Genomic DNA, 72,089 nt, shown 5'->3' on the forward strand with positions numbered 1-72,089 from the left:
TCATTCAACATCAATTCCCATTATAGTTTATTTTACTTACCCTTAGAAAATAATCACCCTAAACAAAATTATTTAAGAAGTCTAGGATCCATATTTGGCTCCATGGTGTGTAAAGGGATGTCGTAAACACATCATAAATTTATTTAGATAGGCAGAGCCCTTTAATAATTTTGATCACCACGGAATTCCTAAATCTATGAGATTCATGGACTATCAATGGCATGTTAATCTCGAATTATGTTCATCTCATATTCAATGACAGGGTCGCCGCGGATCACTGAATAGATGGTGAATCGACCATACAAAATCATGTGGTCCTCGGCTCAAGTTACGCTTGAAATTTGCAAGTTCCAGATCATTCTCTACCTATACTCTCAAATTGACGTGCTAGTTAACCACACGAGCTCCATCAACAAGTTATAAAGAGACCGTGTAACTTTTATGGATAATATAAGATTCACATTAAATAGATTGTGAATTAACCATGCAAAGTCGCATGGTCCCCGACTCAAGTTCAACTTGCGATTCTCAAGTTTCACATTATTCTCAACTATACTCTAGATTGATGTGCCGATTAACCACACGAACTCCACAAACATAATATAAAGAGAATGTGCAATTTTCATGGATAATATGAAGCTTACATTCTATATAAAAAGGGATTTTGTTTTACACTTGTATTTCGAATACTTTTAGATTAACCATTATCACTATCAAACCCTTTCGGTAACTCCATTGTCAAAATGCAATAAGGCAATGACGGTGGTAAGCACGGGGCATGTTAAAAACCGACCTTTTAGGAATCATAAAGATCTCCTTAAACACCTACATCAGAATGGGTGAGCCTAGTCATGGTAAGACCGATAATGTCTATATTTAAACATGCGAGGACACATGTTGTAACATTCTTATACATATAGTAGATACAATTCTAATATATATAAATATAAGGGGTAAATATAAAACTCTTTAAATTTAGTTGTCTATTATTAATTCTAATTAATTGTGATGGCGCAATGTAACAATTAATAAATATTGAGGGGTTAATATTCAAATTTATAAATCTCTATTATAAATAATATTAAATATTTAAATTCACTATTTAAATAATAAATAAATATTCAAATTCAAATCTCTATTAAATAATATTTATTATTTTCAAATTTTAAAAACATTTTAAATTTCGTAATCATCAATATCATAAATCTTCAAGTTTGAAAAAAATGGGAAAACCCTAATTCGGGTTGCTCACGTCGTGAGCATAAATCCCTCATGCCGTGAGTTGCGACAAAGGGGTTTTTTAGTTACGAATTTTTCCATCATTATTCTTTTATTCAATTTCAAACATGCATTTACAGAAAATATGGATCTAACGTGAATGTAATCATGAACTAATTGCTTTGATACCATTATTGGGTTTTGTACGCATCAAATACACTTTAAACTAAGTAGCGGAAAAATCGAAACTATGATATACCTAAGTGTACATGCAACCTATGGATATATGGTTTCATGCTAATTACATCTACCCTAGAAAGAATAAAAATACAAAGAAGAAAAACATGCCTCTTATGTAGCCCTTGATCTCCATGCTTGAGATCTTGATCTTGTCCTCTACGAAGTTACTTGGATAAGAAGACCCAAACCAGAATCTGTCTAATGGTATCACACCCAATGACACCAAAGAGTGGAATGAAAATAACTCGAAGAATGGTCAATTTCATAAACCCAAAGAGGGTTAGAAATCATCCCTAAGAGGGGAGGAAGAAGGGTTGGCAAAACTTCAAGCCAAGGTGCAAGGAAGAATGAAATTCCTAAGGCCCTATTTATAGCCTTGGATTACTTCCTAGGTTTTGTACTCCTTCCCATGTGGGATGGAATACCTAGAACGAAATTCACTCTCTTTCCCAGGTGGGATGGATTGATTTTCTTCCAACCCTAATTCCACAAGGGTTCTAGAACATTCCTGATTAATCAACTATCGATTAATGAATTTTCAACCCTTTAATTAATTAAACTGTTAATTAATTCTCAAGTTATATTTCCAATTAGTTTCTAATTAATTATGAACCATAATAATTAATAAACCAATTTCTCCTTTATTTATTCTACTCAATTTGGACCTTGAGGGAACCCAAATGGAACCTATTATTATTAGATATATTACCAATCGTTAATGTGTAACATCCCAAAAATTTCAACAAATTTAAACTTTTCAAAACAACCCATTTACTAAAAAAAGTGTTTACAAAACCAATGTTCCCAAAACATGATTTAAAATCAGAGTCCCCCAAGATCTAGTTAGTAGTACAACCAAGGATGTGTATGGTCACATCTTCGCCTTGCCACAACTGTCTGAAGCAGCTGAAAAAATAAACTGAAACTGTAAGCACAAAGCTTAGTGAGTTCCCCCAAAGTACCACCACATACACATAACAAACAACAACATGCATACAGAGCCTTCAACCTGACTGGAACACCGCACCGGCCTACAGACCATCTGGACCGCTCACAGAACCTTCATCATGACTGGACTGCCTCACCTGGCCTTCAGCCTATCTAGACCGTTCTCCGGGCCTTCAGCCTGACTGATCCGCCTCACAAATCTTCAGTCTATCCAGGCCACCCTAGGTCTCTTGGCCTTTAGTCTCCACTGGTCCGCCTCAACCCAACTTCACACACAACATGTCAACATATATATATATATAACAAATACACATACAACATATTGACATAAACATTAAAGGGTTTGTTCACTAGTAGCACAAAGCAATACAGTCTCAACCCAACCACACAACGTCAACATATACAACCGGTAAACATATAGCCAGTAAACAGATAACAGACAGATCTAACAGATCACTAAGCATAATATCATCATATATACCAGGATACCGTTCTAACAGATTACCACAACACAAAGCATACTATCACATATCAGGATATCTAATCCAATGGGCCGATCTTGGTGCCTTCGACTTGTAAGTATAGTGAGGAAAACTCACATCAATCCTGATAATCAAATAATTATTCGGATCGCTAAACCGGATAGCCTAGTGCTAACTGACAATAAATACAATCTTAATCAATAATTAACTCAATAACCCAAAATTCGAGGCCCACACCATAAACCAATTTCCTAAAGGTTAAAAGACCATTTTACCCTTTTCTTACTTATTCCATAATCAAGGCCCAACCCAACATGTATAAAAAGCCCAAAACCCAAATTGACAATCCAAAGCCCAAATCAAAAGCAATAAAAGCCCATTATGGCCCAATAACCCGATTGGGCCCCAAAACAATGATGAACTTACTTCCAAGAAAACCCTTAGTCCATCCATGGCCCAAAGTCCAAAGTCCAATGGCCCAACAAGGCCTAAGTCTCAAAAAGCTCAAAATGGCAAACCAGGGAGTACACCCCATGTACTACAATGGTACACCCTGCGTACTCACCCTCAAAGCATAGAGTACAAGCATTCAACGCAAAAAAACCTCCATTACATTGAGCGTACTTCCTATGTACGCCTAGTGTGCTCATCTAGGACAAAAAAAATCCAAATAAGGATCTTAATGGTTAAGCCAATGACTTCCAAACTCATGCATGACCCTAATGTGATGTCTTAACACGTAAAGTTGGCAACTTTACTCCTTTGCATGGCTTAATGGGACCAAATTCTTAATACCATTCATAATAAACATTCAAACTCATGCATGTTCCAAGATAACTCACAAAGATGACATTTTAATGAACAAGGGACCTCCCAAAGCCCAAGATCTAACATAAACCAAAAATACACCTTAAACTAGATCTAAAACCTAGAGTCATCAAGATAGAAACTTTATACCTCAAAAGAGTAGATCAAGATTCAACAAGCCTGGATCCAAAAGCTTCAAGTAGTTCCATACTTCTCCAAGAAGTTCCTTCTTCTTTTATGAACACTAAAAACCCTGAAATACCACCAAAAACTCAAAAACCACTCAAATGGGGGCTAGGGTTTAGTTTCTAGGGTTTAGAGGGATGGATGCTAAAGATAATAGGGTTTGGTGGTGAGTTAAGGTGTTTAAATAGGGTCCAAGACCCTAAATTAGGGTTTAGGTCTGATTAGTGTACACCCAACGTACTCCATAAGGAATACGACATCAACTTGCTTAGTACGCCCATCGTACACCAATGTATGCCCTGCGTACTGGCCTTAATACTAGTACGCCATGCGTACTCAATGTTTAAGCCCCGCGTACTCGGTTAAACCCTAAAACCATGAATCTTCCGAAGGCCGTAACTTCTTTGTTATAAGAGTTTCTGACGATCCTTATATCTATGAAGAGATAACGAGAAGCTCTACACCGGTGGATGCACATACACCAGATTATACCATAAACCCACTTCTTCACCAAAAAATCCGCCTCTTTTTTTCCTTTAAAAAAAATTTTAAGCCACGTTTTTTATCGAAAAAAAAAACGGAGTATGCCGTTGTTCATGATTTCGTCCTTTTTCTATAAAGATCTATGTTGATATATAAAAAATAATTTTTTTTCAGAAATAGCCGACTTCATTTTGTTGTTTTTTTTAATATTTAAGTTTACTTTTATAGTAAAAAAACAATATACCAAATATTTCAATTTTTTGTCCCCTATTAATAAACATCGTCAACAATTAAAAAAAAACTCGATTAGTTTAGATTCACATTGTGAATCTAAACTATAAATATTTCAATTTTAACATTCACAATATGAATCTGACTTACTATTATTTACATTGTGAATCTGCTTAGATTCGCAATGTGAATATGTATTGAAATTTCGTGTCTATTTTTTTTACAATATGAATTTATGTTTAAAAAATACCAAAAAGATATGAATTTTGATATATATATATATATATATATATATATATATATATATATATATATATATATATATATATATGTATCGATAAAAATAGGCCTTACTTTTCAAAAAGCAAAGAAATCAAGTGTGTTTTTTCGAAAAAAAAATATCATTTTTTATATATCAATATAGATTTCTTTGGAAAGATGACGGAAAATCATAAACAATGGTATATTCGGTTTTTTCGATAAAAAAACATGGCTAAAAATAAATTAAACGGAAAAAAAAAGTTGATTTTGTTATAATCCGGTATATTTGCGTCTATTGTAAAAGTCTACAACCATTTCTTTCGGCGTTGATGTTTTTAAATTTCGACGCTTTAAATTGATTATTTGGTTCCTTAATTAAAAATGGTTCCTTGACTCTTCATGGAATTAAAAATATTTTACTCTACGACGATATGTTTAAGATCTTCAACTTATAATTCCATTGATGAAATAAATGGTTCCTAAAGAACCAAAATATTTAGTGTGTGAACTTTCTAACCTTTATTTGCTGGGTGATGTCTTTTTTAGAAAGTTGCTTTCGTTTTGACAAGGTTAGAAAAGAAGAAGATAGACTTGCAACAAAAGAAAAGTGTGCAAGTTTGGATGAAGATGCAAGCAAAATGGACTTCCCCAAAAACAAAGATATAGATTTCGTTTGCGACAAAATGGTAGAAATCATCCCCTATGGCAATTCTACCGTAATTGCATATTTTTAATTAAAATTTGATCCGATTTGTGTTGTTAAAATTAAATTGAAATTAATTGCAAAACAAAATTACATCTTAATTTGGTTATGGTCATGAGTTACTCTCTAGACTTTGCATGAAAAAAATTGTGTTATAACTTGTATTTTTTTAGTTTTTTTACTATATCGATGTGTTTATTGATTACTTACAATGTGCTGAATAGATTTGTTATTCCATGTTATAATTGTGTTTGACAATTACATGTTATGTGTTTAAAATGCCTAACTTGATATTTGCTAGCTTAAAGAATCATTTGGTATTGTTGTTTGGTTTTTTATATATGAAATGGAAGTATAATATTCCAATATAAAAATAAAAATTAATTTGCAATTGTACGACTATGTACAATTATACATACATACATTAAAAACAAACATCCAGCTCAAATGAGAAATCTACATATTTTTCCTTACTAAAACAAACTAGATTTTAAATCTAAAAACTTCCCCAAAACAGATACTTTTCATTTTACAAAAAATTATATTTTTTTTTTAAAATGTCTCATTAGGTATTGTATATCACACGTACATAAATAAGAAATCAGACCCCATACAAACATATATACAGATCATGTCATATTGCTATGCACTCAATAACAAGGATAAAACACTTTGTGATTGGTTCTATTCGGTTCTGCTGCCAAATCCAAATCAAATATTAATCAATTAGTAAAGTTGTGGAGCACTGTAGGGGTCCCACTGCTTGATGGAACGGTAAGATAATATACCACTTATTTTAATTAGATTATCATTTCATGTAAAAAAAAAAAAAAAAAAAAAAAAAAAAAAAAAAAAAAAAACTTAGAAATATAGTTGTTCTTATACCTCACGTGAGTTTACTAAAATTTCAATTTTGTAAAATATAAATAATAGCTTCTTGATATTTCTTGCAATTAACCAAAATTTATTGCAAGATATAGCAACTTACATTCATTTATTAGCAAGAAATGACAACTTATTTTCATTTCTTTGTAAATAAAAGCATGTTTGATATTTCTGTGTTCAAATCACCAGTTTCTTTCATGTTTAATCAATATTAATAAACCATTAAATAGAGTGTACGTATATACATAAAACAAACATTTTCAATACATATTTAAACATATAAAAAATTATGTTAAAATTGTGAAAAAACAAAACCTAAAAGAACGACATGCGGTTTTACGTATAGGTGAAGGGTTCAATAGATACTTTATCAGCCTGCCTTAATTAAATGGAGAAGAAACACCAAGCTGTGATTTTTTGTGTTCTTCAATTTTAATATTTAAATTACTATCATAATTTATAATTGAAATTTAATAACGGTAATTAAATAAGTACTTATTTATTATTTGTCATTTTTAAAGAAAATGATAAAATGACAACATTTGAATTGAGAAACATAAGTGAATATGTTGTATACATTCCTAAAAAGAGTTTACTTTTCAAACGTAAGCAATTTATTGTTTTAACTTCAAAATCCTTTCTGTATGCAAAAACAACAGAGCAAATGTTGCTTCATAGCAAATAGTAGAAATTTTAGAGGTAAATTTAGAACAATCTTGTGAAAATTTTGTGTCTAAAACAATGGATACTCGGTTTCAAATCGAAGAATAAGTTTGGAGGCAACACTTTTGTTTCATATACAACTTTTATATAAATATATAATTCATTTTTACTACAAAAAATGGTGTTAAATATATTGTTAGATGTTTGTTTTTACGATGGAGTGTATACTATGCTCAGATGTTGAATGATATTATCACACATACATATAGACCACATACCAATATGAAAGGAGGGAATGGGAAGGTTGGTTTAAAAGGATTCAAAAGTTATCTATATAACCAACCTTCTCATTCACTCCTTTCATATCTGTCTAAAGTGGATTATCTTTTAACTTGCTACAAAACAATGGCGTGAAAATCGATATTTGAGAATGAAAACATGATATTGCAGGTAAGAGAACTAAAAAAGCAAATTACATGCGACTTATGCTATTATAAAATGAAGAAAAATGTTAGGAACCATTAACAACAATCTATAAAAATTTCTTATTCAATAATGACATTATTTATACTTTTTTGGAAAACGTTATGAGCAAGTGACCTTCAAATTATGATATGTTTCGGATCCATTTGTGCCACATATGCAAGAACCATAATCATATCATCATATTAAAATAAAAGATTTGTGACATAGATTAATATGTAAAAGTAACCTTCAAACGATGATATGTTGGATTTACACCAATTTCATAGTGCATATGAGAGTCCGTAAATTAGTTGAGAGGCTATAAACCTGTAATATTGCTAGCGGAAAAAGCTTGTGCACAAAATTGAAGTAAAATAAAAGAAATCCATACAAACCATATCTTGAGCATTAAAAAAAACAGTATCTATTTGGTGGTTAAAGCTAATGGAAGTACCCAAGATTGACAAATCTAATTGAAAGTAAAATATGCATGGAAGAATTTGTTGAAGGAGTAATTGTATCAATTCGAAGGAAGACTAATCAATGATCGTATAGCAAATAACAACTATGTGATCAACTGAGAATTTGACCTAGGATGTGGTGTGATACCTCCAAGGCCACAGGTAATAGCTGTGGGTTATACTTACACAACTGCCTATTAACATCATAATTAAGGCAAAAAGTCAGGGTTATACTTGGCATTCAACTATACTCCTCTGTCAAGACTCTCAATGACAAAAAAATAAAACCTTAAATGACTTATTGTTTGTTCTCAAGCTGATACTCATGCACATATTTTAACCATATAGGAAAACCCCTAAGCCAACAAATCCTGAAACTTGAGAAAAGAAAGTTCAAACTACCCAAACTTCCATTCAGCTCAAACATAAGCTCCAATGCATAAATTCACATAGGGATAATGTCATAAAAAGCCTTAAGTTTGGCAGAAAATATCGGTTTTATCCTTCGATAGATTTTTTGTTTGTTTATGCCGCAAACTTGTCATTTTTTTGTCGGGTTTACCCTTTTTACCTGTAATAGTAGGTTTCCAGGTTGCTATAAACTATTTTTTGCGAAAAAATCCTTAAGTTTACATTATTTTGCAATAAAACCCTCAAGATTATAAACATATAAACATATAAAATATAAATATATATTCAAAATTTGATAAAACAAAATAGTTTTTAAAATTTAAATGTCTGAAGTTTATATCAATTACTGTATTTATATTATGAAACCAAAACAAAAATATATTTTTAGCTTTACGTACGGTAAATTTTATATAAGTTTGATATAAACTTTTTATATTTAAATTATAAAAAACTTACCTAGTTTTATCAAAATTTAAATATATTCTTTAATTAATATTTAAACTTTTTAAAGCAAAATTGAAAAACGTCTGCAAGTTAATAGTTTGATATAAACTTATATTAGTTTGATATAAACTTCTGACATTTAAATTTTAAAAAACTATTTAGTTTTATCAAATTATGAATAAATATTTATATTTCATATGTTTATAATCTTAAAGGTTTTTTTTGCAAAATATTTGTAAACTTCAGGATTTTGTCGCAAAAAATAATTAATGGTAACCTGGAAACCTGCTATTACAGGTAAAAATGGAAAAATCGACAAAAAAATGACAACTTTGCGGCATAAACAAACAAAAAATCTGTCGAAGGGTAAAACCAATATTTTCTACCAAACTTAAGGCTTTTTATGACTTTATCCCTTACTTAAAATACAATTTTTTTATAAAACTTTATTTAGATTTAATGTTTACTAGTGGCAATACAAATTCATTTCGATCATATGCATTTTTAATATAGTTTATTTCCAAATATAAGAATTCGGTAACTCAGTAAGATTATATTTATTTGGATGATGATTCTAATATGATACTCCCTCCGCCCATTTTTATTGTCTACTTTCCTATTTCTAGTTGTTGTAAAATTATTGTCATTGCTAAAAATAAATATGCAGTTTTACAATTTTACCCTTTATTTGAGTCATCTATCATATGTTTAATATTCTAATTTTTTAGAAGGAAAATAAGAGTACTTTACGAAAACAAAATATACATAGTGGCAATAAATCGTTCAATTCCAAAAGAAAAAAACTCTTTGCTTTTTCATTACAATCAAAATCAAAACAAAGTGAAGCGTTGTTTACAAAAACTTTTTCATTACAATCAAAACAAAATACACAGTGGCAAATAAATCGGTGAACTTCATATCCGAAAGAAAAAGCTCTTCAATCAAAATCAAAACACAGTGAAGTGTTTTTTCAAAAACTTTTGGTAAGCAATTTTTTAATGGTTCAAAAACATTATTGCATCATCTATTAAACTCTGATCACACTCAATTTGGAGTGGCAAGTTACCTTGTCGTTCTAACCTATTTTTACCAATATGTGGTACATGATAATTGTTGCCACCTCTCCAACCTTCATGATCTCTTTCATGCATGTTTGTAGAGTTAAAAAAACATTGTTAAGTTGTTGTGATTGCATTCTTTCAAAAGATGTTTGAACCGCATCAACCAATTCATCAATTGTATGCAAAGCCTCTTGTTCTTGAAGTGATTGTATTGCCCGAAAAAATCCAAAGTCTAACACATTCAAATCCGGGATATTTGGGGGTTGAAAACAAAGTCAAATATCAAACCCATCTCGAGATGCCGCTTCAAGAAACTCGCTATCATTAACATCAACATGGGGCTTTGCGTTGTCTTGTTGAATAAATATAGGACCCGTATGACCTTGCGGCCATTTAGCTCTAATATCCGGTAGAACTTTTTCTATCAACCATGATTTTGTTACATCTTTGTTCACCGATAGAATAGGCTTTGTCTCCAATGTTCCTGCAACACGGTTTTTGCTTGAACGTTTAGCGGGTTCCAATGTTGCAAATGGATAGATATCTATTTTTCCCGAAAAAACTTCGTTGTCCGATGAATCAAATCTCGGTCTTGCTACCACCGCTAGAAACATAACTTTTGTGATAAAATTTTTGCTTTTGCATGTTCTTAACGGTTCATCCTCACCGAGGACTAGATAGTAACGTTTTTATGGTTTTGACATGTAAAACCATTTTTCATCAATATGGACAACGTTAAACATATCATAGAATGTAGGAAGTGGACTAAATAATGATGACAACGCAATCTTTAATAAACAAAATTATAACCTTGCTCTTTTATTCTCATGAGTTAGAGTTGGCTTGATGACATTTGTATGCGGTCGAAGCACACCTTCCTTAATCCGTCTACGCATAGTTGATTTTGAAACATTTAAAGATTTTGCAAGAGATCGTATATTGGATCGACGATGTAACGGAATTTCTGAAACTTGATTCAAATTTATTTGTACCATTTTCCGCCCGACAACCATTGACATGTTTGAAGATAAATCAACCGGTAATCCTTGGTCAACTTGATTTTTACCTTGACACCAAATACGACTAACGGTCCGTTTAGAAACCGAGAATAGTGAAGCTACTTCACTTGCGGAACCTTTCTTTAATCGTCCATCCAAACTTTCTTGCAATAAGGCTTGTTATATAGCTTGACTTTGTGCAATGGTAGTGTTTTTTTTAGTGAGTGGATTTGTGGAATGCTTCATATGAAATTTAAGTGTCAAATGAGAGTAAACTTGAATCTAGTGTATTATGAACTGTTAGATGCAAATAAATATAGCCAAATTTATCTTTAAATACGTAGTTATGACGACATATTTGCCACCAAAAGAATATGGAAATTTAAAAGTGGTTGAAAAAAAAGTTGACGATTAAAATTCTTCCTTTAAAGTTAGGATATGAAATAGTCAAAAATTTAGGTGATTTTGGCATAAAAATATGGCGGCACTTTTACCTCTATTTGTTTACTAAAGGAAAACAAAATTTTTAAAATAGAAATAGTATTTTTGTTGAGTAAACATTTTACCGCAAATTTTCTATTGCATACGGAGTAATTAAAAATCTAGAATTTTAAAAGAAAGTAATGTACGATTTTTAAAAAAAGGTATAAATGTCATTTTACTGATTAAAGTAATCAGTAATAATTGTTTTCTTAAACTTTGTGTTTTTTGTCCGTGGACAACAAAAATGGGACGGAGGGAGTATATCTTTGATCAAAATAAAAATAAACTCAAATTATAAGCAAATGTTTGACGATTTTTTGATTTGGATAATGATTCTAATATGATATCTCTTTGATCAAAATAAAAATAAAATCAAATTATAAGCAAATGTTTGACAATTCTTCTTGATTAAGTTATTAGTTGTGAGACTCATATATTAAATGGGTTAATTTAAATATATATATATATATATATATATATATATATATATATTAAATATAAATGTCAAAATATTTAAAAACTTTGAATTTATAAGAAAAAAAAAAAGAAAAATAATTATTTATTATAATGGAATGTTTTTTATCTTTTAAATTTAAATAAAGAAAAGAAATTAATGAGCGTTAATTTTGGGAATTTTGAAATTAAAATGTAAGTTTATTATTGAAATTAATATTCATTTATTACTACATTTATTGTAATTATTATATTAAAATATATGAAATTTAATAAAATAGAAAAACTCATAAAATGACATGTGGAAAAAAAAATTATTTAAAATAACCATAAAATGACATTTGGCAAATTGAATGAAAGTATGACAAGTGGTAAAAAAAAACTTTCATTTATTAGAGAGGATTTATTGTAATTATTACATTAAAATATGTGTAATTTAATAAAATAGAAAACTCATAAAATTAAATGTAGAAAAAAAATTAATTCAAAATAACCATAAAATGACATTTGGTAAATTAAACGAGAGTGTGACAAGTGACAACAAAAATCTTCATTTATCAGAAAGGATACGCAAATTTCCACCACCATCTTCAAAATATTTTCATACAAGGGCATTTACATATATTCACCATCTTCATAATATCCACACGAGAGCATTTACGTATATCACATTTTAACTAAAATAGGGATGCTCTATGAAAAAATAAAACCAACCTTTCATGGTGACCATATGATTTTGCAATAATTAATTAATTACATTGAATCTTAAAAATTTAAAGATAACCATAAAATAAGTGTAAATAGCACAAAAGACACTAAGTTTACATCAAAATTTTAATTTGACACTATATTTTTTTTCTCAAATTTTACACTGTGTTTTCCAATTTTTTTATAATTCTGACAACTTGACCGGTCACCCTGGTTACTTGCTGACGTGGCATGATAACATGTCAGTTTTTGATGACATGGCATACTGACATATTAAAATTGAATTTTTTTCCCACAAAAAATATTGGGTTTTCATTTTTTTTGATTTCGACACAAAGGTTAATTTTTTCTTCCAATATTGACACTTTATTTTTTTGTTCGAAATCGAAAATCATTTTTTCCAATTTGGTTCAATGTTGAGCATTTTCCATTTGAAACCGTATAAATATTTTTTTAGTACATTTCAAACCGTATAAATCTATTTTTGTTCATTTAAAAAACATATTTTTATATAAATACAATGTTTTTTTTACATTCAAATCATAATTTTATATATAAATATGTATTATTTATATAAAAACCATAGTTTGAAGGTTTGAAGACGTAATCAATCAAGGCCCAAATGTTAAAATTTTTACAACTTATTCGATGCTTATGACTAGTTTGGTTCTCATGATATAATTAATGGTTAGAGGGTTTCCCGGTCAGTCTTGCAGGTCATCTGAGCACACGTCAGCGCGATGATTAGAACATATATATGATGTGGCTGACACGTCATCGCTCACTCAGAGAAGAAAAATGAATACGCCTCAACAAAATACAGAAGCAAAGCACGATCTCGAGACCTAACACACCAAAGGCATGCGCCTTTCCAACCAAGCTGGGAAGTTATATATGTATGTTTTTTTCTGAATAATAATATATAACGGCTAAGAAACACAAAAATAAAATATAAATAAATGATATGGGTTTTAAACGTTTCGAACACAACACATTATTTTGCAAAAGAGAAAGAGCTTACCACTAGACCAAATTTCCAAAGATTAACTACTGACGTCTACAAATTTAAATATTACATGGAAGTCATATTTATACATTTAAACATACATATAAATACGTTTATAAATTTATAAATATGATTGTTATACATTTTAAATATATAAATATGTTTTTTAAGGTGTATATACACGTTGGAATATATAATACGTTTTTATATGATTTTTAAAAATATAAGTAATGTTTTTTACATATAACATTTTTATTTGAAAAAATACATACTCAAATGATAAATTACACATATAATATTTATGTATAAATGTTGGCTTTATACATTTAATTATGTATTTCTATATTTGAAAACATGTGTATACCTTTAAAAACATATTTATACATTTAAAAATCTGCTTATACGTATTAAATACAAATAAATACAATTATTTTATGCATTAATACATATTATATGTATAAATACGCTTTTGAAAATATACATATGATTTCGAATATATAAATATATATTTAAATATAAAAATATTCTTTAAAATATATTTATGTTTTTATATACGCTATTTTTTAACTTTAGAAAAAAAAAAAAAGTTTATATATTTAATAACATATTTAACAATATATATTTAGATTCATAAAAATATATAATATAAACAATAATAATAATAACCAAAATCAAAATAATAATCCAAATAAACAAAGTAGTATGATAATTATATTATATTGAAATAGTTAGACATAAGTAAACAAAAGTTATACAACCTAGTGGTAATGTCTGTCTGTTGCATCCGTTTTGCAAGAGTTCGAACCCAGCCCCTATCACTTCTTATGCATTACTTCGATTTTTTAATCAAATAACATCTCAGCGCTTTATCAGCAAAGAGTATACAATCAACGCTGATGTGGCGTGTCACCTACTCAGATGACCTGCAAGTGTGACCGAAAACCGTCTAAAAGGGCGAAAATGCAAAATCTAAACCAAAAATATGCGGATTTCCAGCCCTCCTCAAGGATAACCGCAATTATTGGGTCAAGATTTTTAGGTTGTGATCCTATTTGTTCCTTTCTTAGGTCAAGGAGCAATTTCAAACATTTCCATTTTGATATTGGATTTCCCTTTTCAAGATGTCTCAGAGCAAGCAAAGTTTGATCTTATCTTTTTGATATTGGAAAAAAGATGTTCGATTTGGAAAAAAAAAATGTCAAAAATGAAAGAAAAAAAAATAAACTTGGTGTCAAACTCAAAAAAAATGAAAACTTAGTGTCTTTTGTGGAAAAAAATAAAATTTGACACGTCAGCATGTCATGTCAGCATGTCTCGTCATCAAAAAATGACATGTCATCATGCCACGTCAACAAATAACCGGGTTGACCGGTCAAGTGGTCAGCATTGTAAAAATTTGGAAAACACAATGTCAAATTTGAGACAAAAAACCATAGTATCAAATTACAATTTTAGTGTAAACTTAGTGTTTTTGTTCTATTTACCCTAATATGGAGAATATAAGAAAATGATTCAATTTTTTTATTTATCAAAATCACTACAAGAAGACTGGGCAACAGCGGCGACGCTTGTCGTCGCTAAAGGGTCGAGAAGTCGTCGCTAATACCTTTAGCGACGACACGTCGCTGCAAATGTGTCGCCGGTATTGCTACGTCACTAATACACTTGTAGTCGCCGCTAAAGGTTGAAAGCCGCCACTAATGATATATAGCCGCTAATACTGGTCGTCGCCGCTAATACGTGTTCGTCGCCACAAAAGATGTCGCCGCTAAAACAGTTTTGGTTTTTTTTTAATTTTTATTTTAATTATTTAGTTAACATTAAATTTATATATTAAAAAAAAACAATATAGCATTTATAAAATCTGATAACTTTTTATAGAAATATTAATCCATACACAACTCATCTAAAATATTAATCCTACACAACCAATCCAAAATATTAATCCATACCACATTCTAAAGTATTTTTCCAAATTAAAAACATTTCATAAAATCCTAAAGTAACTACTCGTCCTCATCATTTCCTTCATTATTTAGTGGCGGCAATGAGCGAAACCGCTCTTCCAATGCTGCAGAACAGGCCGAGTCCTTTAGTATTGTTTGCAGCATTTCCAACTACAAAGAAAACAAAATATATTACCAACATATGATAATAGCATTATAATTATACCATTCTACAAAATATCAACATATCAAACCATAACTAACATATCATTATATCATTCTACTTTCCATTATAGCATTGTATTTTCTATTATATCATTATACTTTTCAACTTAAACTAACAATTACTTGTGATTGTGGTTGTTCTTGTGTCACTGGTTGTTCCTGATCGTACATGGACACAATGGTTGGGGGCTTACGCCCAATGTCTCTGATATGTCCGCGTCGAACACCCAATATTCTTTCAAAACAGTTTTTATATCAGTGGGTGTTAAACCGCTTGCTTCAAAAGTAACTTGGGTTTGTTGGTTGATCTTCTGGAGTAAAGCATTCTATATTTTCAAAAAATCATAAAAATTAGATTACTAAATAACCTTGACGATATAAACACTTATATGAAAATACAAATTAATCACTTATGTATTGTTGTTCGACTGCAGGGCTATAAAATACCCCTTGTCGATTGGAATTAGCCTTACGAAAAACTTCAATTTGACTGATATCCTATTTAACATAAAAAATTAGATTACTTATATTTTAAATAAATATTTAAATATATCATAACTTACTTCTTTATAACATGCATTGATGTATAAGCTCGACCCCCCTCTATTTACAACTATTTGTTTTGCACGACATTCTGTGTTTGACGCCGAACGCCTTAAAAATTCTAGCGTTTGAAAATGTTCGACTGTCTTCGCCCAATTTTCATGTGACATACCATTGGGGGGTTGTTTAATGCGGTTGGGATATCTGCAGGCCCCCCGATTTCCTTAAAAGAAGAATGAGCTTTACTTTTTCGGCCTTTGTAAACTTTTGCAAGAGTCGAATCAATGCTCCGCAACAATTGAGCACGCTCTTGATCCGTCTTAACCTTATCCAAATCAAATTTATTCTGCAAAATACAAAAAATTTAGTTAATTAAATAACAATCACAACTAAACTTAAAATTGTATCCAAGTTACCTTTAGATGCACAACTGTTGCGTTCCTTAAGGCGGGGGAAACATTGTCCCAACCAGAGACGTTCAAAGGGACGTTGTTCCACAAATACCTCCCAATTTCATGTGTGAACCAATTACCACGCTTCCTGACAGGGGAATATGTGATCTCCCTGTTGAAATCCAAATCCACAGGTTTTCCCTTGTTTGTCCGTATCAACTTTCCCAACTCGATATTTTTTGACATCCCCCTTCTTTTTTTTGGAAGCTCGGCCGAAAAAATATAATTAAAAATATTAGTCACGATAACTTATTATAAAATAATAAAAATAGTTAATAAATATATCATAATAAAACTCACCATCTTGTTCGTGCTGATCACGACCAAATCCTACTAGAAAACTTCACCGTGATATATCCACGTGTTGTATGCTTGACTGAAACCATATATACGAACATGACGTCTCATTGCTTTCGGATCCATGAAATAACGATTATCACGTTTCTCACACGGACATGCGGTTTCACCTTTACAATCTAGGTGTAACATGGATATCTCGACAAAAGAGTCGAGTCCTAGCTGGAACCGGGAGATTGACGATGTGGATTAGTAGTCCAGCTTTTATCAATAGACATGATGCAACTGAAACATAATTTAGTGTTTAAGGTTTACTCTACGGGAAACAAAAATCAAGTACGGTATTCATAAAGTTGATGATTCAAAAAGTATCCAAACATGGGAACACTTGATTTTAAAACTACTTTAATTTGATTTTACAATTAATTTATTATTTTTTTTTTATTTTTTAAAAATTAATTTAATTTTATTCTATAATTAAATTAAAATTACTAGAAGTACGTTGCTATTAATAACCTAATTAAGCTAAAGTTGTAATGACCAACATTAAGTCACTAAAAGTATGTTACTATTAAGTTGGTTTTATAATTGATTTAATTTGATTTTATAAAGGTAACTTAATTTGATTCTAAAGGTAAATTAATTTGATTTTCTAATTAAACAAAATCAAACAAATATATATATATATATATATATATATATATATATATATATATATATATATATATATATATACACATCCAATTTCAATATCCAATTTCAATTTCATGTCAAATTTCATTTTGAAGCCAATGTGGTATAAACAAAAATTTCAAAAACATACTCAAAATGTATAAAAACTTCCCACAAATCTGAAAAAGGATCCAATATTTCAACAAAATGCACAAATACTTTTTATCTCAAAGAGAAAGTATGTTGCTATTAATTTAGTTTAATTTTCTAAAAAAATTAATTAATCTAAGGCTTACTTAATCTAAAATAAATCAATATTATAAAAAAATATAAATAAATTTATGAAATTTTACATTAAAACTTTTGGATTCAATTAAAATGATTTTTCCATAATAGGGTAAACTTTGAAGATTTTAATTGAAGTTTCTTTGTTTAAGGCTAAATTTTTAATATTTTTTAGAGCAAGGGACCAAAACCGTACAAATCAGAAGTTGAGGGGCTAAAAATATATATTTTGTAATGGAGTTTGGTTAAATCAGGAGGTTTGATACCTCCTGATTCCTCCTTCATCGCACGATCGTTCATGTAGAGAAGCAAGAAAAAAAATACGAATGGTCTTGTGTATCGGTGATCTAATAACAATTCAATAGGCAATTTCCAACATATATATAGCATCAATTTATACCAGTGATGCGCAGATAAGAAGCAAGAAAAAAAATACGAATGGTCTTGTGTTTATTGGTGATATAAGAACAATTCAAGAGGCAATTTCTGACATATAGCACCAATTTATCATCCAAAACAGAAAAATAATAAGAAACATGAGCAATTTTACCTTGAATGTGGGGAATTTCCGAATTGAGCTAAGGGTCGCTGGTTTTGGGGAAGGTGTGGTAGTATTGTGGCGGCAGGAGGGGCTAGCACCGGCTTAAATCTTTGTCTTTCACTCAATCGACTTGTGAATTGATGAAGGAAAGAAGCTGCAACCAAGAAACGAGCGAGAGAATGAAAGAAACAGCATGAGAAAAAGTGGCGGAAAAGGGAACTAGAAAGGGGGTTATCTGCACGAGTATTAGCGACGACACGCAATAGCGGCGACGCAAGTGTATTAGAAGTGACAAAAGAGTAATATCGGCGACTCCTTGGAGGGAAAAGTCAGCGCCTTTTCTAGAACCATTGGATTGAAAACAAATCGAACGGATTGAGGTAATTTGACGCAGTGTAGCACCCGATTCCTGGTACGCATTTAATTCAAGCATTTTTATGTTTTTTTTTCTCTGGGACTCGATGAGTCGGAGGACCCACGCGTCGAGTAGAGTCGAGATCCGCAGACATCTTAAGTGATCTACTCGACGAGTCGGGAGGCGGACTCGACGAGTAGGCACTGTTCGAGTAAAACCCTAAATCTGAGGGTTTGCACCTATATAAACACCTTAACTCAGCCTCCCTTGTCCCTAACACTCCCTTAGAGCTGGATATCGAAACCCTAGCCGTTTGTGTGTGTTAAGGCCATTTTGGTGCTCTTGGTTGGTTTGTGAAGCTTCGAAGGAAGGAAGAAGCTGCGAAATTCGAGTTGGGGCTTGTAGATTCAGAGATCTCATTTCATCTTCAACTTACGCAAGGTAAATGCCCCCTGTTTTGGTCTTCCTTTTTGGTTGTTCATCTTTAGGGCTTAGATTCATGGTGCATTAGGGCTTCTTAAGCCATTTTTGGATTTGTAAGGTGGTTCATGGGGTTCTCCTTCCAGATCTGAGTCATTGGAAGGGTCTCATGGCATAAAGGTGCCAACTCTATGGCCATGAGAGCCCCATGCACATTGTAGAGCACCTTCTATGGACTTTTGAGCTAAAAACCCCATGCATGTGCATCAACTTTACGTATAAAATGGACATTAGGAGGCTAGATCTATGATTTTGGTGTGTTAAATCCCATTTAGATCGACTGTATAGAAATGGTCAAGGTTGGACTCGGCAAGTCGTTCTTTGGACTTGACGATTCGGTGCGCTTTCAGCCATCTTAAACCCTTCTGCGATGGTCAGTTTTTAGAAAAGGGAGTCCCATAGCTTTTTATACGTGTTAGGAGACCTGGAGTTCATAGGACTCGACGAGTGCTAGAACAGACTCGGCGAGTCCAAGGCAATCACCCAACTCTTGAAGATGAACTCGACGAGTTGTTCATACAACTTGGCGAGTCGAAGACAAGACTGGTTCATAGGATGAGGATGAACTCGACGAGTTGTTCATACAACTTGGCGAGTCGGATGAAGGTCCGTTCAATGTTCGCATGAAAGGGGAACTCGTCGAGTCATTTCTAAACTCGACGAGTAGAGTCGTGGATAAGGACATTTAAAGGATAAGGACTCGATGAGTTGGCGGCCCAACTCGGCGAGTAAGGTCAACTGGGAGTTGACTTTGACTTGGACTTGGATAGGGGTAAAATAGTCATTTTACCCTAAGAGTAGATATCAGATTCTGACTAAGTGTTTTGTGGGGTTTATAGCCGGAGGATTTCTGGAGCAGCAGAAGACAAAGGTTTCCCACACAGATTATCAGCAGCTACTCCTACGAGGTGAGTTACCTTCCAGTAGCGGTGGGTGTACGGCCACAATGTCGGCCCACCAGTAGGAGTTGTATGTTAGATGATTGTCTTTGTTATATCATCTAGGTTTGTTATTACCTGATACGTTATAACTGATAGTAGTAGAGTTCGGTTGTTAGGACCGAAGGGTAGGTCAGACACCCCAGATATGTCTGGCAGTATGTGATGTTACGTTATATGATGGCATGATATGTTATATGTGATAATGGTAGTAGGAGGGGAATAGTCCCCAATTTTGGTTGTTAGGACCGACAGAGAGGTCAACACCCCAGAATGGCTTGACACGAGCAGATCGGCACCCCATAATAGCTTGACACGGGCAGATCGGCACCCGAGAATGGTCGTACCGGGTAGGTCGGGCACCCTAGAATTGCTCGGAAATATGTATACTATGTGATCGTATGGTATGTGGTACGATGGGGGAACGCACTAAGCTTCGTGTAACGTCCCAAAAATACGAGCCAAAAATTTCATTTTTAAAAACATATACTTAGTAAAACATTATAAATAAAACGTTCACCGACCATAACAGTTCATAAAAGATATCGCATGTCTGGAAAACATTTTCATAAAACATAATAAATGTCAGAGTACAAATCCCCAAGAAGATCTCATAGTGCGGAATACGAGGCATGTGTGTGATGGGCCGCTACCGCGTCAGCTCCTTCCCCTTCGAAGAAGAGGTACCTGAAACCAAAACTGAAAACTATAAGCACTAAGCTTAGTGAGTTCCCCCATAATACCTCATACCATACAAACATACAATGAACAACTAGGAGATACGGGCCTCGCCCACACTCAAGAAGATACGGGCCTCGCCCACACTCCGCTAGCTGGGAGATACGGGCCTCGCCCACACTCCTCTATCTGGGAGATACGGGCCTCGCCCACACTCCTCTATCTGGGAGATACGGGCCTCGCCCACACTCTACTCTCAGAGAGATACGGGCCTCGCCCACACTCAGCTGCTAATCCATAATATACAAGTATCACACAGACAACGAGTATAGACAATTCTATCATACTGGCATATATCATAATCAACTCAACCAAGAGATACGGGCTCGGCTCACACTCTAATACTAACATCTCGTCTATGCGGTCCGGCCTTGGTGCCTTAGACCCGTTACTACTAGAAGGAAACTCACCTCAAAGTAGCTGCTGATCTGTTTGGGAACTGACTGTCTGCTGCTGCTGCCGCTCCGGAAATCCTATGGCTACAATTCCCACAAAACCCTTAGTCAAATACTGTTAACCGACTTCAGGGTAAAATGACCATTTACCCTTTACCAATCAAGAGTCAAGTCAAAGTCAACTGTCAGTTGGCCCGACTCGCCGAGTTGACTTGTCAACTCGCCGAATCCCTATCCTTTTGTCCGACCATACACCCGCCTCTACTCGTCGAGTTAAGCATTGACTCGATGAGTTCTCCTTCTAAACTAAAGGCCAATAGTCCTTGATCCTACTCGCCGAGATGTATGAACAACTCGCCGAGTTCTTCTTCATCCGAAGAACACTCTATGCTGAGACTCGCCGAGCTGTATGAACAACTCGCCGAGTCTGTTCTTGAGGCAAGAAGATTGCCTTGAAGTCGCCGAGTCATGGATTTGACTCGCCGAGTTACTTCATGAGTGATTCTGGCTTCCGCCCCACTGAGTCATACCCCCACGACTCACTGCTCCAACCCGCAACACGAAAAAGGGGAAAACTCAGGGACTCGCGACTCGACTCGCCGAGTCAGATGAATGACTCGCCGAGTCTGCCACATGCAAAAACTATACACACGATTCTGCTTGAATCCAGCTCATGTCATTCATAGATCTGGGTTTCTAGGGCCTGATTAACACATAAAGTTTTCAACTTTACATGTAAATAAACACCCATGAGGGTTTTAGCGCTCAAAATGCACTAAAAGAGTAGATCTAAGGCTTTCATGCAATATGGCTCCATAAAGGCAGTAGATCCAAGCTCCTGGAGCTCAATCATGCCTAGATCTAGAGGCTAAAGAAGTTATTACGAACCCTAAAACACAAACAAGCTTGGGGAAAGGCTCAAGAAGGACTTTCATGGAGCTACAAGGGACATTAAGCATGAAAACAGAGGGAAACTGAGATATACCTCAAGGAAATCACTGAGATAACCCAAATATGCCTGGCCTCCTTCTTCTCTTCTTGATCTACTCTCCTTCCCTCTTCAAATATTCAAGAAAACACACCAAAATGCTTCAATCTCACAAGGAACAAGGCTTGAACAAAGTATAGGACTCTGAGGGTGAAGGGGGCGAGCTTAGGGGCGGATAAGAGGGTTTAAATAGGGTGCAAACCCTTGAAATTTAGGGTTTCATCAGACAGCGGGGACTCGCCGAGTCGCCAACTTAAACGTGTTCCGGATCCCGTCTCTACTCGACGAGTCGGACCTACAACTCGCCGAGTCCAAGGCTAAAAATGAAAAACACTAAGATAAATTTTACGTACCAGGAACCAGGTGCTACACTTCGTGCTTACAGTTTTCAGTTGTGTTTCAGGTACCTCTTCAGCGAAGGGGAAGGAGCCGGCGCGGTAGCTGCACATCATACACACACACCTCAGATTACGCACTATGAGATTCCTTTGGATTGTACTCTGAAATTATCGCTATTTTACGATTTGGGTTTTCAGACATTATACAATGTTTTATGATATGTTATGATTCGACAATATTTTCCTACGAATGTTTAATTAAATTAATTAATTAAAATGATATTTTTGGACGTGAAAATTGGGTCGTTTCAAGTTGGTATCAGAGCCCTGGTTTGAGGGATTCGGACACACCCTCGAGGGTGTCTGGACTCAAATCGAGGGATTAAAAGCTTTTACAAGAAAATGGTTTTCTAAAGAATAAGTTAAAGGGGTTTTGAGAAAGAACGAAGTGTGTAATGTCCGCGACCGGCCGAGCTCAAGTAAGTATTCCCCAAAGTACCTATACAAGTTTATGTTATGTTTATCAGCTTCAGTAGAACGGCATGATAGAATAGGACTAGGGATCTAGGAATGATGCCTTATGTGCCTGCTTATTGTGCTTCAGCTTATGAGGATTGCATGCTAGTATTGAGTAAACAGTAGTAGGAGAGCCTGTTTAGGTTATGCCGGATAGTATGAGCTTAGCATTTTATGCTAGTACAGTTTCTCGTTATAAGAATAGAGTTGCTTGAGTAGTTTCCTGTGTCCGAATGCTGCTTGCTTCGTGCTTGTAGGACTCTGAGTGATGGGAGTTAGCCATTTGGTGAATAAGTCACGTCACATGTGATCAGGGTTGAATAATCTCAGAGTGCTGGTTTTGGCCCTATTGCGCAGCTCTTGTCTGAGTCCAACCATTGTAGGGTCGGGTCTTTTACTCAAAGGATTATCTGAGCCTCGTCATATGTGATGGTATTCAGGTGATGACTAATTGGCATTATAAGGAGGCCTTCAGTAGCTGAGGACTGGATTTGTTGGAGTCAGAGGTACCCTCGGGAGAGCCTAGGATGGGAATAGTAGAGAATAGTAGTAGTAGAAGGGACTTGGTGGAGTCAAGGCGGTTCTTGAGGAAAGTACGGATAGATGTGGAAGGTAGTATGGGCCCGTACTACTGAAAGCAGAGGATCCGTACTTGAATCAAGGAGGTCTGAGGCAAGACTAGGGAACTTGTGATGGATGTGACCCTCTAGAAGTATTAGTATCACTGGCAGTTGTCATTATGTATTGCAGAATGGTGGTACTACGTCTGAGGCCAGCAATTGGCAGCTCAGGAGAGGGATCGGGTTCAGGTTCAGTTTCCGAACCAGTGGATGAGAGGCTATGCAGTTCATCGCATCTGAGATCACTAGAGGCATCCTTGATGCGACCCCGGTCATCTTTGGGTTGATCAAGGAAGGGATTGTCGAGCTGATGGAGGATCGCTTTAGGGAGTTTAGGAGTGACATGGCGACCAGCCATTCAGGATCACGCACACTGTCCTTTAAGGACTTCAGGGGCAGTGGCGCGCCGGATTTCCATGGGGCGAAGGACCTATTGCTGCCAGGCGATGGATTGCAGACATTGAGTCTGCACAGTTGACTAGCTTCTGCCCGGAGGGGTCGAAGGTGAGATATGCAGTAAGGTGCTTGAGAGACAGGGCCAGAGATTGGTGGGAGTCGGTTGGTGACTCTCTGGGAGCCTCGGCTGTTGAGGCTATGACGTGGCCGGACTTTGTGACTTGGTTCAGAGCAGATTTTGCACCTGCAGTAGAGCTCCAGCAGTTGGCTAGGGAGTTCTTAGACATGAGACAGACGACGGAAACAATGGCGGAGATCACCGCCAAGTTCTGGGAGAGGGCGTTACTGGTGCCCCAGTATGCGGGAGATGAGGACATGAGGAGGACCCGCTACCATGACATGTTGCGAGCCAACATTCGGGAGCATGTTAGTTTTTCAGCTTGCTCTACCCTGGATTCCATAATTGCCAGGGCAAGGGAAAGGGAGATTGATCTGGAGCACATCCGGAAGAGGAAGGTAGAGGAGGAGCAGGTGACTGGGGATTCGGGAAAGAAGCCCAAGGGATCAGATGGTAGGCTGAAAGGCCAGTCAGGACAGGGCCGCTGCAGGAAATGTGGCAGGCCGCACGAGGGAGCATGTAGGTTGGGATCGTCGGGCTGCTATAAGTGCGCCAAGACGGGGCATTTCAGCAGGGATTGTACCACCCCTGCACCTGCTATTCAGACGTCGGAGTTGTTGTGTTTCCACTGCAACTAGAGGGGCCACAAGAAGGCCAATTGCCCCCAGTTGACAGCCGCAACGCCAGTGAAGGCGCCAGCTCCAGCGACCCTACGTATTACTGATGGCCGGCAGGGCAAGGCGGAGGCTCCAGTGGTGAGGAGCCGAGCCTTCCAGTTGACTACCGAGGAGGCACACGTCGCACCCGATGTGGTGACGGGTATGATTCTTCCCCTCTGATCTATTTATATGATGTTTATGGTATTGATATATGCTATGTATATGCATGTTTAGGGTCGTTCCATGTGAACGGTATTCCAGTACAGGTGTTGTTTGATTCAGGTGTCACTCGATCTTTTGTTTCTCTTGCGCTTAGAAAGAGGTTTTCTGAGTCTTCGGGCATGTTGGATTGCCCTTTAGAGGTAGATATTGCCGATGATCGATTGGTGCGAGCATCAGCGGTATTCCGAGATTGTGTGCTGAGATTATTCGAGGAGCGCTACCTAGTAGACTTGGTTCCCATACCTTTTCGGGGGAACAAGGTTATTATCGACATGGATTGGCAAAGCCCTAATGGGGCGGTGATCGACTGCGCGCAACAGTTGGTGCGGATCAGGACCCCAAGTGGGGGAGAGCTGATGATTCAGGGCGAGAGGCCACAACGAGGACTAGCTTTATGTTCGGCAGCGAGGGCTAGGCGTTACCTTCAGCAGGGTTGCGCAGGATATGTCGCCTATGTCACGGATACCCAGGACGCGGGTAAGGCGATGGTGAGTGACGTTCCGATGGTGCGAGACTACGATGATGTGTTCCCAGAGGAGCTTCTTGAGATACCTCCAGAGCGACAGGTGGAGTTCAGGATTGACCTAGTCCCTGGTGCGGCTCCGATAGCCAAGGCACCGTATCGGTTGGCTCCTCCCGAGATGTAGGAGCTATCTACGCGGCTGTAGGAGCTACTAGTTAATGGATTTATCAGGCCGAGTAGTTCGCCTTGGGGAGCCCCGGTCCTGTTTGTTAAGAAGAAGGACGGATCGCATCGCATGTGCATAGATTATCAGGAGCTAAACAAGGTAACGGTGAAGAACCGTTACCCACTTCTGAGAATTGATGACCTCTTTGACCAGCTACAGGGAGTATCTTGATTCTCCAAGATTGATCTGCATTCAGGATATCATCAGATGAGGGTCAAAGAGGAGGATGTACAGAAGACTGCGTTCCAGACGCGCTATGGCCACTATGAGTTCGTAGTGATGCCTTTTGGGCTCACCAATGCCCCTGCCGCGTTCATGGATCTCATGAACCGCATATGCAGACCGATGTTGGATCGGTCCGTGATAGTATTTATTTATGATATCTTGGTTTACTCCAAGACGCATGTACAACATGCGGAGCATCTGCGGGAGGTTTTGGATACTCTGAGGAGGGAGAGCTTGTACGCCAAGTTCTCCAAGTGTGAGTTCTGGTTACGCGAGGTGCAGTTTCTTAGGCACCTTGTCAATCAGAACGGGATTCTGGTCGACCCGGCCAAGGTGGAGGCCGTGATGAGATGGGAGGTTCCGAAGTCTCTATCTGAGATTCGGAGTTTCCTAGGATTACTAGCTACTATCGGAGATCCATCCAGGATTTCTCCAAGATAGTCGTGCCTTTGACTCGACTTACGAAGAAGGCCGTAGGTTTCCATTGGGGGCCCGAGCAGCAGGCCGCATTCGAGACTCTGAGACAGAGATTGTACAAGGCGCCGATCCTAGCCCTGCCTGAGGGCGTAGAGGATTTTGTTGTATACTGTGACGCGTCTATTACGGGTTTGGGCACGATTTTGATGCAGAGAGGGCACGTTATTGCATACATTTCGAGGCAGCTGAAGCCTCACGAGGCGAATTATCCGACGCATGATTTGGAGCTGGGGGCTGTTTTTTTTTGCCCTCAAGATTTGGCGTCATTACCTTTATGGGGTTCGTTGTACCATTTACACGGACCATAAGAGCCTGAGGTATCTCATGGACCAGCCGAATCTGAACATGAGAGCATCGGTGGTTGGACGTGGTGAAGGATTACGATTATGAGATCCTTTACCACCCGGGGAAGGCTAACGTGGTGGCCGATGCGCTTAGCCGCAAGGCAGCGCCGATCAGAGATATCTGCATGCAGATGATAGTAGTGACTCCATTATTGGAGCAGATCTAAGAGGCCCAATAGGAGGCTATGAAGGAGGAACATCGGAAGAGTGAGCGTATAGTGGGTCAGGTTTCCTCCTTCGACTATGACAAGGGATTATTGACACTACACCTCAGGGTGTGGGTTCCATACCACAGAGGCGTGCGCCAGGTTCTGATGGAGGAGGCGCACAAATCCCGATTCTTCATTCATCCCGGGGTGACGAAGATGTATAGGGATCTTCTCCTTGATTATTGGTGGCCCTTCATGATGCGGGATGTAGCATGGTGTGTGGAGTGGTGCTTGACCTGCAGGAAGGTCAAGGCCGAGCACCAGAGGCCACACGACAAGATACAACCGTTGGATATTCCCCTGTGGAAGTGGGTAGATATCACTATGGACTTCATCACCAAACTCCCTAGGACCGCGCGGGGAGTGGATTCCATATGGGTCCTCGTGGATCGGTTGACCAAGAGTGTCCATTTTATACCGATCCAGGAGAGTATCTCGGCCGAGAAGTTGGCCGACATCTACATTCGGGAAGTGGTGGCACGACACGGAGTGCCAGTCTTCATGATTTTAGACAGAGATGTGCGGTTTACTTCCAAGTTCTGGATGAAATTCCACGATGAGTTGGGTACTCGTCTACACTTTAGCACTGCATTTCACCCGCAGATGGATGGTCAGAGCGAGCGGACCATCCAGAATTTAGAGGATATGTTGCGGTCATGTGTGCTAGACTTCGGTGGTAGCTGGGATACTTACCTCCCATTGGTTGAGTTCTTGTACAACAACAACTACCACGCGAGTATTGACCGTCCTCCCTTAGAGATGTTATACAAGAGAAGGTTCAGGAACCCGATATGCTAGGGTGAGGTTGGCCAGAGGGTCATGGGGAGCACCGAAGTGGTGATCAAGACGACGGAGAGGATTCAGCAGGTCCGGAGCAGGCTTCAGACTGCTCAGAGTCGGCAGAAAAGTTATGTTGAAAAGCACCGATCTGACCTGGAGTTCCAGGTCGGGGACATGGTTCTCCTGAAGGTGTCGCCATGGAAGGTGTCATCCGATTTAGGAAACGGGGCAAGTTAGGCCCCAAGTACATTGGACCGTTCAGGGTTTTCGCCCGGGTGGGCAAGGTGGCGTACAGGTTAGATCTGCCAGCCGAACTCAGCCAGATCCACAACACTTTCCACGTCTCCCAGTTGTGGAAGTGCCTGGTGGACGACTCAGCAGTGGTACCCTTAGAGGCTATTCAGGTTGATGACAGTCTAAATTACATCGAGCCACCTGTAGCAATCCTCGACCGGAAGACGAAGGATTTGAGGAACAAGAGGGTCAAGCTTGTGAATTTGCAATGGCAGCACCGGAATGGCTCGGAATGGACTTAGGAACCGGTGGATGAGATGATGGAACATTACCCAGAACTTTTCCAAGAACGAGTAGCAGACTTCGAGGACGAAGTCTAAAATAAGTGGGGGAGATTTGTAGCACCCGATTCCTGGTACGCATTTAATTCAAGCATTTTTATGTTTTTTTTTCTCTAGGACTCGACGAGTCGGAGGACCCACTCGTCGAGTAGAGTCGAGATCCACATACATCTTAAGTGATCTACTCGACGAGTCGGGAGGCGGACTCGGCGAGTAGGCGTTGTTCGAGTAAAACCCTAAATCTGAGGGTTTGCACCTATATAAACACCTTAACTCAGCCTCCCTTGTCCCTAACACTCCCTTAGAGCTGGATATCGAAACCCTAGCCGTTTGTGTGTATGTTAAGCCCATTTTGGTGCTCTTGGTTGGTTTGTGAAGCTTGGAAGGAAGGAAGAAGTTGGGAAATTCGAGTTGGGGCTTTAGATTCAGAGATCTCATTTCATCTTCAGCTTAAGTAAGGTAAATGCCCCTTGTTTTGGTCTTCCTTTTTGGTTGTTCATCTTTAGGGCTGAGATTCATGGTGCATTAGGGCTTCTTAATCCATTTTTGGATTTGTAAGGTGATTCATGGGGTTCTACTTCTAGATCTGAGTCATTGGAGGGGCCTCATGGCATAAAGGTGCCAACTCTATGGCCATGAGAGCCCATGCACATTGTAGAGCACCTTCTATGGACTTTTGAGCTAAAAAACCCCATGCATGTGCATCAAGTTTGGAACTTTACGTATAAAATGGACATTAAGAGGCCATTTCTATGGTTTTGGTGTGTTAAATCCCATTTAGATCGACTGTATAGAAATGGTCAAGGTTGGACTCGGCGAGTCGTTCTTGGGACTCGACGAGTCGGTGCACTTTCAGCCATCTTAAACCCTTCTGTGATGGTCAGCTGTTAGAAAAGGGAGTCCTATAGCTTTTTATACGTGTTGGGAGACCTGGAGTTCATAGGACTCGACGAGTGCTAGAACAGACTCGGCGAGTCCAAGGCAATCACCCAACTCTTGAAGATGAACTCGACGAGTTGCTCATACAACTCGGCGAGTCGAAGACAGGACTGGTTCATAGGATGAGGATGAACTCGACGAGTTGTTCATACAACTCGGCGAGTCGGATGAAGGTTCGTTCGATGTTCGCATGAAAGGGAAACTCGTCGAGTCATTTCTAAACTCGACGATTAGAGTCGTGGATAAGGACAGTTAAAATGTGACAAGCCGAAATTTTCCATCCAGTTCAGTCTAACACTTCATTGAAAGTAAAACTCATTCCTGCTATCATTTAGCACAATTTGGAGTCTGTTTGAGAGTTCTGAGCCTTGTACACTTAAGGGGTAAGTGTCGGGGTTTATCTGCTGAATCTATAGCTCAAATAACAAATCTAAAACACGTTGAACAGGAGTTCACGGCCACCACATGGGAGTTTACGGCCGTAAACTCCATGTGGGCCGTAAACTCCTCCTATAAGGTGAAGTTCTGGCCACTTGTTTCATTCCTCCCTTTTCCTTGGCTGAAACCCTCTCAACTATCATCCCGATCTTCGTCCCCGATCTTCGAATCTCATAAGTTTATTGTCTTAACTAGTTGATATCTTACATGAACTAGTAATATTACATGATTTCATCCGTGAAATCATTCCATTTTGTAGATCTTCAAGTTTCACCAAGAACACACACTAGTGTTCTTGGCCAAAAACGTCCATTCAAGCTCCTAGATCGTAAGTACTCTTGTTCTAACTCATTGTACACTAGGTTTAACATGTTTAGGGCTTAGAAAACATAAGGAAACACATGATTCAAGGATTTTACGGCCAATACATGTTCTTGGGCCGTAAACCCCTTTTAAGGGTGCAAATGACACACTAATACCTTAGTAATCCTTGGAACTTAGCATAGAACCTTACACCATTGAACTAGGGACTTCAATACATGAAATGGTACTTCATAGGCCGTAAACTCACGGGGAAGTGGTCCCCAGGCCGTTAACATCATACAAGGCCATTCTTGGACCTTAAACCCACCCAACCTCTTGTTTAAGCCTTGGAACAATTAACCACTTAAGATACCTTGCCTTTAAGCCTCATATGGTGACCCATTGGAGATTTTACGGCCAGGAGTAAACTCCCCTGGGCCATAAACTCCAACAAGTATGGTCTATGGACCATAAAGTCACACACAAAGCCTTGCACTCCTTTGTTGCAACCCAATAGCCTCCTAACACTTTGACCAAAGTGTTTTCCTCACATTAGGATGTTTATACATGTCTAATTAGTGTTATAATCACTTATTATATATACATATGTCTTCATATGTTATTAGGATCATTGTGTGTGTTTAAGTCTTCACTTGACACCGAACTCTTGTCCGACACTTCCATCTGATCCACTCACTGCAGGTGAGTTCATACCCCTTAATTAACCTTTTGAATGTTTATGAATGTTTATAAATGCTTTATGGGGGGGGGAATACAAGTTGAATCATGCTAGTTATTATGTCAATCACATGTGATTAATAACTAGCATGCAAATGGATTTACTATACGTTAACTGTTTTACCAAACAAATTTCTTCAAATGACTTTCATAAACGTTTTTACATGTTAAAACTCCTTATCAAACTGCTTTACATACTGTATGTTTCCTTTCAAACTCTGTTACAAATGTGTTTCAAACAAAGGTTTTCCTTATACTTAAACTTTCTTATCAAACAAAATACTTTCAAATCGTTTTATAAACTGACATCAAGTCATCGTTTCTTAGTATTAAACTTTTCAAAGGTTTTACAAAAACTTATTTTATGCTTTTATATTGTCAAATGCATGCCTAGATATGTATAGTTATATAAATAATGTTTAAAGGGCTTAGGACAGTTAGCTCGCTTTATTTCCTTTTCCTCGTTGGGATGTGGCCTTAGGTCATCGGTTGCTCATCCGAATGTCATCTAAATATTAGTTATATATCATGTATACATATATAGACATAAAAGTTCCCTCAGTCAGTTCAGTACCTTTGGGTAGCAAAGGCATACTTTCGGTTATACACGTACATTACTAGTAGCTATAATAGGTATAGTTAGGAGATACTACTTACCATTCCATGTACAAGGAATCACACAAGAGTCAGTTCATTCATGAGTCTATACTAATATATTACATGTTACATGAATACGTTTACATAGATACACTTACATGAATATGCTTACATGAATACGTTTACATAGATACGCTTACATGAATACGCTTACATGAATACTGTAACGACCGAAAATTCCAACCAATTTAAATTTTTCAAAAACAACCCGATTTCATTAATTTATTACAAAAAGGTTTCCAATACAATTTATTTAGAATATTCCCAGAATCACATCACAACATAAACATGAGGAGCGGTACGATCACGCCTTTTCCTTTCCATGGTCTCCTGAAGAACCTGAAAAACATTAAACCACAGCTGTAAGCCCGAAAGCTTAGTGAGATATCCCCAAAATACCAACCACATATACCATACGCGCATAACATGCCATAACATATCCGATCACAGAACAGCCATGCACTTCGGGTCTACTGTGAGACTGGTCCGCCGTACCGGCCAACAGTCCACCTGGTCCACCCTCCGAGTCTAGCCATATACATCGAGTCTACAGTGTGATTGGTCCGCCCGCACCGGGCCTTCAATCCACCTGGTCCACTCTCTGAGTCTACAGTATGACTGGTCTGCCCGCACCGGGCCTTCAGTCGGTCTGGTCCACTCTCCGAGCCTCGGCACGTCTGGTTCGCCCTCTTGGGGCCTACAGCCTATCCGGACCGCTTGCTGGGCCTTCGGGACACCCGATCCGCCCTGGGTATCTTGGCCTACAGCACAAAGCAGGACCCGCCTCAACCCATCTCCAGTCCAAACAACCATATGCACATAAACATACAATCATATAACAATTCACAGTCAACAAGTCGATCAAACAGATCACATAGCATATCATCATCCTAACCAGGATACCGACCTAACCGGTCACTAGCATAGCATCACCCTACGTATCAGGATACCGACCTTAACCAGGTCTCTAACATATACCATCCTAGCTACCAGGATGCAAACATATCAAAGCAGTAACATAACAACAAATACCCGGATCTCAATCCGATAAAGGGCCGGCCTTGGTGCCTTAGACCCTATTGATATAGTGAGGATAACTCACATCGCACTGCCGAAACTCTGAACTGAAGAAGCAGACTCTCAAATCACCGACTCACCGGAAATCCCGAACTAGCCAACATAGCACAAATAAACATTAGGCCAAGCACAATACTCCTCCAAGGGTAAATTGACCATTTTACCCTTAACTCAATCCGGCCCAACACTAGGTAAGCTCCCAAGCCCACCAATGTCCCAAAGTCCAAAAGTCCAAAGCAAAGCCCACTATTGGCCCAATTTAGTAAATTGGGCCCACCTCAACAAATGGGCCTAAACTCATGATCCATAACAACCAATGGGCCCACAACACTCTAACCAAAAAGTCCAGTCACGACCCAAAATCCAGCAGCCCAAATAACGGCCCAATCCCTAAGGCCCAAAATGACAACCCAACAGAGGGAGTACGCTGGGCGTACACGCTGAATCGCGACTGAGGATCGGGGCGCTGACCCGTTACGCGGGGCGTACTACTATGTTACGCGGGGCGTAACTTCACCACTCATTAAGTCCTCATAACACCTTAATGGCTTAAGCCCTTAAGCCCAAAATTCAAATCCCTAGGCCAAATATGCCTAAGATTCATAAAGTCTCAAACTTTATCACTTGGGACGTTCATAAAGCTCTTAATCCAAGGTCTTAATCCAATAAGACCTACATATCTCACACATGGAACAACCACAGCCCTTGGGACCTCATTTTTCTCACTCAAGACCTCTCCAAAGGTCTGAAAGGACAGATAATCTCGGCCAACTCAAAGCATGTATCAAGATGAGGACTTTTGGGACAAGAATGATGCCAAAACTTCACAACACTTAGATCTATGCAAAATAAATGACAAGCAAGAAGCTTTATACCTCAAATAAGCTCCAAAGGATGATATCTCTCCAGATCTACAAGCTCCAGCCACTCAACTCCTTCCTTAACAACTTCCTCTTTCTTCTTCTAGCCTCTCCTTTGCCAAAATAAGCTTTCAAGGCCAAACACACCCAACAATGGAGGTGGAACGACTATCTAGGGTTTCTGAGGTTAAAGGAGAGCTTATGGAGGCTAGGGTATGAACCAACATGTTCCTTATATAGTGATTGACCCTAATTTTAGGGTTTTAGAACTCTGAGAGTACGCTGGGCGTACTCAACCTTGCACCCGCGTCCACTTACGCCATTACGCTGGGCATAATCCCAGCTTACGCTAGGCGTACTCGGCGAGTTCCCAAATTTCATACTTGGCCCTCATTTTCCAGTTTTCCCACAAGATGACCAAAATACCATTTCTCTTAAATCCTGGGAACTCACAATTAGGTACCCTCAGGAACGGGGCGTTACAAATACGTTTACATAGATACGCTTACAATACACGATAACAGAACAGACATAACAATGTGATATAGCATGGAACAAGTTCATGATCTAACTATACCAATAAATCACTAATGCATTGTGATAGTTATATTGGGTATACATGATCATAATAATGTGGATGTTCACGGCTTGCAATCATGTAGGGGTCGTGTTTGGTTCCCAAAATCTCTTGACAGGGAGCGTTTAGTATGGGATCTAGCCATCACATTATGCCTTAACCCTCAATTAAGGCAAATTAGTACAAAAGTAGTCACTTATTACAAATACTACAGTACTTACACTGTATATACGACAATTACAAAAGGATAAAACTCCAGCTAATATATTATTAATACCTTTACTATGTGTCATATTCACATGATCGATGAGGTAGATTAGATTTGAATAATAATAGTCGTACAGTCGGGTCTTGGTAAAAGGCTACTTTCAAAACAGTCGGGTCTTGGTAGAAAGCTACTTTCAAAACAATCGAGTCTTGGTAGAAGGCTACTTTCAAAACAGTCGGGTCTTGGTAGAAGGCTACTTTCAAAACAGTCGGGTCTTGGTAGAAGGCTACTTTCAAAACAGTTAGGTCTTGGTAGAAACTACTTTTTATACTAGTAGGAAATATGGGATTTTCTAGGGTTTTCAAACGTTTACAATTACTTACAAACATTTTCATACTTATACAAACTTTTCTCCAAATGTTTACAAGTCTTTAGTTCACAGTTTTACAAATCAAAGACAGATTAATACTTATGAACTCACCAGCTTTATTGCTGATACTCGCTTTCAAAATAACTTATATTCTCAAGTCACAAATAGACAGGTACGACGGCCAGGTTTTGTGAAGATGGAGCAGTCAAGACTCGTCTTTTATTTTGATTATTCATTATGTTGTCTTATACTATGAAAGAACACACTTGTAATTAAATTATACTATTAATGCAATGGATGATGGTGTTGCTTGTTTACTACTTTACATTATTGTGATACATTACATGATGTCCTCCGCCCCAGAACGATTCTGTCGTTCTCGGTTTTGGGGTGTGACATAAAAGGATAGGTACTCGACGAGTTGGCGGACCAACTTGGCGAGTCAGGTCAACTGGGAGTTGACTTTGACTTGGACTTGGTTAGGGGTAAAATAGTCATTTTACCCTAAGAGTAGATATCAGATTCTGACTGAGTGTTTTGTGGGGTTTATAGCCAGAGGATTTCCGGAGCAACAGCAGACAGAGGTTTCCCGCACAGATTATCAGCAGCTACTCGTACGAGGTGAGTTACCTTCCATTAGCGGTGGGTCTACAGCCACAATGTCGACCCCCTAGTAGGAGTTGTACGTTAGATGATTGTCTTTGTGATATCATCTAGGTTTGCTATTACCTAATATGTTATATGTGATAATAGTAGAGTTCGGTTGTTAGGACCGAAGGGTAGGTCAGACACCCCAGATATGTCTGGCAGTATGTGATGTTACGTTATATGCTGGCATGATATGTTATATGTGATAGTGGTAGTAGGAGGGGAATAGTCCCCAAGTTCGTTTGTTAGGACCGACGGGTAGGTCAGCACCCCAGAATGGCTTGACACGGGTAGGTCAGCACCCCAGAATGGCTTGACACGGGCAGATCGACACCCCATAATTGTCGTACCGGGTAGGTCGAGCACCCCAGAATTGTCCGGCAGTATGTATACTATGTGATCGTATGGTATGTGGTACGATAGGGGAACTCACTAAGTTTCGTGCTTACAGTTTTCAGTTTTGTTTCAGGTATCTCTTCAGCGAAGGGGAAGGAGCCGGCGTGGTAGCTGCACATCATACACACACGTCAGATTCCGCACTATGAGATTCATTGGGATTGTACTCTAACATTATCACTATTTTACGATTTGGGTTTTTAGACATTATACAATGTTTTATGAGATGTTATGATTCAACAATATTTTCCTACGAATGTTTAATTAAATTAATTAATTAAAATGAAATTTTTGGACGTGAAAATTGGGTCATTACACGCGGATCGCCGTTTTCGAGCATTATCGGCGACACCTTTAGCGGCGACGTGTAACGCGTCAATTACATGTCGCCGCTATTGCCCCATGTCGCCGCTAAAGGTGTCGCCGATAATACCAAGATTTCTTGTAGTGAATGACCAACATGTCCTACAAATAGTATCTAGGATTAAATTAACTTTGTTTGGTAATAGTTTTATTTTTATATCATATGAAAAATACATATCCAAAGAAAAATTCGTTTTAGATTCCAGACTAAATATTGCCTACAAAGTAAAAAAAATATATTCTGAACTTTCAATAACATGTCCAAAAGCCGCACATCAAATGTGAAATTTCAAGAAAATATTATGTTTTTTTAAATACCAAAAGAAAGTAACGATACAAGGACATAAAAATATGTCATTTAATTGAAAAAACGATGATAATTAACATTTAAATTTAAAGGGTTAGAGATTTTTATTTTTATTTTTTTTATTTTCTTTTAGAAGTAGTTAGGTGGAGATATTTATCTCTAAATATTAGTTATTTATACCTACATACCAAAAGAAAAACACAAACTACTTTCCACAATTGAAAAATATGACAAACTTATTGGTGCCACTCTCCGACTCTCATGGTAGAAACCAATCAGATCATCAGAAAATACCGTTTTCCAATGTGGTGGTCACAGGAACTAGGAACTATTTTTCGGGTCGAAAATGGCAAACAATAGACATCCAAGCGGCATCATGGTTTACTTTTTTCCATTTACTTGCCCTCTTTGCACCATTTTCATTCACTTGGGATGCTTTTTGGGTTGCATTCGTTGGTTACTTGCTAACAGGAATGTTAGGCATAACACTCTCTTACCATCGACTTTTGTCTCACCATAGTTTGAAACTTCCCAAATGGCTCGAGTACACGTTTGCTTATTTTGGGGTCCTAGCATGTCAGGTTTGTATTTAGCTTCATCAGAAATTTAATTTTGCTTAAACTGATTAAGAGTGGTTTTAGTTGTACAAAATATATTGAGGATTGAACGAATAAACAAGATAATGATATTGGTGATCATTTGATGTAATTAAATTTTTATATGACGTAAGAATAGCTAACTCGCTATTTATTTAAAAAATAAAGTAAGAAGCACAATAACTACTCGCTCAAATCTATATATGATCACAATCAAAAATATATTTTGTAGTTATTTTGAGAAAAGAAAATTGAAAATATATAAAATCATGAAATTTATAAATAAAGCTCTGTCATTAATAATTATATAAATAAAAATAAATTATATTACAAGCTTTTCATTATATTCCATGATTGTATGAGAAAAAACAGGTATCATATTCTTTTTCCAATAAAATAAATCACAATGGATTCATTTTTTATTTCATCATACCAAATAATACTCTATTTATATTTTATTTTATTTTATTTTCACATAGGGAGATCCAATATTTTGGGTGAGCATCCATAGATACCATCACAAATATGTGGATTCGGATAATGATACACATTCACCAATAAACGGGTTTTTGTTTAGTTATGCCGGTTGGTTTTTCGACAATGGTTACATAGTTGAAAAGGTATCATGATATTCTTTAATTAAAATTGTAATTTATGATTAAAAAATATATTGTTGCAATAGTTTTTATTTGAATCTTATGCGAAAAGAATACAAAACATCCTAAAACAATATTATATTGGTTGTCTTAATGCAGTATTCAGAACGTAAAAATGTGGAAGATTTAAAAAAACAGACGTTCTACAGGTTTTTACAAAAAACATACATGTGTCATTCACTTGGATGTGGTGTTCTCTTGTATGCTTGGGGTGGATTTGCATACCTCGTTTGGGGCATGGTATGATATCTTTATTTGCATTTATTTCTTAGATTCTAATTACATATTGATTTCTCATTTATTTCATTTGAATACATGATTTATATGAACTTATGTCTTTTATCATTTTATGTACTAAATTATTCGATACAAAAAGATACATTTGTTTGATAAAAACCACCTACACATGCTCAAATAGGACGCTAAAAAAATAGGGTTGCCATGAACCGATATTAGTGTGTGTATAACGAAACACATTTATCGTTTCCTCGTGATACAAATGCAAAACCTCTTGTAAAATTTTATCAACATCTTGACCGTTTCTCCTTTGGTTTTTAGGTTGTTGTATAATTTGTTCATCTTCGAAACACACTTTAAAGTTTCTCAAAACTTTAAATTTAGTTGGTGTTTAGTATGTTAGTCATCACCAATATCCAATTCCTTGCGAAATCTTTTAGTAATGCATAGCCATAAATCCTCAATTGATTGCATTTCCTAGCTGTGAATCCTATGAAAAGTCAACCCAATATTGTGTCAACATTAACTCTTCTGTCGGAGTCCACCCTTTATGCTTTCCCTTTGTTTTTTTTTTCCATTGATTCTTTTCCTTTGGGGGTGGAGGGTGAAGGGGTTGAGTTTCATGTATTGTTGAGGGGGGATTGAATGGGGGCATCAATTTAGGGATGATTAACCAGGATAGACACATCGAAAATGAAAATGTTTCCGGTTTGCGTGGTTGAACTAGAAAGACAAGGATTTATTCTACCATATATTTAGGGTTGGGTGTTTGTATTAATTTGTGTTGTTAAAATGAAAGAAATAGAGATGAAATGGTAGATAATGATGTGATTTTAATAGTGGATTAGAATGGGTATTTTGTAATGTCCTGATTTTCAGAATAATTTTCATTAAAATAAGATAAAAAAAACCATTTTAATAAGTGATAATCTAAATAAAATCATTGCTCATAAACCCAATTCCAAAATCAGAGTATTAAAAGAAAACAATACGAAATTTCAAAACATAATTTGCTAACGTATGTGCACAGTCACGCCTTCTTCTTCCCACGATCCTCATAAGTACCTGAAACATTTAATCGACAACTGTAAGCACAAAGCTTAATGAATGACCCAAAATATCACACACCACAATATACATAGAACTAGACGAATGCCCGCGCGTTGCGCAGAAACATTTATATAACTGAAATCTTTACATGTTTTTTTTTAAATATAACAATAATGTTATTGTTAAATTTGATATAATAATTCATATACTAAGAAGATATAATATATTGATTATTTTGAAGAGTAAATTAAACGAATGGTCCCTATGGTTTGGCATGATTTGCGTGCTTGGTCCCTAACTTATCTTTTTAACTTTGAAGGTCCCTACTATTTGTTTTTGTTACACACTTTGCCCATACTAATTGTTTTTGTTACGTGTTTGGTCTTTGTCTTACCTAAAAAGACTATTATTTAAATAAGGAAAAATTATGGGGTAGGTAAGGTAAGGTGAATGGGTGAGGTTGACGTGTGTTTATTTAAATAAATTAGAAAATGAAGGAAAAAAATAGTCTTTTTAGGTAAGACAGGACCAAGTGCGTAACAAAAACAAATAGTAGGAACCTTACGAGTTAAAAAAATAAGTCAGGGACCAAACACGCAAATTACTCTAAATCATAGGGACCATTCATGTAATTTAGTCTATTTTGAATTATATGATAATATATACATCTATTAAAACTGCATAATCTCAATCTTTTGAATGACATCTACTCGCATGTTACTCATGAATAAAATAAAATATAATATATATAGTTTAATGTTATTTATAGTTCTAGTTATTATTAATTAATTTTTTAAAATTTATTTGCTTAACATTTTAATTTCTATCACTGTAATTATTTAATACATCAAACAATTTTTTTTTGTTTTTAAAGGTAACATATACATACATATATATATATATATATATATATATATATATATATATATATATATATATATATATATATAGTTATTTTTAACTATTGTCATTGTAAGTTATTTTAAGCTAATTATTTGAAAACTTTTAACGATTATAAAAATATCTTTAGGAAATATTTTAGTTAAATTGATATTACAATTTAATTTTTGCATTTAGCACAATTGATCATTTTTAACTATTCACAAAATATTCTTTTGGTTTTTTAAGTGGAACTGAAATTTATATTGAAGTTGACCCTGTAATGTTATATTTAAATTAACAATTTAAGTATTTTGTCAAAACTGTTCAAAAGTTGTAGCTTTAAAATGATAATGGTTTACATACAACAACATATTAATTCTAATAAATTAAATATAATATGTTAAAAGTTAAAGACATAACTTTATAAGTAGAAATAAAAATATTATTTTAATACTAAAATTTAGTTTATTTATGATTACACATTAGGTTTGATACTTATTTAACCTTATTAACCAACTTATAATCATTATTAGAGACACACTATAATTTATGACTTTTAACTATTTACAAAATATTCTTTAAGCTGTTTAAGTTGAACTAAAATTTATATTTAAGTTGATTATATAAGGTTATATTTAAATTAACAATTGCAGTATTTTATACAAATTGTTCAAAAGTTATAGTTTTAAAATGATAATGGTTTACATACAACAACATATTAGACCTAATAAATTAAGTATAATATGTTAAAAGTTAAAAACATAACTTTATAAGTAGAAGAAAATATATTCTTTTAATATTGAAATTTAGTTTATATATGATTACACTTTAGGTTATATTTATTTAACCTTGTTATATTTATTTAACCTTATTAACCAACTTATAATCATTATTAGAAAGAAATTGAAAAGTCATGGAAGTTTCAAATGAATGTGGTGAAAGGAAAAATGAATGGGAGTTTCAAATGAATGTGGTGAAAGGAAAAATGCTAGTTTTATAAGTATATAATGATACATACAATAATCGCCTTCAGCACAAAGCTGATTCGCCCATGCCTTCAGCATAAAGTCGGTCTGCACCTTTGGCCTTTAGCACAAAGCTAGTTCGCCATGGCCTTCAGTACAGAGTTGGTCCACCCCTTTTGGCCTTCAAAATAAATTTGGACCGCCCTCAACTCTATATAAATATAAATATATATATATATATATATATATATATATATATATATATATATATATATATATCAAATAGATACACAGACAATCCAACACCACATATAACTAACTCTCTAGTAATCATGTCTAACGGAATACTATAGTATAAACACATCCTATCTTATAGAGAATATATGCTACAATATATAGTATAGTGAGAAAACTCACCTCAATAGAGTCCAAAAATCCCATCGGCATGCGAATATTCACAAAGGTCGGTCCCATGATGTCACACCCCAAAACCGGAACGGCGGAAACGTTCTGGGGTGGATGACGTCATGTCAAGTATCACAACATATGCAGTATAGTAATCAAAGTACAACAACCATTGCATTAATAGTAATAATTTTACATAGGTTACATTTCATAGCAACATCAAAGTAATACAAGGAATAATATAGATGCAACTTGGTACTAGGCTGACTTCACAAAAGCTCTCGGGATGTACTTGTCTATCGATGACCTGAGAATACAAGTTATTTTGAAAGCGAGTATCAACATTTTTATAATGCTAGTGAGTTCATAAGTATTTAGTGTCATTTGTATAAATACGCATTTTAATTCAAAAATAACTTTATGAAAGATAGTAGTCTAGAATCTACGGTGTATTAGCGTTTTTCCCAGAAAATCCTATATTTTCTAAATAAAAGCAGTTTTCTACCAAGACCCGATAGATTTAGGTTTTAAGGATTAATTTTCCCCAAAATACTATCATTACCAAAATACAGCTTGGACTTTTAAAGGAATTATGAGAAAATCACAAGTAAAAATACTAAGGGAAAATAACATATACCTCAGCAGTAATACTGTTGACTAAAGCAAAAGAATACATAGACTCCAGGAGAGTACCGAATGAATAATACGCCTGGCTCAGTCTAACACAAAAAGCACAGACTCCAGACAGTATCAGATGAACGATACAGCTAGCAAAGTCTAAAACAAAAGGTGAATGTGAACTCATATGTAACCATGCTGATTGACGATAGAGTATCCGATGACCCTCCAGGTCACGCGTAGAGGTAGTGACATTATGTCACCCATGGGCCTTACCGGCGCGGACTGTAGCTAGCAGTCAAGGTGTGGGAGTGTCGGTCCCGTATAGATCTATACACATGATGTTCGCTCTCCTTCTCGGAGACTTTGGTTACACGGAGATGGCGCTATGAAGCGTCGTAGAGGGAAATAGTGTATCACATTCTATCTAAAGTATTATAATATTAGTATAGATTCAAGAATGAACTGATTCCTGAGTGATTCTTCGTACTAGAGAGATAGATAGATAGATAGAATATATATATATATATATATATATATATATATATATATATATATAGAGAGAGAGAGAGAGAGAGAGAGAAAGAGAGGGTAAATAGAATCTCCTAACTATTCCTATAATATTTACTAGGGTTCTAGAAACATGAATAATGGAAGGATGCCTTTACTACCCAAAGGCGATGAACTGGCTGAGAGAGCTTTTATGTCCATAGTTGTATACATGATATATAACTAATATTTAAACAACCTTCGGACGGATAACCGATACCCCGAAGCCAAATCCAAACAAGGAAAAGGAATCAAAGCAAGTTAGCCTTCCTAAGTCCTTTAAACATTACTTATATAACTATACACATATGGGCATGCATTTAACAAAATAAAAGCATAACAAAAACTTGGGTAATACTTTTGGAAAACTTTATAAAAAAGAATTTATGACTCGATATCAGTTTATAAAACAAGCTTTTGAAAAAGATTTGATAAAACAGTTTAAGTGAAGAAAACCTTTGGAAACCCCTTAACAAGAAATTACGACTTCATGTCTCTTTAGTAAACAAGCTTTGAAAAACTTTGGATAACCTTTAATTATCTAAAAAGGTATATTCATACTTTAACAAGATTCGAAAACATGATTTGGAAATCTTAAGCTGGATAAAGCAGTTTAACATGCAAAAATCTATTTTGCTATACAGTTATTAATCACATGTGATTTGTCTAAGAACTGTATAGTTCAACTTGTATTCCCCCCCCCCCCCCCCCCATAAAACAGTTAAAATCATTTAAAAGGTTGATTTAGGGGTATGAACTCACCTGTAGCGAGTGGATCGGATGGAAGTGTCAGTTGAGTGTTTGGTGTCAAGTGAAGACTTGAACACACTTAATGACCCTAGTAACATATGAAGACATATGTTTACATATAATTAGTGATTATAACACTAATTAAACACGTACAAACATCCTAATGTGCAAAAAAACACTTTGGTCAAGTGCTAGGAGGTTATTGGGTTGCAATAAAGGAGTGTATGGCTTAGATAGGGAGTTTGCTTTTCAAGAGTAAACCCTTTAGGGGAGATTTCGGCCCAAAGACCATATCTCCATGAGTTTACAACCGTAAACTCATGGGTGGAGTGTTTTTGGATGTTCAATGGTCTTATATTGCACAAGGGAAGGTTCTAGAGTTGATTCAAGGGCATAGGGAGAGACTAGGGCTTCAATTGGACCATTTAGGGGAGTTCACAGCTGTAAACATAGTGTTTACGACCGTAAACTCTTACTTGTCCCTTCACTTCATGTTTTGATGGTTCTAGGTTAAACACACATGTTTCTATTCCATTATACAAGCCATGGAGGGAAGTTAGGGCACCATTTGACCTTCTTAAGGGAGTTTACGGCCAAGGGACCAATCCTTGGGGGGTTTACGTTCGTAATCTCTTAAGGTCTTGGTTTCTTTGATGTTTAAGGTCCCTACTTAGATGGTGGTTGATTCTAGACATTAATCCAAGCCATAGGAGGTGTTTAAGGGCAATTTAACACCTTAAAAAGGTGTTAACGGCCTATCAAGAGGTTTTTACGGTCCAAGAATGTTCTTGGGCCGTAAACTCATGTTTACTCCCCTAATTATATGATTTTGGGGTTCTAAGCTCATACATGCGAGTCCTTAAGTCATAGCTAAGCACTAGAAAGGATTTGGAAGGGTTTTGGGGTTTCAAAACCCCACTTATGGGTGTTTACGGTTTTGGAGTGTTCCTTGGCCGTAAACACATGATTTTGAGGGTTTTGGATGATTTAAACACGGATTTGCATGCATACCAAGTTAAACAATAAGCTAGGAAGGATTACTTACGATTTTGGAGCTCGAAAAGGGCATTTTTGGATCAAAGTCAACTTGTAGAAAGAGGGTAAAGAGAGAGTGGAAAGAGTATGAATGAGGTTCACTCACCCTTATATAAGGTGAGTTTACTGCCCCAGAGTTTACCGCCCGAGTTTACCGCCCGAAAACTCTATCTTATGAGGTTTATGACATGATTTTTGGTGTTAGGGCTTTAGTGGTTATTTTCTAAGACTTGATCATTAAGTGTGAAAAGCTCGAAATACTAAAATGGATTTTAAATTTGCTAAAGGATGGCGGAAATGAATTTGACTTCAAAATGAAGTGTTTGACTGTAGAAATTATATATATGAAATATTCGGGTTGTCACACATGAACCACATAAGTATAAAATACATGTCAAACCTCATTCTATAACCCAAATATAGTCAAAAGTGAAAAAGCCAACCTACTCATCAATGGAAGTGACACGACCTGGGCACCCCGCCCCCACTCCAGAAAAAAATAGTTGGTATTTGACCTTAAATGGAAAGGACTTAAGAAAACTCAAAAAGCGGTTCGCGTCCCTCCTGATCCAACACTTAATTGTTGAATTAATCTCTTAAGTCCATTCTTTCAAACTCTCAAATTTGGATCCAAATGGTGTCTTAATGGATAAATTTTCCAACTTTATTTATTAGAACACCCCAAACCAACTATATTTAAAACCATGGATTCCAAAAAGTCCAAGATCCCATTTTTCTTCAAGCATTGAGTAAAGAGCGCTCTTGCATGAACTCTCTAATCTATTTAAACCTCATATCTGAAGTTGATTGTTGCACTTAGATCATGGAGTTATCCAAACTCCATAGATCAAACCATCAAAGGAGCCAAAACATCATTAAAGCACTAAAACTCCAAATACTCATTGATCAAAAGGTGAAAACCAATAAAGCCTGAATCTATAAGACATCTCAAGGTTAAGAAGATGGACGAGGGTTAATTTATTCATTTTAAAATCTTGAATTATCAATCTTGCAAGAATACTTCACTCTAGAACCACTAAAACACGCCAAAATAGATGAGAAGAAAGAGGATAAGCTCAAACCTTCAAAGGGAGGTTAGGGTTTCTCAATGGATGTTCTAGGGTTAATGGAGGCTGAGGAATGACAAACCATTGGAGTTAATGCACCTTAAATAGCTTCAAAACCTTAAAAAAACACGTTTATCGCACAGGGTGGGAGGCACGACACGCCCCAGAAGAGGCGTTCCACTCCCTCAACACAAATCAACATATTTTTCGATTTTTCAGCATATGCAATTAATGGCTTCTTGTTTCGCCTCATCCTACTACTTTTCTTTGGACTATTAAACCCCCTACTATAGAATGTAAAAACACCATAGGGATTAGGGTGTTCAATATTTATAGGGTTGTAAATTGGTGTGTGTGTGTGTGTGTGTCTATATATATATATATATATATATATATATATAGAGAGAGAGAGAGAGAGAGAGAGAGAGGGGTTTAGGTTATAATGTGGATGACATCTATTGTATGGACGTAGAGACAATTCTAGACCAATCATTTTCAAATAATATGGAATTTTTGTATATCTTGATTTTAGGCAGGTAATTAGTCAAATCCATACATTTATGAAATTTATTCAAATCAAGTTAATTATATTAATTATTATCTATAATACTTAAAAAAACACTTATATACTCTTTCAAAAATTAAAATCCATGAACCATGCAAAATTCAAAATTTATAATTTTATAAAAGGTAGAGCCAACATTTTTTCCAATGTATGTCCCCTCCAAAATCAGAATTCTTAATCAAGAGCATTCTTAAAGAATGTTTATAAATATTCTTTAAAATAAAATGTATTTTTAAAATAATTTTAACAACACAAGAAGAATTTTCTAAATTTTAAACAATTCCTATAAAAAAAACTCTTCACTCGATGAAACGAAAACAGATGATGAATAATTACAACTACAGAGAAATAATGAAAGAATCAAACCATTCTTATTTGAAATTTACAACAAAAAATACTAGTATTCTTAAAGAATATGTAATATTCTTACAAAATATGATGTATTCTTTAAAAGAATGTGAGGTATTCTTAAAGAATATATAATATATTAATGTAAAATGCTTAGCAAAATAAATTGGGTCTTTCTTCATAATAAAGTTGATTTCTTTGATGGTTTATAGAATCAATTTGATCATTTTTTCTTTGAAATAAAATAATAGTTGTTAAGAGAATTCTAACAGAAAAAAATAGCTGCAGCTAACTAGGGCTATAAAATTATAGAAAACCAATAGAAAGTTAGTCGATTGCATAAAAAAATTGTTTATTCTAATTTTATTTTAAATGTTTTGGTTAATCTTATACCAAAAAATGAAAAATAAAGGTTTTTTAATTCCTCTTTTTCATATCTCACATACGTAGTATAATCAAAAACAAAAATACATATAATATGTATTTTTTATTTTTTGGCAGCAATTGGAAGAAAAAAAATACTTACAAAAATTAAATATCATGAAAAGGCAAAAATGGCACCAAGGTTTGATAATCGATCAATGCAAAAACGGAACATGTTCGTCAAATGATGTGGTGATGGCATTGATAGTCGGCGATTAAAGAAAGAGAGAAAACAAAGATAAATATGACTATTGATAAAATTAATAAAATTAAGGTAACTAGTCTTAGTTATAGGAGAATAATAAGGGAATTAGGTAATTAACATTATTAATTAAAAAAAATACTAATATATATTTTATTTGGTTTTTAAAATGTTTGGCTCATTTTAGTCCCTAAATCTACATAATATTTGTCAATCCACTTTTGAACCTCTCTCTCTCTCTCTCTCTCTCTCTCTCTCTCTCTCTATATATATATATATATATATATATATATACACTAGGCGAATGTCCACGTGTTGCACAGAAATACCTATATAATTGAAATTATTACAAATATATGTTGTTTTTAAATATAACAATAACGTTGTCGTTAAATTTGATATACCAATTCGTATACTAAATTGATATAATATATTGATTATTTTGAATTATATGATAATATATACATATATTATAACTGTATAATCTCAACCGTTTGAATGGTTTCTACCTGCGAGTTACTCATTAATAAAATTAAATATAATATATGGTTTAATGTTATTTATAGTTGTTGTTATTATTAATTAATTTTTTAAAATTTATTTGTTTAACGTTTTAATTTCTATCATTATAATTATTTAAAACATCATACATTGTTTTTTAATTTTAGAGGTAACAATATAATCATTTATATAGAATTATATTTAACTATTGTTATTTTAAATTACTTTAAGCTACTTATTTGAAAACTTTTAACGATTATACAAATATTTTTAGGAAATATTTTAGTTAAATTGAGATTATAATTCAGTTTTTGCATTTAGCACTACAATTTATCACTTTTAACTATTCAATAAATATTCATTGGGTTTTTTAAGTGGAACTGAAATTTAGATTTAATTTGACACTGTAATGTTATATTATAAATTAACGATTTAAGTATATTGTCCAAACTGTTCAAAAGTCATAACTTTAAATTAATAATGGTTTACATATAACAACATCTTAATCTAATAAATTAAGATGTTATTTTAATATTGAAATTAAGTTTATTTATGAGTACACTTTAAGTTTGATATTTATTTAACCTTTTTAACCAAATTATAATCATTATTAGAAAGACACTACAATTTATTAGTTTTAACTATTTACAAAATACTATTTGGGTTATTTAAGTTAAACTAAAATTTATATTTAAGTAGATCTTGTAATGTTATATTTAAATTTATAATTTAAGTAATTTATACAAATTGCTCAAAAGTTGTAGCTTAAAAATGATAATGGTTTACACCCAACAATATATTAAAACTAATAAATTAAGTATAATATGTTAAAAGTTAAAAAAAACATAACTTTATAAGTAGAAGTAAATATATTCTTTTAATATTGAAATTTAGTTTGTATATGATTACACTTTATGTTGATATTTATTTAATCTTATTAACCAATTCAGAACCTTTTTTAGGAAGAAAATGAAAAGTCATGGGAGTTTCAAATGAATGTGGTGAAAGGAAAAATGCATGGGAGTTTCAAATGAATGTAGTGAAAGAAAAAAAAATGCTAGTTTTATAAGATATAGTAGGCGAATGTCTGCGCGTTGCGCAGAAACACCTATATAGTTGAAATCTTTACAAATATATGTTTTTTTTAATATAGCAATAACGTTATTGTTAAATTTGATATAATAAATCGTATATTAAATTGATATAATGTATTGATTATTTTGAATTATATGATAATATATACATCTATTATAACTGCATAATCTCAATCGTTTGAATGACTTCTACCAGTGAGTTATACATGAATAAAATTAAATATAATATATTATTTAATGTTATTTATAGTTGTTATTATTGTTAATTAACTTGAAAATTTTTATTTGCTTAATGTTTTAATTTTTATCATTATAATTATTTAAAACATCAAACATTGTTTTTCGATTTTAAAGGTAACAATATAATCATTTATATAGAATTATTTTTAACTATTTTTATTGTAAGTTATTTTAAGCTACTTATTTGAAAACTTTAAACGATTATAAAAATATCTTTAGGAAATGTTTATTTAAAGTGAGATTACAATTTAGTTTTTGCATTTATCACTAAAATTTATAACTTTTAACTATTTACAAAATATTCTTTGGTTTTTTAAGTGGAGCTGAAATTTATATTTAAGTTGACATTGTAATGTTATATTTAAAATAACAATTTAAGTATTTTGTCCAAACTGTTCAAAAGTTGTATCTTTAAACTGATAATGGTTTACATACAACAACATATTAAATCTAATAAATTAAGTATAATGTGTTAAAAGTTAAAGACATAACTTTATAAGTAGAAGTAAATATATTATTTTAAAATTAAAATTTAGTATATTTATGATTACACTTTAGGTTTGATATTTCTTTAACCTTATTAACCAACTTATAATCCTTATTAGAAAAACACTACAATTAATCACTTTTAACTATTTACAAAATATTATTTGGCTTGTTTAAGTTAAACTAAAATTTATATTTAAGTTGATCCTGTAATGTTATATTCAAATTAATAATTTAATTATTTTATACAAATTGTTCCAAAATTGTATCTTTAAAATGATAATGGTTTACATGCAACAATATATTAAAACTAATAAATTAAGTATAATATGTTAACAGTTAAAAAATCACTTAATAAGTAGATGTAAATATATTATTTTAATATTGAAATTTAGTTTATATGTGATTACACTTTACGTTTGATATTTATTTAACCTAATTAATCAACTTATAATTATTATTAGAAAGAAATTGAAAAGTCATAGGAGTTTCAAATGAATGTGGTGAAAGGAAAAATATTTCCTTTATAATACAGTATGATATATATATATATATATATATATATATATATATATATATATATATATATATATTACAATTTTTGACCGTTAGACCTTAAAAAAAAACTATTTCCATTTTTTACCGTTTAATATATTTCAAAAAAAATAATAAATGAAAATTTAAAAAAAAAAAATCATTGGCCAATAGGAACAAGAGAGAGAACGCAAGATAAGGTAATTGCACCTTATATTCTTCTATCCTAAACGGCACCCAGAGTGTTGTGTTCGTGAGTGAGGTTTACCAAACCGTTGGATGCGTTACATCCCATATCATCGTCCATTAGGGTGAAAGCAAAAGGAGCGTAGGTAGCCTATCTCGTGTTCTCTCTGTTGTTCCTATTAGCCAACGGCCGATTTTTTGTAAGTTCCATTTTTTAAAATAAATCAATCGGTAAAAAAACATAATAAGGTTTTTTCCTTTTCTAAGACCTAACAGTCAAAAAATGCAATTAAGTGTTAACTATCGGTCATAAAATAACACATATCTATTTCTTTTTGAATTACTAAAATTATCCTTATGATTTGGTCAAAATTACATATCTAGATGTTAAATGATAATATTAAACACCCCATTCCACAAACGGTTTAAAAGGACACATGTCATTTCTTGAAACTTACTATTAAGTATGTGTTAAATATGGAGTTGGGGAAATTGAAGGGAAGGGGTGGGGATATTTGTTTCCTTTGTTTTATGTTTGTTTTTAATTTAAAATTGATAAAGTAATAAAATAAAATGAAAAAATAAATTATTAAGGGTAAAACAGTCATTGCATGTCAATATGGACAAAGCGTGCAATAAAAAACAACCCAAGGACGGTCCGAATTAATTTCTCAAAATAGAAATTAAATGTGCGTTTTGACACATGTACAAAAGACGATTGATGTAATTTACCCATAAATATATATGTGATGTGTTGTCATGTTTTCATTGGTTCTGATAGTTGTTTCCTTAATTATGTATTCTCCATTATATATATATATATATATATATATATATATATATATATATATATATATATATATATATATATATATATATATATGTGTGTGTGTGTGTGTGTGTTATATGTAGGGTGTTAGGATCGTATGGGTTTACCACATCACGTCCCTCGTGAACTCTGTTGGCCATATTTGGGGAAACCAAGCTTGGAATACTGGTGATCTCTCAAAAAACAATTGGTATGTGTGTAAGTATACGAATGAGCTAATTATACTAGAATCTAACAAAAACGATTGTCCAAATTTTGTGAAGGTGGTTAGGAGTGTTGTTGTTCGGAGAAGGATGGCATAACAATCATCATGCATTTGAGTATTCAGCTCGATATGGATTAGAGTGGTGGCAAATCGATGTTACTTGGTACGTGATACGATGTCTTGAAGCCGTCGGATTAGCATCCAACGTCAAAGTGCCAACTGACGCTGAAAAGGTTAAAAAATCATTTGTCATCTCTAATAATACATTTTAAATGATAGATCGGTTTGTGTGCAACATAAAATATACCTTCAAATAAATAAACCCAGGAATATGATTACTTTTCAACGTCGATTAATGTAAAATATGTTAGGGGTGTGTTTATTATCAAAAGTCTTTCGTCAGTGAAGAATCCCTTAATTTATGTTTTTTTTGTTGAAAACTAATATATAAGTTGAATGTTGATATGTTCTTTAATTTTGACTTATTATGTTTATAACTTCATTGAAGCCCAACAAACTTTTCTTTTATGGTTTAAAGGGTCTCTAGTGTTAATTTTTGGTACTATAGAGACATAAAGTCCATATTGACCTATTAAAAAAGGTATTAATCTCTTTTTATCCGATTTCACAGGTAAAAAAATGGTGTGGCATATATATGATACCATTGTTCTTTTGGAGTTATAAAATCATCTTGGAGGGTTGTAAAGTCAAGTCATTACTGAACCTCATAATCTAATCGACTAAGATTGTGTTTTCTTAACATAATACACTTAATCTTTAGAAAACTTAATGGGTTAATATATATATATATATATATATATATATATATATATATATATATATATATGATGGATTTCAAGCAATACATCATTCCTATGGTGTACATGCAAACCCTAATAGCTTTTGGATCTAGTTTCTCTAATGAACATGCAATTAAATATCCAAAGTTATAAACCCTAGATCTAGCATACAATTAATCATATTAACATAAAATAGGGTTTATATCTAACATTTGATTGTTATATAGCAATAACAATCATTCATTGGCTTCAGAAAGCTTAGTGCCTCAAGTGCTGCACCTCTAATGGAGTCACATACACCACTAAGCAACTTGGATGAAGAGGGAGGAGGGAGGAGGCACCAAAAACGGGTGGAAACCCTAAAGGAACTCTTAGCCACATTTTTGGGGCATAGGGGCCCTTTATATACATGTAGGCTATTAGGGTTTGCAACTAGGAAACCCTAATCTGACTGCTTAGGCCCTAAGCAGTCCATGAACTCCTTTAACATATCCCTTGGACGAATTCCTTATGGGCTTACCATAGAATTCGTCCAACCTATATATTATTAGGTAATCTATAGCCCAATTGTAATTATCTTATAATTACAACTCCAGTCCCCCTAAGTTCAATTAATCTCTTTTAGCCACAAAATTAATTCTTAATTAATTCTTGACTAATATTAATTAAACATTATGATTTCTCCTTTAATATATTATTTTTATAATATATTAATAAATCATAATTAAACCTTTCACTCCTTACTTCATCTTACATATTGTTATGGTGAAGGCAACCCAAAAGGACCATGCTCATAATCGGGTCAAGTACATACCAAAATAGTTATGGACTTAGACACTAATCCAACAGTCTCCCACTTGGATAAGTCTAATAACTATTTTCCGTGTGACTTCAGAACCTGATTAGCAATCGTAGCTTTCATAAGCCGCTGTCAACTCTGACCTTATCAGATGCGCGTGTCCTTTAGATAAGGGATCATATATTCCTCCATTCTCAAGATATCGTATAGACACAAGACATGAATTTCGATCATTCTCTCTATACTGTTTCCCGAATTCCAATTTATGACGACTGACAATAGACTACAATTGAACACATCAACTTAGTCCCGGCTTGGCCAAGTGCTTAGGTGTCATCACTAAATCATCGAGGGGCCCATATATATCGCTTGTATCCCACTTTGGGTAAAAGGAATAGATAAACTTCGACATAAATGCTCGCTTGCATTCACTGATCGAATCACACACAACAATAAGTTTTATAACACCAAGTTACTGGTGCGTTTACTTATTATCAATGTGCAACCGACCAACAAATAACAACTCACACGTCTCGATTTCAAGAATATACAATATTATCGACTCACAATCACTCGTGATATAATCCATGAAGTGATTCACGTGAGCGTGGGTTTAATCCAATACTTTAATCTTATCAAAGCACTGATGAACCTTGTAGCAAACTTGTGCTATGTCTAAACTCTTTAGACAATCTACAGACTCTTCATGGTAGTCTTCCTTCATACCTACTTCCAACGTATGACCGACTGTGGAGGTTCGAATAACCTAGTTATTTTGGAAGTCAAAACATGCAAACTGAAACACAACAATAATACATAATCCTATATGGCCCCAAACTTGTGGGAGTAAATAAAACACTTTTATTTAAACACCATATTTATTACTCATTATTCATCATTTACTGTTTCAGAAAATCAATTTATTACTCAAATTACAACAATAGTTGTACCATGCACAAAGCATGCACACTATGTTTCCTATGGTCCTTACTTTGTGAAATAGATCAATTGAAAAACTTTTGCAATGATGCTCATTTCACAATTCCCAATCCTTATCATTAGTGTTAGAACACAAGGTTCTTACCACTACTAGAATATGTTAGATTCTAACATTTTATGCAACGAGCCTTTCGCAAAATCGTAGCACAAAAGTCACCAAGACTTGGCCAATGAAATTACAAAGTACTATATTGGAAATTGTTACAAGACAATTCCATAGACGTGAAGTCTCACATTCAAAGTACATTCCTTTGAACATCCTTCTTGCATAAAATTTTCTAATCTAGACATAGATTCTCAATATCCAACTCCCAATATGGAAACAATTCCATATTTTCCATATGACAACTCATTCTTAATAGAATCTTATGAAGAGAATTGTTATCGAGAATTAAGATACGAAACAATAGATTTGAATAATAAAAGATGATGAACACATGAAGTAAATATTAATCAAATCTCGTTTTATTTAGACTGATTACAAAGTAAGCTGAAGAGAGATATTGTGTTTCGATATCATGTGTCTACTTCAAGCCTATGTCCCTATTTATAGGGAACTTACAAAAAGTATACTAAGTCTATACATTGAAACTTCGCATGCTACACTTCGCATATAAAATTGACTTAGTAAAATAACATATAAAATGCGAATCATTACAAGACACACTATTCGACTTTTACAACTAACATCTACATTCTCCCCCTTTGTAAACAGTCGATACAATTCAACTTAAAAGCTTTTGAATTGCAGAGTGAATCGTTCTTCGCACTTCTCCATACCAGGAGATCACCTTCTTCAAGTCCTTCTTGTCACCTTCATTATTTTTCTTGCAATTGTTCATACGTACAATGAAGTGCGTATATTGCGAAGAATTGTATCTTTCAATCTCTGAAGCTTTGAACAAGAACTTTTTCGGTTTGCCTTTAGTGTCTCTTCCCGAAAACACCATGCCAAATGGTTTAAGGCAAATCTCACCCACAACATACTTCGACAGAGCTGATTGTGTCAAAGTATCTTCCCATGGAACATTCACTTCTCTTCCTAGCACATTCGCTAACTCCTCATCAGTAAGTGCCAGACAATCGAAGTAGTTGTCGATATAAGTCTTCACATGTGCGAATCCGACTTTAAAAACATATGTTTCTGAGCCTTTGAGTTTGTTCTCTTCCATGTGCTTTAGAATAAGAGCTACTTGAATAAGATCGTTGCAGTTCATCAATGGAAAGTCAGCAACAGTGAAGTCGTATTGTTTGTTGTCTGCCCTGATGACAAAATATCGAAAATTTTGAAGCATGTCTTCAAACAGAACATCCTTCTTTATCGTAAGCACCTTCTTGATCTTCATCAGGGACCAGACTTTATCAGGATTCTTCCCAAGAACAGCATGAAATCTGATTTTCATGTGAGTGTAGTCATCCGGATTATCGAATTTCTCACTGATCTTGTATTGAGCTGTGATGAACAGCATTTCATTAATTGGGAAGTCCAGCTGACAGTGATCTGAGTTCGCAATGTCATAACTTCTTTTGGGCTTGTTCTCGAACTCATACATCTCCCTTCCTACAACTTTAGACTCTATCGTTTCGTAAGAGTAAAGTTTCGCAGGATCACCTTTGTTCATTGAGGGAGGATCACTTGCCCGTTGTCTCATTATGCTCTGGACTTGTCTCATTCTTTCAAGTTCAGCCTCAGCATCAGCTTTTATCTCCTCCTTCGACTTTTCATACAGGATGCCATTTCCTTTTCCTGTTACATCTTTCTGAGGTTGAGAACTAGAACCTCCTTCGTTTCCTCCAATAACAATTCCCTTGGAAATTGTTTTTGTGGTTATTGTTGTTGAAGAAATCGGTTTAGTAGGAATTGGAAGAGTTGCAACCAGTTGAGTCGAGATGACTTTTCCCACTGTTTTGGCTTCACCTTCTTTGCTTCGACTTTTCTCTCCCCCTTGCGCCCCTGAAAAACAGGCGAAGCAAGAGCCTTTTGAATAGCTTGTTCTAAAGTGTTAATCTTTAGAGACAAGAATTCGGGAGTAAGGATTTGCGAAGATGAGGAGTGCGAAACTGTTGATTTGAGCTCGGTGACCAAGTTGATCAAGTGATCAAACTTCTCCATGGTAGCAGCTTTCTGATCTTCAACAACAGAAATATTGTTGAGTTTGAGAAGTTGAGTAGAAATTTCCACAACCTGCTTATGAAGATCTTCTTGTCGCGTATTCACATCTTGAAGATCCTTCGCAAGGTCAGACTTCAACTCCTGAATTTTGAAGTTGACGCCTTCACGAACTTTCTTGACGTCTTGGATAAAAAGAAGATGTCTTTCTTTTGTAGCAGCTTTAAGGTCTTTAACTGCAGACGTAAAATTATGCCCTTGTGATTGCACTCGGAGTTCGTTATTTTTGTCGGACTGATCGACTTTCTCCATTATTCGTTTCTAAGCTCCTTTGATCATTACATCCACCTCCATTGCTGAGATTGAAGACATTCTCCCAGAATCGGCTTGCGATTGGATAATGGCCTTCAATTTTTGATTCAGTATCTTGAACTACTTTCCTGTCATCAGCATATGATCACGAATATCTTCTTCATCAGAATCAAAAGAAATGTCATTGAGAACACCTCCAAAAGCACCTCCTTCAATTTCTGGATCAGACATTTGTTGCGAAGGTGGAGGATTCTCAGGTGATTGAGATGGAAAGAGGGTGGTGAATGGGTTCTGAAGGGCATGATCGAATATGGATGAAGTGGTGGATAATGTGGTGATAGGTAAGGATATTGGTAGTATGGATGCGACACTCGGGATAGGTGCCCCCGTATCAGATACGTTGACAACCATATCCGAAATAGGTACCTCCTCAGTAACTGACTTGGTAAGAACTATTTCGAGTGGTTGTGTTTGAGAAATAGTAGTGGAAATTTGCAAAGGTTGAGAGATTGGTAAAGAAAATGTTACCATGGTTGTGACGGGTGGTGTTTCTGGGACAATTTCTTCGTCTGATGATTCATTGCGAATCACCATCTTCCTCTTCTTGCCCAGAGTTCGTTGCATGTTTTTCGCAACGTCTTCTGCCCTTTGGCGTTTCTTTCCAGGAGATACTGGGGAAGGAATGCTGCGAATAGTAACTCCCTTACTACTCACCTCTGCCTTGCGAATCTGTTTTAACACTCCAAACTTGGAAGGTAAAACATCTTTCTTCAATACTTCATCTTGCACGGTTGGTGAAGATGAACCCTTCGCAGGTTTCTTGCTCCCCTTCTTCTTCTTCGACGGAGTAGCAACTTCGGGTAATACACCTGACTGATCAGTTGTATCAATGTTTCGCAAATATCTCACCAACACTTTGTGAGATATAGATACTTTGCGAAGCATCGCATCCGGAATGCGAGCTACACGGGTAAAAATGGCTTCATCATCTTCAACCACTTTGGGAAATTGGTAAAGCGAAAACTCAGCAACTTTGACATCTGATACAATCGGAATTGCTTCTTTCTCGTATACTTTCTCCAGGATCAGACTCCAGTACCTGGCACAAGATATCCCCTTCTCTGAGTTCGTATTTTCTAGACTTTTCACAAACTCCTTCCACAGTTGCGTTGCATAGTCGACATTGATGTCATAGTAGATACCCATTACCATGGCATACACTTCGACTCTTCCTCTGTCTAAGCCGACTTATCTTCCTGTAAGACACCGTAGGAAAATTCCAAACAGAAAATTCCAGATACATGGCAATCCCGACTTCCGGAAATCACTAATCTTCTCCAACTCCGGTTGATGGCCCATCTCATTAAACATGTGGATGATCTGGGAGTTTACAGGTTTAACAAAGGGTGGGTTGTTGGGAATCTGCAAGAACTCCACGAACAAGTTCTTGGACAGTTTGACCCTCTTGTTGTTGACGAGATTGAAGGTAATCACATCCGCCGTGTGATTGTAGGAAGTCGTGGATGCAGCACGAGATAACCATATCATCGGAACTGGGAATGATCGGAACATGGCTGTTGATAATGGTGAGCGTTTCAAAGCCACGATGAGCATTTTCAAGTCTTCTGGATAGGTGGAAACATTGGGATCAACTTGATAGTTTGTGCTTTGAATCTTCATAAGGGATTGAGAAAGGACCTCATCAGTGTTTGAGTTTGTGGCTGCCATTGTTAGGGTTTGAAAGAAATTGGAAGTGTAGGATCAAGATGAAAGCTTTGAAGGTTGTGAGAATTCTTGTTTGCGTAACCGTTCACAGTGTTCTTCATCCCCCTTTTATAGGTTACTCAAAATTTGATTTGAAATTAAAGCGGGATGCATTTAATGTTATCCGATGTGGCACCTTGAATCTCGGATCATGACTGTAAAAGAGTACTATGCTGCAAAAAGTAACTGTCACATCTCCTCGAAAAGCGGATAGAATACCAACCATTTTGAGTATACAGCCTGTCAAGTATCCGTTATAGAATCCGAACCGGTAAAACCCTTCGCATGGAAGCAAGGCTCTTTCACTTTTGGGATTTAAAGCGAAGTCATATGCCAGACTTGCGAAATCATCAGTCTGAGTTGGTTTTACTCAGAACCTCAAGGATTTCGTGTGTGCATTGTGCCAATGAAATAAGATAAAAATCAAGAAATTTTGGAATGTAGTGATGTCAAAAAGTTAATTTGACATGAATGCAGTAAACCCCAGGCAAAGGTTGCTTCGTGAATTATCAAGAGAGATAATCAACGGCTTGTGTAGTTTCCCGTGAATTACAATCGAATACTTGTAAAGAAGTTTCGAAGGGCTTCTTTTAAAAGTCATTTTGGGTTGGTTTGAAATTTCATTACATATCAGCCTTAACATAAGGTGAGAAATTGTAAATGAAATTACTTGTTTGACCAGTGTAGTCAGTGACAAGTTGGCTTGTGAAATTATTTATCATGACAAGAATTTGCGAATGAAACTTACACTGAAATCATATTCAAGAGAAAATTTGTTTTGGATCTTGTTGGGTAACAAATATTCTTGGTTGTAAATATTTGATCAAGACCACGCATGCGAATTGAATATGATTTGAAGTTTCGAATTTTTTTTTTTGATACTGAAACAAAGGTTTCGTAAAAATATGGAACAAAGTTCCCCGTCAATTCCTTAAAGGTGTATGATTTTTGGGTTTCACTTTCATCACGGACTCATGATGTTAGATCTTAAACACAGAGTTGTGATTTGTCTAGTTTTTGATTGGTTTTACCAAAGACCTCAAGGACAAATCTTTTCAAAAAAAAATTTGGATTTTAAGAAAATTTTGGTTTAAAAAGATTGGTTAAGAAGCGAAGTGTACCTCTGTTATTATGTTGACAAAACAGAAAACTCTTAACTCATTTGAGAAGAGTAAGATAGCTCTTGTTGATTTATGCGAATACAAGCCTTGTTGGGTAGAAATGTTCATGAGATAATTTCATCAAGGCTTTCATTTTTCACACATAGAATCATTCGAGGCTTGAGGTCTACATACAGCAGCATGCTTCTAGGGACATCCTAACTAGTTTGTAAAAGAAATTTAATACATTCCCATAGAAACACAAATGTATGACCTCTTCGCATTGTAGCCCTGTATTAAATTCTCAACACACAGTTTAAAGAACAAATAAAACAAATATTTTTGTGATTTTGGAATTTTTCAAAAACGAAAGAACAAAACAAATAAAATCTTTTTGTATTTTTGATTTTTCAAATTTAAAGAACAAAAAAAATAAAATCTTTTTGGATTTTTAATTTTTCAAAAAAATAAAATCTTTTTGGATTTTCGATTTTTCATAACTAAAACAGTATGCATAAACTTTATCATAGTGATTATGAGCCAGATGCGAAAAACTGTGGTTGCGAAGCCATGCGAAGCCTTCTGAATGAACAGTAACCTCTGAATGATTTGGACTCTTAGCTGCTGAACAAAACTTTTACTCTTGTGTTGACAAAATTGAATTCGCATTAATCATCCCCAAACCTGCTAAAATTCGAACAAATGATTTTTCATCAAGAGGTTTTGTAAAAATATCAGCAAGTTGTTCAGTTGTTTTGACAAAATGAATTTCAATATTCCCATCTTCCACATGATCTTTAATAAAATGATATCGAAGAGCAATGTGTTTTGTCTTTGAATGTTGTACTGGATTGTGACAAATGCGAATTGCACTTTGCGAATCACAATACAAAGGAATCTTTTTCATGTTTATTGCATAATCACGAAGTTGACTCTGAATCCAAATAATTTGCAAAGTGCAAGCAGCCGCAGATATGTATTCTGCCTCAGCGGTCGATATAGCCACACAAGTCTGTTTCTTTGATTGCCAGCTCACTAACTTTCCATCCAAAAGTTGACATCCACCAGTTGTACTTTTTCTGTCCAAAGTACACCCTCCTAGATCGGAATCTGAAAAAGCTTGAATGAAGAATCCTGTTTTCACAGGATACCAAAGTCCTAAAGAAACAGTTCCCTTGAGATAGCGAAAAATATTTTTCACTGCAGTTAAATGAGGCTCTCTTGGATTAGCTTGAAACCTAGCACAACAACAAACCGAAAACATAATATCAGGTCTACTTGCAGTTAAGTACAATAAAGACCCTATCATGCTACGATACAGTGTTAAATCAACAGCAGGAGCATCTAACGAAGGAGTTAGTCTTGTTCCTACTGCCATAGGTACTCTGAGCTTTGTGCTATTTAGCATTCCAAACTTTTCAAGCAAGTTCTTCGTATATTTTTCTTGATTGATTAAGATTCCGTCTCGGTTCTGCCTTATATTTAAACCAAGAAAATTATTAATTTTTCCCATCATGCTCATTTCAAACTGACTTTTCATTAAATTTTCAAATTCAATTGACAATGCTGGATCAGTTGAACCAAATATAATATCATCAACATAAATTTGAACAAGCATTAGATGACACCCAACTTTCTTGCGAAATAAAGTGGGGTCAACTGATCCTTGTTTAAATTTAGATTGTTTCAAAAAATTTGTAAGTGTTGCGTACCAGGCCCTTGGTGCTTGTTTTAACCCATATACAGCTTTGTCAAGGACATACACATGATCAGGATACTCACTGTTTACAAATCCTGGTGGTTGTTCAACATACACTGTTTCTTCGAGTTTTCCATTTAAGAATGCACATTTAACATCCATTTGATAAACATCAAAGTCTTTGTGAGCTGCATAGGCTAAAAATATGCGAACTGCTTCAAGTCTTGCAACAGGTGCAAATGTTTCTTCATAGTCAATGCCTTCTTGTTGCGAATAACCTTTTACCACTAGTCTTGCTTTATTTCGAATAATATTGCCATCTTTGTCGGTTTTGTTTTTAAAAATCCATTTTAATCCAACAATTGAAACATCAGAGGGTTTAGAAACTAATCTCCAAACCTTGTTTCGTTCAAATTCTGCCAATTCAGATTGCATAGCAACAACCCAATCTGAGTGTTCCATAGCATTCTTGACAGTTTTTGGCTCTATTTTCGAAATAAAAACATTAAACATGAAAAGTTCTTGGTTTGCATTTAGTACCTCATTTTTTGCACGAATTTGGGCTCTAGTCAACACACCTTCTTGTAGATTTCCAATTACCTGTTCTTTTGGATGATTTTGTGTCCATTTCTCAAGTGGTGGAAAATTTGGATCAAATTCTAATGGTGCATCTTTAAACATATCTTCATTTTCAGATCCTGCAACAGAAAAGTTATCATTAACTTCATGAAATTCTTCATTATTATCAAGATTAATTGTCTCTGTTTCATCATGCTCCCCCTCAACAGGATCTGTATCTTGATATTCTTGTCGATTTTGCGAATGCTCCCCCTCAACTTGATATTCTTGTAGATTTTGCGAAGGCTCCCCCTCAACTTGATGTTCTTGTAGATTTTGAACATCTGATGTGCTTTCACAAGTTATCGTTGATTCATCAGTATGTTTTGAGGATTCTGATGTTTGATTATCAGGAGCATTATTTTCTGCATCAATGGCCCTGTCAGGAATTCCAAAAATTAAGTCATAATCAAAATCATTGATTTCAGAATTATCAATTAGAGTATTTGAATCCACAAGTATTGGTTTATTATCAAATTTACTATCAATTTGTTTAAGATAGTAATCATCAAATGTTAAATTGAAAGTTTCTTCAATTTTTCTTGTTCGTTTGCTGAGCACTCTGTATGCAACTGAATTCTGCGAATATCCTAAGAAGATGCCTTCATCAGCTTTAACTTGAAACTTGGACAAATTATCTTTTGGATTCATGATAAAGCACCTGCAACCAAAAACATGAAAGAATTTTACATTAGGTTTCCGATTATTGATTATTTCATATGGAGTAACATTAAATCTTCGATGAATGAATGATCGATTTTGAGTAAAACATGTTGTGGACACAACTTCTGCCCAAAGATATTGAGGTAGATTCGCATATGTCAACATGGTTCTGGCAGCTTCGCATAGAGATCGATTTCTTCTTTCAACTACACCATTCTGTTGTGGTGTATATGGTGATGAGAAATTATGCGAAATACCTTTGCTTGTGAGAAAACTGTCAAGAGTTTGATTTTTAAACTCAGAATCATTATCACTTTTAATTTTCCGCACATTCTTCTTCAGACTAACTTCAATCTTTTTGATAAAATCAATCATCGTCTGAGCAACTTCAGATTTCATCCTGAGAAAAAACACCCATGTAAATCTAGAGAAATCATCTACAACAACTAAAATATACCGCTTTTTGTTTATTGTTGCAACAGTTGATGGTCCACATAGATCAATGTGAAGAAGTTCCAATGGATCTACTATTTTTGAATCTATCACAATTGGATGACCCTTTCGATGTTGTTTTCCTTGTTCGCAAGCTGCACACAAAGAATCATTGTCAAATTTTAGTACTGGTAACCCTCGAACTAAATCTTCAGTTACAAGTTTATTTATATTTCGAAATTTCAAATGTGACAATCTTCTATGCCAAAGCCAACTAAGATCATTGGGTGCTTTTGATAGTAAACACACAGCTGGTTTTCCCACAATCGGTTTGATGTCCAGTGTAAACATATCACCATATCTTTTGGATTTGAGGAGTATTTCATTCGTCTTGACATTTGAAATGATACTACCTTCTTCATTGAATACAACTTGATTTCCAGTACCCACAACAAGTTGTGATACACTTATCAAATTATATTGAAGTCCTTCAACATATGCCACTCTGTTTACTGTAAAGTTTCCATTTGTGACTTTGCCATATCCTTTCACTTGACACTTGTGATTATTTCCAAATTTGACAACTCCAGCATTTTCCAAGCTTCTGTAATCTCGCAAATTTTCTTTCCTTCCAGTCATGTGACGAGAGCAACCACTATCAATGTACCATTTCATGTCATATTGCTTGTCACATATCACCTGCATTTATTGAAAAAATTTAGGAACCCAAGACTTTTTGGGTCCATCATTAGTAGAATGAAACAAATTTTTGGAATTTAAGAACCATGTTTTCACTTTGTTTGTAACTGAATCAATTATATCAACATCATCAGTTCTAGATTTTGAAATATAATCATTCAATAATTTTGGATTTCCATTAATTGTAATCTTATCCTTCACAACATTCGCATTTTTGATAACTGGTTTCCATTTTTGAACTGGAACTTGCGAATTATGAGATGATGCACTCTCAATTGAAGAATTACTTGTGAACTTATCAAATGCGTTTTTGATTTGTTCTTCTGAAAACTTCCCACTTTGATATTTCTTTCCTTTTCCTTCAAACCAATGATTGATCATACTTACATCAGATTTTCCTTTTGTGTATGAAACTTTGGTTGGTTTTGATATTGAAGGATTTGGAAAATTTGGTTGTTTTGGTGAAAATTTCTTTTTGGCTTGAGTTGAGTTCTTCAAACTTGATGAATTATTCGTGAATTTGCCAACATTTTGAAACTTTTGATTATTTGCAAATTTTTGCGAATTCTCAAATTTTCGATTGTTGTCATATTTGCGAATATATGGAACCTTGTCAACAGAGTTTATTTGTTTATTAAAACTTGATGACGTTTTTGAAATTTGTTCTTTTTCATCTCTTGATTTTTCATTAGACACAACTTTCCAGAATATTGCTTTTCTTGCTTTTCTTTTTGAAACATTATTTTCTGTTGAATAGTTTCCAACCATCAATTTGAATTCATGAGAATTTAGTTTCACTTCAACCTTTGGGTTTTCAACTTTTTCAAAAATTTTGTTTGATTTTTCACCTTTAACTACCCATTTTTGTGCTGATTTTTGTTCTTGAAACACATAAGAATTTTGGGTTAAATTATTTTCCTCTGTACTTTGATTTGCGAAAAAACCTTCAGTTGTGGACTTTTGGTTATCTTTTTCAATCATTTTATGAAACTCAGGATGAACTTTCTCTGCATTTCCTGTAGTGACAAAAACTTGATTTGGAAAAATTATTTTATCAGTACATACAAAATTTGGAAATACTACAGTGTTAGTTTCCAAATAATGTGCGCCTTTATCATTTAAAATTTTGTCAAATTCTTTTGTATCTTCAAACACTTGATCAACCACAACCCTTTGAGGTGTTTCTGTTGAAATTTTCTTTTCTTCTTTATTTACATCTGTGTCATCAGATTTCCAGCTTTCAACTTCCACATTATCAAACTTACAATGTTGTGAAGTTGAAGGTTTATCAATTTCATCCTCTATTATTGAATCAACTATTATTTCTTTACCTTTGATCTTAGATGTGATATTAATGATTGACAATTGAGAACAATCAACCTCTTCTTCCTCTTCTATCTCACTGATTTCACTTATATTATCAGAATTTTCATCAATATCAGCATAATTCAACTGTGAGGAAAGAGTTGAATTTTCAGTCTTCTTTATGATTTTCACTTGTTCACTCTTTTTCAAACTTTCATTGACAATGTTAACCAACTCATCAGCATTCAGAAATTCATCAATTTTGACAAAACCATATGCATATCTATCATCAAGTATTTTGTCAAATTGAGCAATTGTGCTTTCGCAATCATAAGAAACAACATCAACTTTTTCACGTTCATACTCAAGAAAAGGTAAAAATTTTCTATGTTGTTCTTTGCTAATATCAGAAGAGTGATGTAAAGCTGTTAATTTTGCATACAAATGTTTTGCAGAATTACAATATATGTTTCTCTGTGCTAGTAATAACCTAACATCGTTAGTAAGATTATTCCTATCACAGTCTATATTTTTGACTTGTAATTCCAATTTTTCAACTCTGCTCTTCTTTATTTCTAAATCTCTTCGTGTCTCACTAAGTTGCACATTTAATTTCTTAGCTTCATTACTAGCAGACACAATAACAGAATCAAAATAAGCCACAGTATCATCAAATGAAACAATTTCAGCATCATAAGCAGATAAAGGAATATTAAAAGATTCAAGAATTGCACGTACCTTGGTTGTCATGGGTGACTTGTCAGTGGATTTAGACACAAAACATCTCCCTGAAATGTTCTCTTCGCAATCCTCAAAACTTGCGAACATTGCTCCATGTGTGGGATGCCTCATTTCTTCATCATCAGATCCTGAAGACCAGATCTGATAAGTTCCACTTTCTTCTTCTGCAGTTTCTCCCTTCGCAACCAATGACACTCCTTTGGTCTTTGCACGTAATTCTTCAATCTTCTCAGAGTAGTATGCTTCATCTTTGACTTTTTCTTTCTTCTCTTCTCTCTTTCGTAACATGCAGTCAGCTGCGAAATGATTCGCACCATTGCAATAATGACAATAGATTCCTGAATCACCTTTCAACTTTTTCTCTTCATTCGCATTTTTCTGCTTTTCATCAATTTTCTCCATCTTCTTCCTCTCCTCCCCTCCAGTCCTTGTTGTAACATTCTTTTCATCATTAATCTTTCCTTTTGGATTAAAAGGCTTTTTGAAAAACTTTTTAACTCTGTTGTTTGAATAGAATGCTACAGCTTCATCATCGGAATTCATCAAAAATCCTTCATTATCTGAACCATCTTTTTCATCAGTTTCAGATACCTTTGAAACTAGATCCAAAGGACCACCAATAGCTAGTTTTGATTCTTCATACATTTCTGAGACCTCAGATTCATGTTTTTTCAGTTGATTGTAAAGATCATTCAATTTGGTTGTATCAAAACTTTGTTGATTCTTAATCATCATGCTCACACTTCGCCATTCCTTGCGAAGTCCCATAATGAAAGTTAAATTGAATTCCATGATAGATCTAGTGATACCATACCTATTGCAGCGAAACACAAGCTCATTCAGACGATCATAGTAACTTTCAAGAGTTTCTGCATCCTTTTGTCTGAATTCCTTCAGTTCAATCAGACATTGCTTCACATAATTGATCTTCGTCTTTTCGCTACCTTGATACTTCTCTTTTAGAGTATTCCAGATGTCTTTTGTTGTTTTACAACTACGAATGTAATTGTAAACCACAGGAGGTAGAGCACCTCTTAGTTCCCTCATGCACCTCTTTTCATTATCCTTCAGTCGTTTTCGTTGATCTTCAACATCAAGAGATCCAGTGGATGGACCAATTTGTTGAACATTTGCAGGAGCTTGAACTGTTCCATCGATACAATTCCAAAGTTCTTCATCTATTCCATTTAAGTAATCTTTTATTCTATCAGCCCACTGATCATAGTATTCTGGAATCAACATCGGAATTTTGGTTGAAGAACCAAGAAAATGAGAGAAAGAAGTCATTGTGTTCATGTTGAAGTTCGCCATTGATGAACAACAAAAAAAATCTCTGAAAACTTGAGAACTTGATGAATTTCAGAATTTGATCAAACGAATTGATCAAAAATCACTAATCGATTACTCGACTTAACAATTCGAATACATAATCAATTCAAATCTGAATATCAAAAGTGATTTTCAAAACCAAAATTGCGCGGAAAATTTTGAGTAAATTTTGCAACTCAAAAATCAAATGATTCTTCTACGAAAATCAGATCTAAGCAGTTTGAATCCCGCTCTGATACCAATTGAAGAGAATTGTTATCGAGAATTAAGATATGAAACAATAGATTTGAATAATAAAAGATGATGAAAACATGAAGTAAATATTAATCAGATCTCGTTTTATTAAGACTGATTACAAAGTAAGCTGAAGAGAGATATTGTGTTTCGATATCGTGTGTCTACTTCAAGCCTATGTCCCTATTTATAGGGAACTTACAAAAAGTATACTATGTCTATACATTGAAACTTCGCATGCTACACTTCGCATATAAAATTGACTTAGTAAAATAACATACAAAATGTGAATCATTACAAGACACACTATTCGACTTTTACAACTAACATCTACATCTTATCTATTCATAATAATGTCAATATGGTCCATCCAATACCATACTTCCAACTACTCACAAGCGACCAATCCTCAGCGAACTTTGGATCGTCCTTTGATAGTGGTTTAATTATTTTAGTCAAAACCGATTCTAGTCCTTTTTCCCTCTTAATGTGCTAGACATTTGGAAAATTTTAGAATGGTCAAATATTATAGCATTTGCAATCGATCATATACCCGAAGCGTATGGGACACGATGCATAATGTCTTACATAAAGATATGATACTTTATCAATCTTATGCCATAATATTTTATGTGTCACGTTCTCACAATTCGAACTATGAAGAGGGATGCCGTAATCATAATTGAAATTTAAGAACACACTATGTATCCTTTGACTAAATGTATTAAAATTTCTCAATCTAAGCTTTAGATTTTGAAACGAAGTATAATATTCTCTCCCTTAATTATAGCAAAAACAACTTTTCAACCCATGCAACTTTGCAAATTGAATCTTTGTTTTTCTATAATTAATATAGCTAACTTGAAATACTTTCCATAATAATCATACAAACATAACACTTATGCTCCCACTATCATGATGATTATTATCACATAAGCATAACACTTATGCTCCCACTAGCTTTGACATGTATTCAGAAAACAGCTGAACTTCCAGAAAACAATGCCTATTGAATTTCTGAAGTTCATATTTCTAATACCAGATGCTTCGATAAGCCTTTATCTAAGCTTCTTAAACTTATACACCTTTTCCTTAGATAGCTCATATGTGTGTCTAAACAATTCAGAACTTATATCAATAAGTCCTAAATGTTAGACTAATTGCCAAATCTCACAATTCGAACTATGGAAAGGGATACCATAACCATAATTGAATTTGAGAATACAATTTTCACAATTGCTATCTTCTTAAAATCTCTCTCAGTGAAAGCATTTCCTCATATTCATTTTCATGAAGGAGGGAATCTTATGACACTTAGATTTTAAAGTGTATGTGTTCCTATCCATATGAATTTTTCCAAAACCAAGATTTGCGACAATTCAAACTTATATGGATTGAACTTTCTTGATTTCTAGCCTTATGGTAACACGAGTGCCCACCATGTCTTCCAAGTAGTTTAGCAACTTATCCTTACATATCAATGTACTTTCCATCGATCAAGGCGCTTTATCTTTATGCATTCAAATGAGAACTCACATACATAATTAACTCAATTGGAATGGCACAGAAAAAAAATAATGTCAACACGATAGGTTGTAAACCTCAAATCATATGCTAATGATGATTAACTAGGTTCATTCTTGAATTGCTCTTGAAACCTTTTTCAAGATCATGAAAACTCCCACTGACCTCTTAACATATATGATTCTTTTGTCAGGAAACTTTCCTAGACAAAACAAATATTCAAGAGTTAGTGTAGTTCTTATCACGACAAAACACTTCACATAATTGGTCCTAGTTGGTCTTTGTCTTATCCAAGACATCACAACTTACCAATTTCAAATGTACAAGAATAAGAAAATTTCTTATTCTACATTTGATAAGTGTTACAAACCTACTTAAGACTTTTCACTCAATTCACAATCTTGACTCTAAGACTTGATATTGGAACGAAGTATGATTGACTTCTTGATTTAACCATTTCTACAATTCTCGATTCCTCTTCTTAGACATGCAATTGCACTAAGATTCACTTAGAGGATCAATTGAGACATGGTTCTTAATCATTAAAAGTTACTCTCCCTTCTTCTTAGAACAGAGAAAATTTTATCTTTCTGCCTTCTAGATTCTTCTTTATTCATTCTGCTATTCATTGAAACTCTTTCAATCAACTCAGAATTACACTTAATCTTATAAGTATAATCATATTTACCAAAATTTAGTGAATCATGACGAATATCTTTATCACTCTTGTGGTGGACTTGATCAACGTACAATCTTGTGTACTCGATCTCCTAGTCCTTCAGTTGACACTTTGTCAAAGAATTAGTCCAATTTCCAAATATGAAATTTCTCATTCATCATGCAACCAAGTTGTATGATTCCAAGTTTCTGTCCAATTGAAACTTGGGCGATGAGAAACTCTCCCTATTTGGTAACTTCTTGACATCTCCACAAATAACATAATTAAGAATCAAATCCATTATTGCTAATAATAGAAACCTTCAAACATCAATTTTTCATACACGCCATTGCAAGGATAAATAAATAAGATAAAATCAAAATTTATTTTATTGCGGAAAAAATTGTCCTTACAATGTAATTCAATAGAAAAACTATGTTATTACATATTTCTTAGCAATCTATTCTAACTCCAAGTAGTAGCTTAAGAATCTAATCTTTAAGTAATGCGATCGAAATCCATTTCTTCGCGATTAGATTCCGCTCACTTCTTCCCTTAAGCTTCCTCTCTTTTCTTCGATCCTACAAAACATCAAAATGTAATCTTATCACATCATGTATTAAGAATCTAGAATAGGAACTTAAAAGAGTTAGTTAATGGATTTTACCTGAAGTAGAGCCATACGTCTTGACTCTCCCATCTCTTAGATCTCTCAGGTAGTTTGGGCAGCTTCGTCTCCAATTCCCCTTCTCTTGGCAATAAAAGAAAATGGACTCCTTTGGCACTGTACATGGAACAATCTCATACTTAGTCCTTTCTGGACTTCCAATGTTGCCAGTGTCCATTGAAGTTTGGGAGTTTGATTCACCAACCAAATTTGCTTGACCAGCACGCCAAATCATTTCTGATTCAGCAGCTATAAGCAAATAGGTGAGATCAATGAGGGTCACGTCATGATCCATCATATAGTACTCTCTAACGGACTCACTATATGATTCAGGAAGCGATTGAAGAACCCAATCAATAGCCAACTACCTGAAATCTCGACACCCAACATCCTTAATCTATCAATGTGTGACTTCATCTCTAAGACGTGTGCACATACAGGTTTCCCATTTTCGTGTTTACTTGCCAAAAGGGCTTGAGTGATCTTGAACTTTTCAAGCCTTCGAACTTGTGGGTTAGGGAGAATAATTGGAGGAGGTGGAGGAAGTGAAACATGATTTCTTGTTCCTTGATCATATCGTGGAACATCATCTTCATTTGGAAAGCTTGTTTCATGGAATTTGGGAAGACCATGACTGTCATAACTAGACATCTACAAAACGGGAGAAACATCAAGTTAAGTTGATTAGAATCCTTGATGTAACACCCAAATGAAACATCAAGGCTAGGATCCAACACAATACTCTACAACCTAGAAGAGGGATGTCGTAATCTAGTTGCAGAATATTTGAAGGTACGTAAATGACGATTTACTAATTTCCACCATGAAAAACGAAAAGGAAATTTAAATTTTAAATGAATTGAAACTCCTAGATCTTTTGAGATTCATTGAAATTTTCAATGGCATGTTTAATCTCAATTATGCCCTTCTATTTGTGACTGGGATGCCGAGGATCACAAATAAGGTGCGAATAACCATACGAATCTACGTGGTGCACTCAACGTTACTATCACCTAATTAATGTGTCGGTTAACCACACACGTTCCATTGATCTATGATAAACATCGAGCCACCCTTTGCCACCAATGTCAATCCCAAATTAGTGTGCCGGTTAACCACGCATGCTCCGCTAACGTTTGACAAGGGTACGGAGTGTAATTCCATGGATTAGCATACAATTTCACATTTTGCCTAAAGTAACTATGATTTGGGAATTTGAAAAACATTTAGTTAGTTTGTACTTCATTATACTTATAATGGAAGGTTTCGTCCTATCTTACCCGTTCGGCTAATAACCCTCCACTAGTCAAGAGTGCGGTGGGTAAGAGTGGATACCCATTCAATCGTCATTTTATATGCAATTTCCTTAAACCCCCCTTATAGACCAGCTTCGTGAATGAGGCCTACTAACGGTAAGACTGACTTTTTACTCATACATACATACATACATATATATATATATATATATATATATATATATATATATATATATATAATTATACTTTTAATGTTATATATAGTATAAGGTGTATTTTACACTTTTTAAAATATTAGGTGGTCAATTTTAATAAATTATACTTTTAATTTAATTAAATGTAAACCAAAACTTTATGGGTTTATTTAATCTTTTTTAATTATACACCTTAATTAATTAATAAAACCATAAGGGTGTAATTTGAACTTTTCAAAATACTTGGGTTTTAGAATTTAAAATTTCAAATTAAGGCTTTTAATTAAATTTTAAAATCCAAAACTTGAGGGCAAGTTTTGAAACTTTTCAAAACATTAGGGTTTAACTTATTTAAATTTCAAAAACAAAACTTTTAAGTTCAAATTTAAACTATAATACCTAAAGGGTGAAATTGAAACTTTTTCACAAGATAATTCAAATCTAAATTACAAATAATCAATATTTATCTAATAAAACAAAAGATTATCTAAATTTGACAAGTATGTTCAATTTTGGCAAGGATAAACTCCAAATATTGATAAAAATCGGATTTTATTAATATAAAACGTTTTAGGTAACAATCCACAGCCAAAACAGGATGAAAATTGCGAAATATAGCTGTCAGATCCATGGACTCGCCAAGTCAAGGACTGGACTCGCCGAGTCGACCAGACTCGCCGAGTTCATCCACTGACTCGCCGAGTCAGCAAGGCAGATGGCAAAAAAAAACTTTGTTTTTCATGCAAAAATCGATCAATCAAGCATCAAATTCACTAACAAACAGCCCTAGGCTCTGATACCACTGATTGATTTCAAGCAATACATCATTCCTATGGTGTACATGCAAACCCTAATAGCTTTTGGATCTAGTTTGTCTAATGAACATGCAATTGAATATCCAAAGCTATAAACCCTAGATCTAGCATACAATTAATCATATTAACATAAAATAGGGTTTATATCTAACCTTTGATTGTTATATAGCAATAACAATCATTCATTGGCTTCAGAAAGCTTAGTGCCTCAAGTGTTGCACCTCTAATGGAGTCACAAACACCACTAAGCAACTTGGATGAAGAGGGATGAGGGAGGAGGCACCAAAAACGGCTGGAAACCCTAAAGGAACTCTTAGCCACGTTTTTGGAGCATAGGGGCCCTTTATATATATGTAGGCTATTAGGGTTTGCAACTAGGAAGCCCTAATCTGACTGGTTAGGCCCTAAGCAGTCTATGGACTCCTTTAACATATCCCTTGGACGAAT

The 72,089-nt window shown here is 34.9% G+C and overlaps 1 protein-coding gene across 2 annotated transcripts; it reads left to right on the plus strand.

The window, feature by feature from the left end:
* The first annotated feature begins 36,719 nt into the window (after positions 1-36,719).
* On the plus strand, positions 36,720-51,399 carry LOC145052755 (palmitoyl-monogalactosyldiacylglycerol delta-7 desaturase, chloroplastic-like). 2 transcript variants are annotated; one of them, XM_079000625.1, is made up of 6 exons: positions 36,720-36,880; positions 37,022-37,082; positions 37,577-37,717; positions 37,853-37,993; positions 50,803-50,909; positions 50,983-51,399. In XM_079000625.1, the coding sequence occupies exons 1-6, from the start codon at positions 36,729-36,731 to the stop codon at positions 51,194-51,196; spliced, it is 816 nt and encodes a 271-aa protein (XP_078856751.1). In that variant the 5' UTR covers positions 36,720-36,728; the 3' UTR covers positions 51,197-51,399. The 2 variants fall into 2 exon arrangements, with proteins under 2 accessions (XP_078856751.1, XP_078856750.1); XM_079000624.1 differs by having other exon boundaries at positions 36,720-37,082.
* The last annotated feature ends 20,690 nt before the right edge of the window (positions 51,400-72,089 follow it).

The sequence above is a fragment of the Lactuca serriola genome, chromosome 5 (genome assembly GCF_051521515.1).
Source record: "Lactuca serriola cultivar US96UC23 chromosome 5, Lser_US96UC23_V15, whole genome shotgun sequence".
Classification (NCBI taxonomy): domain Eukaryota; kingdom Viridiplantae; phylum Streptophyta; class Magnoliopsida; order Asterales; family Asteraceae; genus Lactuca; species Lactuca serriola.

Bases quoted from the DNA above. Each gene is read 5' to 3' on its own strand.
- LOC145052755 (XM_079000624.1), top strand. From the start codon at position 36,729: ATGACAAACTTATTGGTGCCACTCTCCGACTCTCATGGTAGAAACCAA. The intron at 37,994-50,802 runs GTATGATATCTT...TGTTATATGTAG, and splicing joins CATACCTCGTTTGGGGCATG to GGTGTTAGGATCGTATGGGT. The intron at 50,910-50,982 runs GTATGTGTGTAA...AATTTTGTGAAG, and splicing joins GATCTCTCAAAAAACAATTG to GTGGTTAGGAGTGTTGTTGT.